This window comes from Anomalospiza imberbis, chromosome 8, assembly GCF_031753505.1.
Source record: "Anomalospiza imberbis isolate Cuckoo-Finch-1a 21T00152 chromosome 8, ASM3175350v1, whole genome shotgun sequence".
Taxonomy (NCBI): domain Eukaryota; kingdom Metazoa; phylum Chordata; class Aves; order Passeriformes; family Viduidae; genus Anomalospiza; species Anomalospiza imberbis.
The window spans coordinates 29753727-29825815 of NC_089688.1; the positions used below are offsets into that span (position 1 = coordinate 29753727).

At 41.3% G+C, this 72089-nt stretch overlaps 1 protein-coding gene and 1 long non-coding RNA gene across 3 annotated transcripts in view; both read right to left on the minus strand.

Moving 5' to 3' along the window:
• LOC137478357 (uncharacterized) overlaps positions 1-2103 on the minus strand; it is an 8719-nt gene extending 6616 nt beyond the window's left edge. Inside the window, exons 1-2 of the long non-coding RNA XR_011001524.1 lie at positions 1794-2103; positions 896-1000 (exon numbers count right to left, since the gene is read on the minus strand). This is a non-coding gene — a long non-coding RNA (uncharacterized lncRNA). The remainder of the gene's footprint in view (positions 1-895; positions 1001-1793) is intronic.
• A 9983-nt stretch (positions 2104-12086) lies between these two features.
• Positions 12087-55885, minus strand: CACUL1 (CDK2 associated cullin domain 1). 2 transcript variants are annotated; one of them, XM_068198199.1, is made up of 9 exons: positions 55487-55882; positions 49257-49383; positions 44905-45007; positions 36022-36117; positions 31473-31575; positions 20332-20421; positions 17769-17907; positions 15595-15638; positions 12087-15146 (listed from the first exon to the last, which is right to left on the minus strand). In XM_068198199.1, exons 1-9 carry the CDS (start codon positions 55746-55748, stop codon positions 15106-15108), a joined length of 1005 nt encoding a protein of 334 aa, XP_068054300.1. In that variant the 5' UTR covers positions 55749-55882; the 3' UTR covers positions 12087-15105. The 2 variants fall into 2 exon arrangements, with proteins under 2 accessions (XP_068054300.1, XP_068054301.1); XM_068198200.1 differs by lacking the exon at positions 36022-36117 and having other exon boundaries at positions 55487-55885.
• Positions 55886-72089: the final 16204 nt, after the last annotated feature.

The window sequence follows — 72089 nt, forward strand, 5'->3', positions numbered from 1 at the left end:
AGATGTAAAAGAGCTCCTGGATGTGACACCAGAAATGGCTGGAGGTGATAGATAAGAGTGTGAGAAGCTGATCAGACAGCGCAGAAAGGAAGGTCTGTGTTCAGGGGTGGTGGCAGAGGAGTTAGGTGAGGAACAGCCAAATTTCACATAATTGAGGGCCTGAGCTCCTGGTGGGGAGCAGAGCCAGCATTGCCCAGGTACTCAATCACATCTGTGACTCAGCTGCAGAGCTGACAGCCGTGACATCCACGAGCAGAGCTGGGTAACAATTTCATGCCCCAGCCCTGCCAGAATCAGCTCGTTCATTTAGTGCTCAGCCCATTTCACACCCGGGGTGTTCTCCTTTGTTTTGGAGCAAAGCAGACAAAACCCACATCGTCTGCAGATCATCTGCCTGCTTGAAAAAATAGAAAATATTATCTTATCAACTGGTGTCTCATGGCTCTAAGGCCAGTGATTTTACTCTGGGACAGTGATTTTCCCATGGAACAAGGTGAGAACAGGCTGACATGTGGGGCTGGCACCCCAGACTCAGAATTTATTCTTTCTGGATCAGTCTCTTTCATAAGCCGAAGTCCATTTTAAGAGCAAAAAGAGATGCCCCAGAACAGAAACAAGGAAAGCTCTTAGCCAAGTATACAGGATCACTAGGACTAAGCCGGAGTACTTAAAGCCCAGCTTTCCCCCTGCTGCCTTTACAGAAGTGCTCAGGAGGGGACAAGAGAGGTGGTGGATGCCCCATCCCTGAAACATTCCAGGCCAGGTTGGACGAGGCAGAACTTTTAGCAGTCCACATCATTACTGGGATTTCATTAGCAGGGTTGCTAATGAGGAATGGGATTGAGATACAAGCGAGCATTTTCCTCCCAGGGACAACAAATTGACCAATACTCACTAAAAGAAGCAGTAAAAAGCAGGATGTGGGTTCTGTGCCATCTGGGCACTTTCCACAGAGAATGTGACTGGAGCCCTGGCAGACCTGGAGGAATCCACCTGGCTTCTAGTCAGAGAATGTGTTGCAAGATGCATTTGTACCTTCATGTTTCAGTTTTAAGGCACGCCCTAAGCTTAGAATTTGGGGTTGAAGGGTGAGAAGGGAGCACAGTCCAAGCCTCTCCAAACCTGGGAGCAGCCACTGCTTTCAGACTGAGCTGAAAAGCTTCACATCCTGCAAAGCCTCACTTGCCAGGAACAGCAGAACTACACAGGCTGGCAAAGGTGAGCCTAAAATTTCATCTCCACGAGACGAAAATCAAGAAGAGCTCATACAATCTTGCCCTGGCAGAAACAACAGCAAAACAAGCAGCCTTTGGCAGGCAAGAGATGCTCTGCAATGCACTTGGGAAAGTGCCCTGCAGCTGTACTGACACGACCTGCTCAGCTCAATAACTGCCACAGAACAGAGAGCAGGCAGTGGGAAGGTCAGGTGGAAATTAGATTCCAAAAGAGACGCTGCACATTTAAATTTCTCCAGCCTCGGGAGGACAGAATTGAGTTGTTTATTCAGGAGGAAGCATGTCTGCCTAACATTGAGTTTGCAGTTAATTGGCACTGATGAACAATAAAGTTGAAACTCCTTTTGCCAGTGCATGAATGTGCAGAAAACAACCTGGCACAGAACATTATATAGGAAATATTGTCCTTCAGCATCCTGCAGCCTTCTGCCATGTGAATCACAGCCCATTTAACAACGACATGGATGCTGGGCTGCTGGGGGAGGGAAAGGCAGCTCTGACCATTACACACCAGCCAACATCATTAGAGTCAATTACCCTATTAGCATTGAAACAGACCTGATGCGTGCACAGGGAGCCTCAATGCTCTTCAAGTGCTGCTCTTCAACTGGAGATCAAAAACGGGAACAGGAAAACATCCAGCTGCTTACAACCAGCACTCAGCACCCGGCAGCATTGGGTCCCTAATTAGGATTTAATAAGCTGGTAATTGTAATGGCAGTGGTCTCATTAGCCTGATACCTCATTACTGTGAGCACAGATCAAGTTGAGAAAGCCAGTCAACCTTGCAAGCCTTTCCAAACAACCAGACAAGAGCTGATTAAAGCAAGCGCTGCTTTTGAGGCAGTTCCTAATGAAAAGTCCAAATTCATGGCCAATGGGAAACCAACAGTAATTTGTGTCACTCATGTAAGGAACACCTTTAGTGAGAGGCCTGGGACCAGGAAGTTTCTTAATACTAAATAAGTGCCCAAAATAAAAAGGAAGAATTTGTAGTCAGCACTACAAAATAAGGAGCACCGAACTGGAACAATGCTTGCCCCAAAGACAGTCCATGGAAATTACTAATGGCTGCTCAGGGTAAAATCTCTAAAGCAGACCAACACATTTCTGAATCTCAAAGAACTTCAAGGCCCTTGGTTACTCTCTATGTTTATTGAAGCTGTCACTTCAGGTGCACACTGGGGCACTGCTCAATAGCAGGTGAAATCACGCTGCCTTGTCACTGCAGTGCTCAGAGTGTCTTTGATCAAACAAATGTCTGTCTGCTGACTCTCATCTGCCTCTGTTTGTGCAAGATCATAGCTAAAGGTCCAAAATAAAGTCGTGCATTTATAAATAACAGATATGCAATGTGTTTTATAAATACTTTTGATTTCAAGAATTTAGATAAAACCTAGACTATTTCATGAACAAAAGTGGAGCACAAATTCCATCTCATGCTGGGTAATCCCCTAGAAACCAATCAATCAAAAACTTCTGAATGCAAATCAAAAAGCCTTTAGGCTCTATTGTTCACCTTTTTTCCAATCAAAAGCATTAAGTTTACTGAGGCCAGGATTTTACAGCAAGTCATTTTATACCACCTTTATATCTCAAGAGAGCAACATGAGCAGAGGGTTGGTAAAATGAATTCAAAATAATCAATTCATTAAAAATAAATATCAAAGTGGCTTCATGAAAATCAAATCTCTAACATAATAAAGAATATTTCTGAGCTTGATTTCTAAGTATCCAACTAGACAGTTTTAAAGTTCCTGTGAGTGGTTACCAAGGCAGAGGCATGTAAAAAATCTTATACAGGTGGGAATTGAAGGATTAACCTTTTTTCTTTATTTTTGTGAAAAGATGCCTGCAGAACAAATCTTTATATAGGCTGCCTTTCAGTCATAAAATACCTTGACCTACCACAGAGAGGAAACTCTACTCTTACCCTCATGGGTAATTTTGGGATGGCAGAGGAGCAGCAGCCACCACATGGGCTGTCACTGGTATCACTCAGCAGCTGTTACCTCCCTGTTCACAAAAGTAACGATGGTGTCATAGTTTGACACTGGCGCGATGCCAGCACCCCCATGAAAATGCACTTTTCTAAATAATTGCTGTGAGATGTGATCAGGAACAGAGCAGAGCAGGCCCAAGCTTAATAACAAAGAAAAGAACTTTATTAAACTACTACTCCTATAAAAACTACAAACACTAAATCCTGGATGAAGACCTTCCAAAACTCCCCTCCTCCTCCCACCTAATTTCTAAACAAACCCAACAGTGAGACACCACCCAGGATCCTGATCAAGTTGCCACCCTTCAGATAATCAAATACTCAGTCCTTCAAGGGAGACAGGAGTCTCTCCTGTGCCACAGACCCTCCAGGAAACACAATTGCCACCCTTGTGTTTCCATGTCACACATGGCAACCGCCCGGAGAAAATCTGCCATGGTGACACTCTCCTTTCCATGTCACAGTGCTCTCACCACCGTGCATGGACAGACTGCTCACAGGGCTCCTTTAAGGATGCTTTGCCATGGACCAAAAGAGACAACAGTTCAGTTTCTCATCTCGGGACTACAGTCCCCCCCATTTTCCCCTGGGGCCGAGGGTCCAAGAACAGGGATCATCTTCTCCTCTTCTTCCTCTCCACACCTTCTCCAACTCTCCTCTGTTCTCTCCACTCCTCTGCTGGTAATCACTGAAACAGGTCTCTTGGCTCACCAATGCACCCCCCCAAGTGCAGCCTCTGTCAGGAGAATTTGGTTCAGCCTATGGCTAACAAGAAAAGTCCAGCCACAAGCCACTCCATCATCTCCTTCCAACTCAAGAATTTCCTCTTCCATCATCTCAGATCCCAGACTGTCTCTCTTCTACTTCAAATCAAGGAGGAGTAATATTTTACAAAGCCTTCATTTCCCAGGAAAGGGTTAAAAGTTCAGACTCCCTGGACGGCTGAAATCTCTGTCCAGCAGCCGATTCTCAAGGCCAAGGCTGGGCGCCTTCCCCCCCTCCTTCTCCTCCATGCAGGCAAAGTTACAGGTGCCGTCCGGACTCTCTGTCTCTTCCCTCTGAGGGGGGATGACAAAGACATCTCCGCTTCTCTCCACCCTTCCGTCCACAGGAGCTGGCTCGGTTCCAGTCCTTCTACCCCTCGGCTCACCTCGACCAGGCCTCATGGCTTCCCCTCCCCACCCAGCCCCATGGCTGGGCAGGGGAGATCTGCACAGCACCCTGACCGGAACCAAAGAGAGCGAGCTCTTGGGAGTTCCTGCTTTTAACCCCCTGTGTTCTCAGAGGCGTATCCCTATCTTCAGTGGTCACTTCAGGTACCAATATCCAAACTTGACCACTGATTGGTTTGACCCAACTTCCTGAAAGAATTCACTTCCATGTCAAACCACGACAGATGGTCATGGCCACCAAAAATGGAGGAAACCCTGAGGAGCCTGAAAATTAGATTTTTTAAGCATTTGAGGGGGGTCTTCTTTACTATGCTGATATCAGCATAGTACCTCCAAGAGCCATGAGCTGGTGTCTACCTGATCCTGCAGGAAGCTGGTGCAGGGAGGGCACTCAGCAGAAATCCTCTCCCATGCCTGGTTTTGTGTCTTTCAGCATCAGGAAATACATATCTTTGTGGGAAAACCCCCAATGAGTTTTGATAAGTAACTTTATGGCATTATACCTTTTGTTCCAGTCCCAAGGTCTCCTTTCCTTCCCTTACAATGAGATTTTTCGTGGTGTAACTCAATGACCTCCACTAAGCAGAGCTGTTCACTAACATCAAAATTAATGTTAATGCTAGAGTAATGCAATTTATGGACAATTCAAAAAAGCATTCAGCACTTACAATTAGGACATAATTACAAGTTTGAAAGGAACCCAAATAACTATACCTGCTTTTCCTCACACAAGTTACTGGTCTGACAGCCCCTTGCAAAACAATTCCTTCTGGAGTAATCAAGCAGGGAAGTCCTGGTCTTTCTAATGGCATTTTGTGTAACATTATGTTGCTACTGGAACCCACAGGTTTCCCTATATTTACCCAGAGGCCAGGCAGCTCTGTTATCTGATGGAGAAATCTGTCTATCCATGCACTTAGAGGCTTGACAAGATGGGGTGAATTTTGCCTCCTCTGCCCAAAGCAGCTGGGCATTTACCTCATGTACTCCTCAGCAGCACCCTGCTGGCTATGGGGGCCAGGGGATGGCCCAAAGAGCACCAGGCAATCTGTGTTTGGCAGATATTGCAGGCTGACCACTTGTATGGCCACTGATGTGGGGATTTTTTGGTTGTTTTGGTACTGCCATCCCTCAAGAGCTGTGAGCAGAGCCATTTCCTCAGGGAAAGCCTTTCCACCCCTCTGCCACCAAGGCTCAGAAAATGCTGCAGGCAAACTGAGCCCACCACAGCATCTCCTTTGCCATTCCTTGGTGAAGGAAATGATCTGCAATGAACTCTCTGAGGTCACAGGCCTCAGCAGACTCTAATAAATTGTGTAATTTATTGTCTAAGCAGACTCTGTATGGATCTTTCCCATGTCCCAGTTTAACACAACATCCCTATTTGGTTTGTGCATAATTTAGAGAACAGCTGAGTGCTGTTTCCTTCCTTGTGCAAGACTAGATGCAGCCACATGTCTGAGCACTTCCCTGCATAAACTTCTCAGCTCAAAACTGCAGCATCTGGTATTTTGCAGGGATGTCCCTGCCAAGTTCAGCAGAGGCAGAGCTTCAGTGTGTGTGTCTGTACCCCTGGCAGCCTTCACCACTCTTTTTTGTCATTTCGTTTCACTTTTTTCCTTACAACCACCACTTCATTTTGTGGTGCAGGGTTTGTTTTATGGTTTCGAGGAACTTAAAGTGTATTTTCTTATTAAAATATAGACAAGAAGTTACTCTGTGGTGAAACTAACCCCTAACATGTTGAAGGAATGGCAGCACTGCCAGCTGGCCACATACATCCATCTTCAGCATACACATGTCCCCAAAGAGCCCTTTCTCAGTGTCTTTCAGTAATCAGGCAGGTTACTAAAGTTCAGTGTTTTTATCTCTTCAACTTCCAGGAATTCTTCACCAAGTGGGAATAAGCCATTCTGACAGCTCTGAGTCAGAGTCAAAGGCAGAAAAAGTGACAGGTTTGTATGACTTGAGAATAAAACTAGAGAGAACACATCTGCAACTTCATTCATATTGGAGTAGGCTACAAAAAAGTTACAGCAAGAGAAAATCATATAATGTTGGAACCTACAAATCAGGAGAACCTGACTGACAGCACAGCAGCAACTAGAGAATAACAGACTAGAATTGCTGGTAGAAAATTTAAATAAATTTAAATTAATTCCCCCATTCCTGAGAAAGCAATTATGTTGACGCTAGAAGTACCTAAGATTTCAATCTGTTTTGAAATATCAAGCTGTCAATATTTTCATCCATTTTGCAAATAACCATTAAGGGGAATTAAAATGCAACATTGCTCAAGGATTGCCAGTACATCATCCACACAGGTGAAAGATTAAAGCTGCCTTGACAGCTGCAGCCTCACCCAGCTGCAGCAGTTGAGCTGCCCACTCTAGAGCAGCACACAAGGGCAGGAGCATGGAGAGAAAAGGATGCAGACAGCTCTAACATGGTGTAAAGGCTGTCCAGAGCACATCTGGACAGCCAGAAGCACAGATCAGGACCACTAAACCCAGAGGATTTCAGGTTATGATGTTTCTCCTCAGGAAAAGGCAAAGAGAGTGTCTGGGTGCATTGCTCTTCTTCCTGAACTAAGCAGTCTTGTCCTGTCCCTGCCTTTCTCCTCCAAGCATCTGCTTGGAGACATAAAAAGTAGCCCAGATTGTGCCCTGGGCTATGGGGGAAGACTGGGATTTGAAGGTGTCCAGCATCATCCAGTCAGAAGACACTGGGCAGCTGAAATAGAAATGATATATGAAAACCACATGAAAAGTTACAAATTTCAGCAACACACTGCAGAAGCTAAAAAATACTGAAATTGTGCCTATTGGGGCACACACAAGTTTTGCACAGTATCAGTTTTTGGCCAGAGATAAGCTCTCCCAAGTGGTGAAGTGCTCCCTCCATTCTGCTTATGAGTTGACATGTTCAACATGACCCAGGACATTTTAAATTAGCTCTTTGTGACTCTGAAAATTCTCAGAGATTAATATTGAGGGCCAAGCCTGTGGTTTGAAATTTATCTAGCCAAGAGAAGAATTATTTCTTCTGTATGAATATCCTTCTTTTGCTTTAAATTCAGTTTATTAGCCTTAATTTGACTGATGGAAAATCAAATCAGTCACATGGTTCAATTAAAAGCAGCCAGACATGTTGGGCTTTTTCCTGTGCATATGTAACCCACAAACAAAGAGAATAATATAATAATGGCCAAAGCATTTATTTGTATTCAACAGAAGAAGAATTAATTAGACTAAAGCAATCTTGAACTAAGTCACTCTGAGGATGCAAACCAGTATAAAGTTAAATTAGCTCCCCTAGGAATTAACTTCAAATTTATTGTGTTTTCAGGATGCTTTTAAAAATCAATAGAGCTCTTGAAGTACTTTATATACAACCAACAGCTGGCTGCAAAGCAGCTAAATCAGTTTCAGGGTGGTTTGTCCCACCCTGGGAATGGCTAAAGGAGCACAAGCACCATTTGGTGGCACAGTGACACCCTGCCCTCCCCAGCACACAGCTCCCAGCCAGGCTGGGCAATGCCACTCTCCTCAGAACACTTTTACCAGCATGTAGCTCTAAACTCTGGAACACGTTAAAAAATGCCCTCAACCAGCCAGGGGCAGTCACTGCTGCTCTGGCAGGACAATGTTTTGTACTTTGCTCAGCTTGATTAAGCTTTCTGCTCCTTTCTTCTCCAAAGCCCATGGGAGAGTGGCGTTTTCATAGAATTACAGACTGGTTTGGGTTGGAAGGACCTTAAAGCCCATCCAGGGTCACCCCTGACATGGCAGGGCTACTTCCACTGTCCAAGGCTGCTCCAAGCCCTGTCCCACCTGGCCTTGGACACTTCCAGGGATCCAGGGGCAGCCACAGCTGCTTTGGGCACCTGTGCCAGGGCCTCTCCACCCTGAGTAAAGGATTTCTTATATCTAACCTGCTCTCTTACAGCTTAAAGCCATTTTCTGCTCACTTACATAAATACAGAGCAAAGGATAATCTTTTGTTTCCCCTTTTATTAGGCAAACCACCTCCCATCCCTGAAGGTTAGCCCTGAGCCATACACACACTGCCATTACACCTGTAATTAAAAACCTTCCTGCAGCACATGTGGAAATGAAAATTAAAAACCTTCCTGTGGCCCAGGCCTGAGGCTTTGGGGACCACCACACACCCAGCCCCTGCACAGCTGAACACAGACCCTGCATGCCCATCCCAGCCAGGATTTGGAAACAGGAACCCACAATTTTGATTACTTACAGAACCCAGAGATGATAGAGCTCAGGAGGGGCACGGTGGCTTTGGCAAATGTGCCTCAAAGGTGATTCCTGACATTTGCAGATCACTGACTGTGGCTTATTTAAAGTAACAATCAGAGAAGCAAGTGTGACAATGAGGCATTGATTCATCCCTGTGGATGAAACAGCAGCAGGTGTGGATGTGAGACCTCAGCCAGAACCACTGGGGCTGCTGCACTGCTCTGCTCAGTCTCCTTCCCTCAGTTTGGACCTTCAGGTGCCAGGAGATTCCCCCAGGATGAGCGGCTGTGCTGGCAAGCTGACAAGAGGACCTGGCAAGTTATAAACTTGTCAATCCAAGTTCAGAGAGTTTGCAGCAGATTTGCAGAAACTCTTTGCTAAATAGAGCAGATGAAATATTATGCTAAAAGTTTTCTTTTTTTTCCTTTTACGCAAGGAAATCCCCAATTCATCAGCAGGGCCAGAGCGTGACACCACAAATTTCCACCTAAACTTTTGTCACCTGTGATGTGAGTGTTCAGACCCTTAGGTCTGCCCAGCAATTCCGATAATGGAGAAGCTTTTCCACATGAAGAAATTGCCACTGGGAAGCTACACAGCAGGAACTGACTGTGCTCCCAGCAGGAGGGGTCATCATCACATTCCCACAGCACTGGGGTCCTGCTCATCGCTGTGTTCACAATAAGCTGACAAGGAGGCGAACAGTGAAGAGTGAGGTTCCTGTGCCATCACCCAGGGAAGTGCAGAACATTGGCTACGAAGAGCTACAGGATTTCATTTCATTCAGCAAGGGGCTGAGAGCTCCAAACACGTCTGATTGCAGTGACTTACAAAGACAGGCACTGGGAAAACGTGATCCTAATTCTGCTTTCACAAGGAGGAGCTGCTACTACCCACAAAGGGCATCTTGGCACTGTAACAGCTGTAAGAAGGGTTAGCTTGATCTACAGCAGTTAGTAAGAAAAGGCAAATTCAATGCTGGGAATTATTAAGAAAGAAATAATAAAACATAATTATGCCAGAGCATGAACGAACTGAAGATCCAGTTTTTCATTCCTTGTCACATCCCCAGAGGGAAACAGGAAACAGAAGTATGGAAGCAGGATTTCACTTTATGGGTGTCTCTCCCCTGCATATCTGTAACTGTGGCATTCTCTGAAGCAGATCAGAGCCATAACTGGCAAGCACATTTCACTTGAATATTCAGAAGTTGTAACTGAGGGAATAGGATAATGAGATTATTTCCACAACAAGTTGATAATCACCAGGTATGACGCATCTCTGCATTTTAAGGGAAATGATTATTCTACAGCTTGGACGGAATTCTGCTTCAGATTCATTCCAACAGACATCCAAACTGTGTACCTGAAACAACTGAGGCTGTCTAAGCAACTGGGAACAGCAGCTGCCTGCTCAATAAAGACTTAATACAGAAGTAATTAAGAAAAAGAACCAACCTGGCCTGTTTTCCTGCTGCTCTTGCACAGGTAGGACTGGTCCTGTCTGCCATGTTCTCCTTCCACGAGGTGGGTTCAGATACCAGCAGCCCATGGCCAGAAACTGAGACCCCAAACCAGAAATCTAGGAGCACATCCATTTACTGATGGGTGGTACCTGCTGGAGAAGTCTTTTGTTTCACATTGACCACACAGGGAATTTGAGTCAGGAATAGATAATCCTTAGATTTCAAGCCCTGACCTGTTTCAAATGGGCTGAATGTCACTGCTCAGCCACTTCTGCCACAGGAAGAGGCAGCTGCAGAGGTAAGAGGTGAGTTTTGCAGTCCATCAGCTCTCCCACGGTGACTGTGTAGAGGTATTTGGAGTGTTTGCTGGCAGTGCAATTCACTCCATGGTCAGTGGATGTTTCCACAGGACAGCAGTGTGACATTCACCCCAGGGATCACCTCAGCAGAGCCTTCAGACCTATCCCACCTATCCCATAACTGAACTGGAGCTCTCATCCTGGCAATGCACAGGGCAGCATCTACCAACCATCCTGAGATATTAATTAATGAACTGATCTCTGTACAAAACCATCCAGTTCGCTGATAAATGGCCAATGGTGCAAACCATGAGTAATAACAAATAAATTATCCACTGCTCTCTAACAGAACCCAGCGCTGACCCAGGTCATCACTGGAACTGGAGCACTAATTGAAAAACAGTACTAATGAGGCAATAAGTGCCATTACTAAATCCATTCCGTTGTCATCATTAGGCAAAGTCAACATTCCTGTTCTGTGCTAATTAGGTCAGATAGCAGAAGCTCAGAAAGAACATTAACCAAGTGTATCTGGAGCATTCCAGAGACAGCCAGAAGGGATTTCTGAGTACTCATTGCCTATGGAATTTTGGAATCCCCTTAACAAGTCATTCCAGTTAGATCAAGATACATTGGTTTAATCCTTTCCCTCACTCTCTCTAGCAAAGCACAAAGCACTTTGTCAAGTTTTCAGCTGAGGCCAAATCAGCAAGTATGTCCTGTTTTGCTCATGCAGTAATGCTGATTTCTGTCCTTCCTGACAGACAGGGGACAACTTCCCCTCACAGGTGACTCGTCCCCATTCAAAGCCACTCTATTTCAGTGCTACAAGGCTGAAATTTAGATCCGCCAGCCTCTTTCTTTTAACAAGCACTAGGGACATTGAAGTATCTTGTTGGACCAGTATCACACTGACTTGTGCTAAATTTACAAAGTAAATTCCCACAGCTTGTAACTACTGGAATGACAGCTGCCAGAATAAGTCCACACCTGGTTCACACCTGCCATGATTACCCATACCTGCAGTTTGTAAGCTACCAAGAAGATCCTTGTTTATCCCAGATTAAATCCAGGATGGTTACACTCAACTGACCCTAAAGGCCCTGTGAGCTGAACTAAGTGCCCTCTGGACACCTTGTGCATGTCAAGGCAACAGACAAAAATTAAAAAAAACCCACGAAATTCTTTGTTATCTCTCTGCTGGAGCTGGGTTGATGACAGGAGTCAAATTCAAGTGGTTGTTTTTTATTCCATAGTTCTACAGAATACTCCTTTCACTAGGGTTGTCACAGTGTACATGAGAAACATTTTTCAGTCACTCAAACATGCCCTTTGTAGTTCTTGGGAGTTTTGTTTGGTTTTCGTAATTTTTAGAAAGTAAATAATCATGTCAGGGACAAATTAAAAGGGATGAGTTTGGCTGATCACATTTCTATCAAATGACAGGAGTAAAAAACTTCAATGCATTCATTTGTAAACATTTCCCCAACAACTGCAGGAAGGAGATGCAGCCGAAGAAGAGTTGGGTACTCACTTGGTTAGACCCCCAACCCCATCATTTGTACCAAAGACCATCTTAACCATGTATCAACAACTGCCAACCATTAGTCAGCATGCTGAATTTAAATATTTCAACTTCTCAAATAAAGAAATGAAATTAATCTAAAAATATTTTAATGTAGCAAGCTTGGCTATAGAACCAGTGCAACATAAAAAGGACACCCACTGTATAACCAACTTTACTGCTTAACACAGTAAGCTACAGATGCAACAGATTCACCACAAGTTATTTGGTTAAATTAAATACTGAAGTTAGGATCATGCTGTTGGTAATTCTGGTTTTACAGTACCAATGCTCAAGTTGGCTGAGTTAGTTTGACTGTAAGTAAAATGCAAGTTTACAGAGAAACAAAATAATTTAGTATAGCATCCTGTATTCTGTTCCATGCTAAGTCACAATGATAATGTCTTCAACAGATAAACAACATTTCAGCATTATGCAAATAATGCCAAAACATACAGGAATTGTAATGCCAAATTTACAACATAATACAGTGCTTAACAAACAGATTCCTCAGGCATGGGGGCTGTGGTGACAATGTTAAACAGGACTAGAAGCATCCAAGCCCTACTCAGTGCATACACAATGGACCACACTGACAGGAATGCTTTACCTTTTGATGGAATTGTCACTCTAGGAGTTTATGTCCCAAACATAATGCAGTGGAAAAGGAATGTTAAACCCTTGCCTCAGACATGAAGCAAAAGCACGTGTTATTTACAAACCTGAACCAGTAAAACCACATTAAGACCAGAGAAAAACTGTGATCACTTGACAGAGATGGCAGAGCTTGGTTACTGTACTGTGTGAACCAGGATGGTAATGAAGTTGTAAACAAATTTAACCAAATTAGGTTAATGCACCTATTCTTAACTCAAGAATATTGCCATTTCAGCAGACAGTGATTTTTAAAGCTAAGGACACTATCAGAGGTTTTATTTTTGTTTAAAGCCAAAACTTTAAAAGCCAGGAAGATGGCAAATTATTTTTGTTCCTTATTAGCCTTCATTAACTTCTCCACAGCACACTTCAACAAAATTTTCAAACCCCCTGATTTTATCTAATTCTGCTCCAAGTTAAGCAGCTGGTAGCAAAGTTGAAGCAGACACTACCAGCACCTGAAAATCCCTTTCAGAGAGGCTTGGTTTACACCACTGGGGATGAGTTCAGATTGCTGGCATTGTTCTACATTGAACACAGAACACTGAAGCATTGGGTCGTACTTGGAAAGGAAACACTTCCTCAAAATTAAACAGGCTTTGCAAATATGCAAAGAAAGACACAGGAAAATCATATTTGATTCTGTCAATCCCAGCAGTGTCAAACTCATTTTTCCTCCCCACCCTCCAACCAAACCACATTGCCAAAGTGGCTGGTGAGACACTGATGGAATTAAATCCTCTGACATAAAGCCTGGATACAAAACAAAAAGAACTTCGTCCCTGCCGCATCTATTTTTTTTCTTTTTTTCTTGCATTTTTTAATGAACCCATACAAGCATGAAAGGAGTTGTGTTGGTATTTTGTCTTGTTTTTTAAAACAGGCATAAGAGTTGTGCCAGACAAAACTGAACAAACTTTTATTTCAATTCAGAAAGATTTTTTTTATATTACCAACCTACTTCTCTTCATAACTAGAAGTGTTAAAAAATAAATCCGTAGTAATGAAAAAAAAAAAACCCAAACCCTGTAATAAAACTGCTTTTTCAAGTATGTTTCTCCTCTCATGAAAGAGCTGCATTAGCCATACTGCTGATTAAAACCCACATCACAATGAGCAGACTTAGCCCCTAGGCCCAGATCCCCTGGAGATGGGCTCAGCTGGATCTCCAGGACACAAAACGGGAGGCAGGAGGCAGATGGGCACATGCACACTTGATATCACTCCTGAAATCCCTGATTCCGACTACGTCCACTGTCACAGCTCCATCACATCCCCCCAGCAGGAGAAATGGCACAGGAGCCACAGAGTGATGTTGGATAGGTACCATTGCTCAGCCCAGTGCAAATCTTGTACTGAAGGAGATGCACTTTGCAGAGCTACCAGACTGGAGAGTTTTGCCCACAATGTTCTTACAGAGCACAACATAAACAATAAACAATATCCTGGTATTTTGTTCAGTCTGGAATTCTCACCTTCATCTATTGCAATTATGGAATCACAGAATCACAGAATAATCTGAGCTGGAAGGGACAAGGATCATCCAGTCCAACTCCTGAGGCCAATGAAATATCAGTGAGGGAGATTCTACAAGAGCTGGTCCCTGCATTAAACACTAATACATGTGAAAAATAACTGGGGACAATCTTCCAAGTCACTATTAGTGATGGTGATAGGTTCAACTTTTCTTCCTTCCTCCTTATTTTCACTTCCTATTAATGCAAGAGAAAAGTGCAACTTTGCAGCATGTTTGTTCACATCAAGTTTTTCCTCAAGAACACATTTTGCAGTAACAAAATATGGTCTATAAAGTCGCAAAGTGCACAAGCTGAAGGCACAGAGTACAAACACATAGGAAAACAGATTTCAAAATACCAAGTAACAAAAAAAGAGATAAAAGAAAAATCTGGAATTCAAAATTCCCTGACAGAAGATACATTTATATGGGACCAACTCTTGAAAGGTGACAGGTTTTAAACTAACAAACAAATACTGCAAAATAATGAAATTTTATTCTTATTATTTAAGTAGAAGCTCCAGAAAATAACTTGAAGTTTAAAATCTAATACACTGACATGTTAACTAGTTTTAAGAATGTCCTTAATATTAAGAAAAGAGTGCAAAAAGGATTCTTCCGTTCTAATGCTTTTGGAAGCTGCTGATTTTGGCTGCCCATTCCCACATTGAAAGGATTGTTTTTCAAGGTGCATTCCTCACAAAGGTCACAGAAGAGCTTGTTGATAGACCAGACCAAGGAATTTGTCTTTCAAAGTCATTCCAACTGTAGCAGCAACTGACATTTTAATATATAAAGAAGAAGGTCCAAAACTCTTCTTTGAGGCATAGTTTGTGTCAGAGCTTGAGTATCAGCAGTTGCCAAAGGAGGCTCCAGATATCACCTGTGCTCCTCCAGTGTCTGTTCTGGCTAGGAATAGAAGCTGATCCAGTATATTCACTATCTGTATCCCCTGGAGCTTGCACAAGCTGATGAGCCATCTGAAATTAAAGAAGTTGAGAAATTCTCTCACGTTAAACTTTCACATTATGTCCCTTGCCACCCTTCCCCCAAAACACAGCAGTGTCTGCAAAACATTCACACATAAATGTCCATTCAGTCATTTCAGCCTATAATAGGAGTTCATCATAAAACTGACATTTTATGGTAGAGAATAAAGTGAACATACTGCAGTGGAAGTATGAGGAAAGCTGGTGGTAAGAGGGCCATTAAACGAGCAGAAGTTATCAACAGTACCAGAACAGATACCATTCCCCAACGGCTCCATGTCCAAGCAGTTTGAATCATGTCTTGCATGGCAAAGGTTACATTGCAGACAGATGTTCCATGTGGAGATGCAGCCTCTGACACCTCCCCACCCTGAGAACCCAGAATTCCACCAGGACCTGTCTGCCCAAGCTGTGAGGGCAGGGCTGGAGCTGTACTTACTGTAAGTTAACTCTTCTCCAGCTCTCTTGCGTGACTGGTCACCTCTGCAGGAGAAGGCAAAGAAAGGTGTTTTCAGCATAACCTCAACTAAAGATGCCCCTGCTCCTCTGGACCTTCAAAGGTCCCTACCAACCCAACCACCCTGTGATGTTCAAAACAACAGTGAAACACTTTAGCACAATCAGCAGCTTCTAGAGATTTAGAAAAAAAAAACAAAACAAAACAAAACAAAACAAGCATAGCAACAATATTACTACTGCAGGAATCTGAATTTACTGAAAGTGTAAGATTTAATTAGCTCATCCATTTGCTACAGACAGTAGGCTTGATCTCATAGGATAATTTTTTACAAAATGAAGGTGAGGAAAAAACGTTCATACGCAGTTGGAGCTTAAAACATGCATTAAATTGTTTTCCTCAGTTTGAACTCCTCAACCAAACTTTATAGAACTATGTGAAAAAACTCTGCATCTGTCAGTCTGAAAAGATGCTCCTGAATCTTACAGACTCTAAGCAAATCTAAGCTGACAACACTTGCTCTTTAAGCAGAAGATTTTAGCACTTAATGGTGTTGATAAGCTGTTGTTCTTCAGCTAGAAGCTGATGTGCAATTACTGCTGCTGAATACACCTCACTGTGCTGTGTTCCTCATGGTTATTGCTTTCAATCTTACCAATTCTGTAGGTGGCTGATAATAGTTCTGCTTACAAGTGCAATTCACCAGTTTCACACTGCTTAGGGAACTAAACGTGACATTTCAAGTACTAACAGTCTCTATCCACAAAACCAGCTGGTTTTTTGAAATGCATTTTGCCTTGCAATGGTCAGTGTCCCTTACTACCCTTCCCAGCCTTTCATACAGTCTCTCATCCTTACAGAACCAGCCAAAGAACTTCACAGCCAAGTCTCTCATTTTCAGGTAACTAAAGAAAAACATTTTTCAAACCAGTTGGTTTTGTGGATATAGACTGTTGGCACTTGAAATGTCACATTTAGTTCTCTAAGCAGTGTGAAACTGGTGAAATGCACTTGTAAGCAGAACTATTATCAGCCACGTACAGAATTAGTAAGATTGAAAGTTTGACAACACCAAATTGTTCCTTTTTCTCTTTTGTTCTGTACATTACGTTCTTTTGTCAGCATTATATGTCTACTCAGTTACAAAGTCTCACACTTCTATTTCTTGGGCCAAATGCACTGCTTTTCTCAGCCCAGGGTCTCATGGTTTGTTTTTTATGCTTATCTCTCAAAAAATTATTTTCCTCAACAGCCAGCCTTTACAAGGTTTGCACCACATCATTTGCATTTGGGTCAATGGTGCAGCTCTGCAGCTCAGTAATTTACCAAGCTCTGAAGAGAGAGATGACCTTTGAGGAAAACCATGGGGTATGAAATCCAGAAATACACCTAACACTAAACATACCCACATCTAGTGGGTGTTCAAACTACAGGGCCAGACTCTCAGCATTGCACAGGTAACAGGAAAAATGAAGATGTTTTCTCCTTATGAAGAAATGAACCTCTTGGGAACAGAGCACAAGGTTTCCCCAGCCTGATCTTATATTTTGAGAGTACTGCAGAAATGGTGAAAAGTGCTGGGCCTTTGTCTGGGCAGAAATATAGAACAGCAGAGAGCAACAGGCACTGCCCAGAGGGAACAATTTACAGTATGAACATTTTCTGCTGTGTCTTTTACTGTTTGTTCCTCTCCCTTCTCCTCCTCCCCAATTCAATATTGAGATAGGCAATGTCTATTTAAAATAAACACCTTGCCTGTATAAACAACTGTGGAAGTGGAGTAAGGAGAAAATAACTAAATTTTTAGAAGCCCCACAACTAAAAGAGAGCTTAAAGAAAATAAACAGCAAAAGTAAAGGCTGAACTTGAACATAAGCATGATCATGCAGTAGAAGCACAACCAAAACCAAGAGATGCATGAACTGCGAGCAACCTCATCAAAAAATGTTAAGCCTTACAGTAATCTACTTTTTAGGTACCATCTGCAGGGCTGTTAGCGCTCAAAAGACATTGAAAATAAAGGCATATTTCAGATATTGAATTGTGAAGGTTCTGCATTAACTCTTAAATTATTTCTTCAGTATTTTCGGGTGTATCTGTTTTTATCATTTCAGCACTGTCCTGCACAATCACTACTAAAGATTAATAATTATTACCTAGTAAATCCATTCTGAATAAGCTCTCTTTGAAGTTTCTGGTCTTGAGCAGCATATTCCTGAAGCTCAGATTCCACAGCAGGGGGTAGAATATTTGGGATGAATTTAGAAAATAAAGCTGGTGCCATCTGTACCCATTCTGTAAGAAGAGAGAAAGCAATAACAAAATACATGGAAGAGATATTTTGTGACATTTTTACTGTTTGACAAATGTAACTTTATTTTGAATACATATTAGGATCTTGATTAAAATAAAAAAAAAAAGGAAAAAGAAAAACTCCCAAATCCACAGAAACTGTGCCTTAAAGCAGAACAAATAATGATACTGTTGAAATCAGATGTTTACATGTAGAGAGAAGAATTACTATTTTTCTCAACCTCATCATCAAATTGAAATTCAATTCTTGCTGCATCTCACAGGACTTAGCTGAGTCCCTGGACACTCTTACGGACAGGCAACTGATGATCAGCAAACTCACTTGGATAATTAGATAATGATTGTAACACTGTACTCCAGGAAATCTATCCCCAAAATGTACCCTTCTCTCCCTGAGCCTCACTTCTAAAAAGCACAGTAGTATCATCATTCAACCCTACTCCTCCATCCCCATTTCAAAGGAATTCATGCATTTCTCTCACTGATCTTCCAAAGCTTAGACAAACACTTTTTTAATGTTCATAATTTAAGTCTAAGCTGTACTAGTTCAGCTTCAGGACAGAAATGTGATTTTATTTCACTACACTAAACACTGTTTTACAGGAGCAAGACAATTTACCTTGAAGCTGCTTCAAGGCTTTAAGACTAAGCAAGGGATGAAAATTGGGTTTACAGCAACTGTAGAGGAAGTTCTGAGAAAAATAAATAGCCTTCAACTATTTCTGCAGCCAGACTTTCCACAGGCTGTAGGAGTTACCTGAAATTTGATCTTAGAAAAAAGGGACGTTTTTAAATTCACTGAGGAACATCACAAGTTTTTATAGAATTCCCACAGTCCTGCAAACCAACTGAGGGAGCACTCGACCCCCTCATCCACAGCACTGATGAGTGGAGGTTTTAAAAAGGACTGAGAGGCTTTAAAAAGGACTGATCCCAGTACTGAGCTAGGACTAAAAGAGAATTTTCTCTGGCAACATTTGGAAGTGTGACAGCTGTTAGGAATGTTCAACCTGAAGAGGAAACAAAGGAAGAGAATGAGAAGGCCCTGGCTGCCAGCCATGGCACTGCAGACACCCACAGCTGCTCTAAACCCACAGCACCTTCCCCTGGCCCCACCTTCTGCTCCCTCTCCCCAGTCCCACCATACATCCCACAGGGAAAGTGAGCATCACTGTCTCAGAGGAACTCTTGCTCTGACTGATTCAGAATTCATCCCCAAGAACTAGGATCACCAAAGAACAGCCTTTTACACCAAGAAGTCTATCCTGGGTTCTTTAACTACTCAAAATCTGGTTAGTCCCATGGTACCAACCCAAAGCAGTGTCTGCTGTGCTGTGGACAGCAAGACAGGGATCATCTGAAATGGAAAACTGTGAAATCACAAGTCCATCACCTACAATATCAAGTGTGGTCAAAGAACAACCACGATGAATTGTTTTCAAAAGAGTAATGTTTTTAGATTTATGTATACACCCTTCCTATCTTTGGTCCTGAACACTTTTTAAAACTGAAATTAGCATTGCCTTAAAACTGATGGAAGTATGTTCATTTTGCTGATGTGAAAATAATCTTTGTTTACAGAAATTGCATTTTGTACATATAGAGTCCACTATATTCCTGGTTTGTACACATGCTAAATATTGCACTAAAGCTTTTTGTAAAGGATTCCCATTCTCATTTCTGTTTCCGTAAATGGGGACTGCAAAAATAGACTGAAGCTGAGGAACAATCCTCTCAGGCACGCCACAGTAAGAAACTGTCAGTACTGTAAAAGGAAGGGAAACAGGTACCATTTGTTTATGGATATTGTGAACACTTCCTGTTTCTAATAACATCTCAAATACAGGGTAAGGACCTCCTCAGTTCTCCAAAACTTGGAAGATTCTCGTACAAAATTGATTAAAATCTGCAACACCATTTTCCTTTCAATATAATTGTTGTAGTATAAGATACACAATGTATTCACAAGTTAAATTAAGCTCTTCCATGAAATAATACCAACAAAACAATGGCTTCATAAAAGAAACAGTCAATCATTCACCTCATGCCAAACACCTAAGTGTTTGAAGAGTGACTCTCAATACAACTTTCACCATTTCAATACTTCTAAATTTCCATGACTGACACATTAACATCCTTCTTTCCTTATTTCTGCAGAGAAGGAATGCATCTTCCCTTTGTCTCCAGAACAGAGGGCTGGGTTGTTGGGTTTTTTTAAGTATTTGGTATTCACATGGTACCTTGCCCAGGTGACAGACAACAAGAACCAGGGTGGAACTGAGCATTATGATACACAAAACACAACAGGCTTTACTGTTAACTGTGCATTAGTTAGAGAGCAGACACATTTTGGCAAACAAATGACAGTCACAGGATGAGATCAGTACAAACATTTTTCCTTTTTACCTGGTCGTAGTGTATACAGGCCTTTCACAATATTTGCCATGGTTGAAGGAGTTATTTGAAACGGTGTTGACTGAGCTTCCAAAAGTAAAGCTGAAACAAAATTAACACAATCAGCAACTTTTCCAACCAAGAAATACAGGCTTTTACACGTAAGATTTTTTTAAATTTAAAAAAAAAATACAGCAATTGTGCTTTTTTTGGCACCTGATGTCCTCACAATGAAAACAGTTACATATCTGATCTCAACTTATTCTCAAGAGTAATAAAACATCACCTTTAGATAGAAGTACCCTGCTCTAATTATGTATAGTGAAAATGTGTAATAACTTCTTTTTCATTCATTGGAGGTAGCAGAGGTTCAGTAAAACCAAGCAGGAGATGGCTTTAAGTATTCAGACACAGAACTGAAGCAAACTCATACCAAGTGTGTCAAACACTTGAAGATCCACAGATCCTTACTTTACAGCATTTAGAATCTTGTACACAAAACTAAGAGGGATTCAAAGTCTATGCACTTGTAGTGCAAAAATTATAAATGTCCAAGAAGAAAAGTTGTTCTTTTAAACACAAGTTAATAATTGCACCTTCCTCTTGAGGGAAAACCTGGCAATAGCACATTTACTGTTTATGTTGTGATGTACAGGTTTTTATCCTTATTTGTATTTATATGAGCTTTGTACATACATCTGAATTACAAAAACACACGCACACAAAGAAGGAAATTAAGCAAGTGTAAACCAACTGCTACATCTTGATTTTTATTTCTCTACCAAATAGTTGAGCACCTTTCTGTGCCCACCACAGGAGGAGAAATGACTCTTACAGTTCTACCCAAGGGACATGTCTCTTGGGCTGACGTTGGAGAAGCTCTGCTTTTTAAGCTTCAGAGCATCTCCAGTTCTGGCTTCAGCATCTGTCACTAGAACACTTAAACAGAAAGAACAATCTTCAGTAGCATGTTTTTTCTTCTCTTTCTGAAACTATTTAAGTGGCTCATGTCATAGGGAAATTAAAACAAAGTACTTTTTTTAACCTTCAAGTAATCAAAGTTGTTATATTTAACTGTTATAGATGATTTTGCTTTAAAAAGAGCCATGTTAAAAGTGCTTGCTCATTTCAGCAGAAGCCTTGAGGGTATGAGAGCCTGTGATTTGTTCTGTAATGACATATTTACAGCCCCTTTCCTAAAGGTTTGTCAAACAGCCTCTTGGCAGCCAAGAAAGTTGGAAATCATACAATTAAAATGGGCATAGTGCTTTATAATGTGACAGTAATGCACAATCCAAACAATGTGTGTGCATATATAAATATTTATATCTTTAATTAGACTGCAGCCACTTCAGCCTAGGCATCACCAATAGATTTGCAAAGTATGCAAAGAACTGTGAATTTGTTCTTCATATGTAGACATTAAATTACGCAAAACAAATTATTTAAAACAAAAAATACTCATTACTTGATTGCAGCTTCAGAAATTAACATTTCTTATCTTGCTTTCTGCAAATGCACACAGCACCTGCTACAGTGCAGATTTAAATCACTCACTCCTGATTTACAGTCAATAAATACAAGCATGGCAGCATTATGTTCAACAAGATAACAAAGTAATGGCATATATTTCCTGATTCTCAATAAGGAAAATTAAAGAACATCCTGCTCAATAAGCCATACAGTATGAATTAACCCAGCTTGTCCAAAAGCTGGACATCAAAGCTCGAAAAATGAATAGCACTGCTGTAGGACTTTTGTTTTCAGAATGATTTCCATAAGAGCAAATAAGACTCCTCTCTGGATAAAACCAAAAGACCTCAATGTAAATTTAAAGTTGTAAATTAAGATGCAAAGATGTAAAACTTCTTTGCACATGAATTCATCTTCAGTTTTGCAATGAAACAAACTTAAGACATTCATTCAATCCTGTATTACTTCTTGAGAGGCTCACTCAAGGAATAGAAATTTCAGCATGTCTGGCTCTGACAGACATGCTGAAATCACCTCTGTTGTTATTTTACAATCTTACAAAAGATTAACAAATACTAAGGCTTTGACTCTTGCTTTATTAGAATAATTGGTCAGAGTCTACAACACAGAAGTTGCACTTCTACCCATTTCCAGAACTGCACCTGCAGCATTTACAAAGACAGAGGAGAGAGAGGCAAAATAAATCTGAACCTCAGCTGAATGAGAGTGGTAATGGCACCATGATACCATCTGACCACCTCCACAGTGCTCACAAATTAATACCACATTCTACAGACTAAGCAACTAACATGTAAACCAGTTAATTAACCTGGAAAGTCTGGAAAATCACTCCTGGCAGAATCAAAGAAGAGAAGTGTGGGTTCCCATGATGAAAAGTATTAAATGCAGAAAGATACAAAATGCTTTGAAATATTCTTGAACACAATACCCAAAATGGCCTCAAGGATTCCTGAGAAACAGTGAATGAACAGTATTGGAGTAAGTGAGGTGTGAATGTGCAACAGTTCAGATGCTCTGCAGTAATCAAGTTACCCCAGTATTGCACAGTAGCACTGGAGAACCACGGCCCTTGATGAACATTTAAGCTACTTCCTAATTACAGTGAGGCACTTGGGGCAAGATCCAGAAACCCAGTAATTCCAGGAGTAGCAGATGATATCTCAACAAGTTGAAATTCACTTGTTCACAATTCAAGACTGACTTGCAGAAGCTAGGGTTTAGCTGTTCCAAAAAGCTTTTTCTATCCTTCAACATTCCCTTGAAAATGGATTTATTTTACTTGCTGAAGATGCAAGTTTTGATGAAGATGAAGTTTTCTGGCAGTACAGTGAAACTTTTGCATATTAATACAAGGGCTTTTTTCCTCCCTCTGTAGTAATCTAACAATTTCTAAGTAACCTATTTTAACAAATCATACCTAAGTATGACTTAGGCAGATGTGTTCAAAGTTGTAACTACTCAACAATGCACCTTAAAAAAATTAGAAACCAGATTCCCACTAAAAGCAACCCCAACAGCTTCCACACCAAGGTGTTAGTCAGCTGCTGCTCTCCAGTCTCCAACAGCAGAAGAATCCATTGCTTCACATAAACAGATGCTGGAGATCTTTGTCCTGCTGTACAAACTCTGCTTTTTATAATCCCACTGTGTATGCAATGTCTGTGTTATTGTGCACAGTGACGGCTTCAATGCTTCCAGGGAATTGAGCCCTTACATAAGTGCACAGCATTTCTTCCTTCTTGGGAGGATCTGCAGAGCCCATGGAGTCAAATCTGTAGCAGGATGAATTACTTTTCCTTCAGCCAAATTGTTCAGGGTCCCTCTGACCACACAAACATTTCCACTTCACGTGATAAAAACCCATTCACCTCGAACATGGTTCCTTTACCCCAGTCATGCAAAGTACTGGATTGAACCCCAATGCCAACAACAATTAAACTGCCACAGCTGCCAGCCAAAATGCAGCTCAAAGGTTTTGTTGGTGCCATTCCGGGTTGTGGTTTTCTGTAGGTTGGTCAGGTTTTTGTGTTTGGTTTTTACTGCTGTTATTTGCCTTTTTTTGTTTATTTTTTTACCTGCTGCCTATTTTATTATTAAATTGTCTGATGAAACTTGATCCTATATTACCTTTTTACTTCTTCAATTCCTCCATGTTAATTACTGATCTAGAACTTCAAAAGCTTTTTGAATGAAAACTGACTTTCTCTTTGGCTTAACCCTCATATTTGCAGTTATATCAAACTCCTCATGATCCTGGGGTTTCATCTTCCTTTCAAAAGAATTAAAAATACATTTTTACCAACTTAAATTGGTTGTAAGTTTGTAATGAATTAAACTGTAGATCAGAAAAAAAAAATTAAAAAATTTTATTACTATGAATTTGCCACTAGGCCTTTAATAAAGCCACAGGTTACTTTAAAAATGTTCATTACATACACCAAAAGCTTTATTAAGTATGTAGTAAAAATGCTACAAAATAAAAAATTCCGATTCTGAATCACATGGAAAATATTCAGTGCTGTAAAAAGAATAAATATGAAAAACAAAGTTGTAAATGCAGAGATATATGCTTTTGGACTTGTTTAATTGGAAAATAGGGTGGTATTTTCACATTTATAATTTTATGAGGTCTTACTGAAATTGGAATATTATTCCTATTTCTTTGCCAAGGAGCTAAATTAACCATGGTGGTCATTACGTGAGACTGTATTTTCCAATTTAATTTGAGATGCTGCAACTCAATCAAGATGAAACAAGGCAAATGAGAAACGAAGCTGCAAGTTTATAAAATGCCCTAGAGTTCTTTCATGAAAGGTTTAGTTCAGAGCCAAAATTTGCATGTAGATTGTTATTTAAAGAATTTGAATGTGTTCTACAATACTTGGTAACAACCCAGACTGCTTCCAATATTGTTACAACACAATTACTTAGTCCTTAGCTGTCAAATTACAGCTGGGACTTCAGTATTAGTGATGGCCCCCTTGAACTGCTGAGCGTGTAAATATTGATTATTCCATCAGATCTACAGAGCACAGAGGGTATAAAACATTAACAGCTACAAAAGCTCTCTTAGTTAGTCCTGCAGAGTGTAAAGGTGTCTGCTGAGGTCTAAGAAGAGGGTGACATTTATGTGACAAGAGTTTTGCAGGAATGGTTGACATTCCTGAAATAGCAGCATCCCAGCACACTCCCCATGGGCTGGAGAAGAAGTGGAACAATACTGCAGTTGACTTTCACTATCAGTTATCTGTGTCTATCAATATTTGGAAGGAAAGAAGGAAAGAGAGGAAGGAAAACATTGTTTAGAATCTGGTTAGAATTGGAAACTTGAAGTGATTAAACTATTTGCCAACATAAAGTAAGTTATAAATTAAATACTGAAATTCACAATCCCATAGATGCATAAAATTCTTCTAAAATTATTTTTAATTAAGAACTTTAGAATAATTTAACCCCTTCCCTAAATCTCAAAAAAAGGACTTGTTATAATGCAGAATCCTCTTGCCCTCCAAATCAATTACTGCCAGAAGCTGGAACCTCAACAACTTTATAGCTGGGGAAAAGAGTACATTAGTTTTTAGTTTCAGAAGAATTCTAACTGAAATCACCCTGGTTTAGTCTGGCACAAACCTACTGGTATTAATTTGTTTTAATTTTCTCCTAGTTTTCCACTAGGCTTTCCTCATTTTTAAGGTCCTGAGGAAGAAACCTCATTTCATTTTACCTATTCTGACACATATTCCAACGCTAACTCTAAGGACAGAGTCACTCCACAGGCCAGTAATTCTGCCTTTTAAAATATTTTTAAAGAAAACTCCATTTTTTTTCTGTCTCATTCTTAAACTTAAAAGCAAGAAATACAGTTTATGAACATGGCAGAGTAGAGTTGTGCAGATTTTCTTCTCATACTAACTTTTCAGAGTTTTAGGAGAAAGCAAAGCAGTGTCTAGAGGCTGAGTAACATCCAATATATTGCAGAAGGAAAGGGTCTCAGTAATGAAAAAAGACATTTTTAAAACACATTGCTTCTGTCATCACAGTAGTCACTCTGAATCCCAAACCAAAAAGAATAATGATTTTGAACTCCTGAGGGCAGTTTCTATATTAAAGCTTTAGTTCAGATTAGAAATGTGATTTTGAAGCAAATTCACTGATCATCCCCACACTGCTGCTCCTTGGCTGGTATGACTGAGCTGTCTTGGAGCATATTACTTAAATTCCTTTTGGGCAAGATTAAACCAGATGTGCTCAAACTGCTACTCCCTGGCACTCTGTCCAAAGGAGCAGACATGAACAAGGAGGAAATAAAACTCTCCAAAAAGCAGGGAAAGGTCAGCACTGGGTGCTCAACACCAACAGGGAGGCGTTTCATATTCTGCTCCCTTTACAGCACCCCATTTATTGATGCAGACACAGGCTAAACCATGCAATGAAACCCTCAGCTCTTCCTACAGGGCCCAAACCTTTCAGATAAAAACCTGTGGTTCTGCTGCACCAAACCTATAATCTATAATGAAGCTCCAGGCACTGCTGTCAAAACCAACTCAGGACAGACATTCAAGAACAAGATCATTTTCCTTATGAAAGAGTCATTAAATGTGAAGCACAAAGAACTTCTTCAATGTCATCAGCATACAGAAAGGCTGGGGGCAATGCTCTCTGCAAGAAGCTGAGACACCTTGAGTGTGTTTTGTCTCCTTGTCAGGTGTTTTCTCTGCAGTTTGTGCATCAAGGCAGTAACAGGTTACTTCTCACGTGCAGATTGTTTGAGACTGTCAAAACTGAGGGGGAGGGAAGAAATGCCACCTCAAAGGGGGTGAATGTCAATTCAATCCATCTTTTTCTTGTCTATCTGTGCCAAAGGGCAAGGCAAGGGGAGTGAATAAAAACCAAACAAACCCTGTGGTCTCTGTTGTAGCTGTAGAGTCAGGCCATGAACTTGGCATCAATCACAGTCCTTCTCTCAGCCTTTGGCACTGCTCCTCTCAAACAGAGTTCTGTATTCACAAACAAAAGCTGGATATGACACTTACTAATGAAAGGCATTCTGTCAAAGCAGCACACAGCTGAAGAGATAAGGAGGATCCCTTGCTTTACTGGCATCAATATGCTTTGGGAGGTCAGCACAGCAAAACACAGCTGCTAAATATGTAGGGATGGGTGCCTGCAGAGCAACACCCCCACTGAGGCACTGCACGGCAGCAGGAGAATCCCTGCACAGGCAACATCCTCCCTGCTACATTCATTAGCCTCTAACAGATATAAATAGATTCATCCTCTGGAATTTTGCATTGCATTTCTACTGGCTGAATCAAAAAGCTGGACAATTTCATTGTTGAAGAGCTGATAACGTTCGAGTTAACTTTTCTGGTACTTTTTAGAAAGCAGCAATGCATTGGAAATATCTTTCCTGTTTCTATAAAGAAAAAAGCTTTTCCAACATAAACAGCCCTTCTATTGAACTTTAATACACCTCCAACAAAAAAATAAAGAATATGGAACAACAAGATCTCTTCCCCTCATCTGAATCCAAGTGACCTAACTAGAAAGAAACAAAGCTGTCATATGTCAAAATCTTCAGAGAAAAGAATTCCTCTGTAACTAATGAGAAACTGAAAACATAATGAAGCAGGCTGTGAGTGGTCTCCCTCCTCCTGACTTTTTTCAAGTAACTTTTTCTTAAAGCCCATGAGAAAAACTTCTACTTTGGCAAACATATGTGATGTATTTTTTCACTGGGTTCTAGCTCTGAACTTACACAGGCACTGACAGAAAGACTTACATTCTGCAACTGCCCATATGCTTTTAGAATCCACACACAGTAAACACTCTGTGAGCTCAGGATTCAGTGGCTAATTCTGTAATTCCCCCAGCCAACTAGAACAAAATCAGAAGTGCTGCACAAAGCTATTCTCCCTCTGATAAAGTTCACCTGACTACCCAGTTGAATAACTACTGCACAAAAGTGCAGGCAGATGTTTTTATGGGAAGAGTCAACTTGTACTGAATGATCTGTACCAGCATATTGCTCTTTCAAGAGTAAAAAACACTTCTTGAACTCAAAACAGGAACATGTAAGGCAAGAAACAGCCCTACAAACCCAGATATAAATGGCTGAAGTATTACAGCAAAGAATTAGGAGAAGAAAGGAGAGGAAGACTGTCCTCTAAAACAGCTTTCACCTCTCTGACCAGCTTAACTTTCTGTTGCCTTTTCTATAGTATGGGAACATCATCGACCTCCCGGAGCAGGATTACAGTTTAGCATTTGCCTTCCTTCCTTCAGTTTTCAGGAAGAGAACAGGAATACTTGCAAACTCTTGTAATTTAAACCCAAGTGATCTCTCCACCAAGGAGACACAATATTATGCTCTTAATGGCTTTTCCTCTTTTGTTAGATTCAAAAGCAAGCTTGGTTTGGGCACTAAGCTGCCAATATCCAAAAGAAGAGTGGTAGTTACTTGCAAATACTCTGCCATTGAATTTTACCTACTGCAAGTACTGGAAGTAGAGAGTTTCAGGAGCTGCTATTCACTTTCACACAATAATTGCCATTTTTCTAGACAAGAATAAACAGGCAGGATGTTTCCAGGGCATGGACATCACACTGCAGGACTATCAGAAGAGACTATCATAAGGAGAAAATAAACCTATTTCTGAGTTTTTCTGCTTACAAGTCACCTCATGCAAGACTGTAGCAACAACAAAAATGACATTCTCCACCACCCCTTTCCCCAGTGACATGGGGGTATTATCTGCACCTTCTCCCCCTCCTACACTCGTTTCTGAAGCTGCCTGTAAATAAGATGCTGTATCTTTGCTTGTTGCATTCAGTTAAGCAGTTCTGCACACAGCAACTTCTCCCAAGCCATTGAATGCAGCAGTCTTATCAGCAAGAGCCAGCTTTGGTTTTGTAAAGAAAATAATCAGGTTATATTCACTCAGTTAAAATGCACCCACTTTAATTTGAAGAGCACTGACTTAATAAATGTGTGAGTGTAAAAGTGTTTCACAAACAGCTGTGTTCATGGATCTGTGTATTATGGGTTTTTATTATGTATTTACTTTAACTAATGAGAAGTGCTCCAGATAGTCAAGTGCTTAAAAAAAAAATCATCTATCAAACCCCAAATGGAACCAAACTGGTACAGGAAAAATTTGCCAAAGTAATGTTCACTTAGGCAGTATTTCCACTGTAATAATGAACTAACACCTTGATCACTCAAATTCTTGCAACCAAGTGCTCAGAGAAGTGCTCCCAGCACAGAGACAGGCACTGATCTTGCACCTTCCTGCCTCCCAGCAGCCAGAACAGGAACGAGGGGACTCAGCCTGGGGGAGTCTGAGCGAGGTCAAACGCCAAGGAAGAGATCAGGGCTGCACTGCTCTTCTGGCTTCTCCCCCTCTCTTTCTGAAGTGGAGCAGGAATTTTTTCAAAAATCAAATGAACCTGAAATGTACTTACAGTCCTTCCCGAACACAGCTTCAAAGAGAAATGCCAGCTTCCAGGCTCTGACAGAATGACAAGGTACTATAAACAAAACCCACTTTGTACAAACATAGCAACAAATTTCAGGAGAGAGAGCAGATGTTACTCTGACCCTCCAAGTCCAGATCACAAATTGATTAAACCAATTTTGTAATTTGATTTTATTTTCAACCAGAGGGAAGGCATGCTTTCTCTCACTAAAGTGGCAGTTGCAGCATTTCTTTCAAAAACAGCCTCAGGATTCCATTTCTCTATACCAATCACAACTTCCTTTACTTCAATTTCCAAAGCATCCCCATTCATATCTGTACTTTTTTCCCCTCACAATAGAGAAACATTTTTTTGCTGAACCTAATCTGTATCACATATCAGCAAAGAGCACCACACACTGACATTGGGAAGCAAAGTAAGTAACAAACACTGACTTGCATTCTATTTTCATAGAGCCCTTACACTTCCAAAAAGGAAGGTGTTACTCATCTATTTTGGTTTGAATTTCAGGAAGCTAGAAAAAACAGCTGAGAAAGGCAGAAAAAAAAAACAATACTAGAAGTTTTTCAGCACATCTGCAGTACTACATCACGTGCTATGTATCTTCAATTATTTCCCAAGAACCTGTTAGCAAATTTAAAATTTTATTTAGGCATACTTTAACTCAATTTATAGATCCTCTTATCCAAGATTTAATTAAATCAGATCAAAGCTAGGAGTTCATGTCTGTTGGTATTTATCATCTTACTAAGGAGGGAAATACAACCCAAATAACTTAGTTTTAATAAACTGATGGTCAGACTGAAATGAACCCAAGGAAATGAACCTCTTGTTCATTAAAAAAAAGACTTCATATACAGCAAAACAGACAGCTTACATTTATTTTTCTTTTATTTTTTTTTCATTTTACTACTGCAATTAACAGAGCTAGGGAAAAGTATTTCTGATTCCACACACACACACAACACCACGGGTCTTTTCCTTTCAACAGTTCATCTGCAATTTCTATTTGATTCTGCTATTATCACTGCAGAAAGTTAATTACTTAGCAACAACACATCTGACATCACCTTTGTCAGAGGTTTATCCACTGTTACACCTTTGCTTTGCCACTGGAAAAAAGAATTCTTTGCCTGAAAAATGCAAACATTTTAAGGCAATTATCAGCCAAATTTTCCATAATCTTGTTGCAGCAATCATCTTACCAGGTTTCATACCAGTAATTCTCTTTAGCACAAAAGAAAACATCAGGCCCATGGCTGAGCATTTCTCATTGTTCTGCTATTTTTAAGGTGATGTGATCTGCTCCTAGTGACACTTTTCCAGATGCCAAGAACAAGACTTCATCAGAGCTGATGATCTCCCATCCCTGTAGGGTGCCAGGCTCCCTGACCTTGTATCCACCCTGTTCAGCCACCCCTCACCCAGGAAGTCACCTCTCAGAGACTGAAACAACAGCAAAGCTCCTTTCCCCCAGCCCTTGCCTGGAAAGAGCAGGGCATTGCTACCCAAGCAAGGACAAAAGGAGCAGTAAACTCCACTCCTACTGCTCCAAGGCTCTGCTGGCTGCCCTGCTGAGGGGCCAAGCAGGCCAGCAGCAGGTCCCTGTGCTCACACAGAGCCTCCCAGGGGTGGCAGGTTTCACACAAACACTGTGGCTCACCACAGGAGTCACACTTCCCGTTCAGCGCTCCTGTGGCTGTCACTTGCAGCACATTATATTTGCATTAACCCATTAACCTAAGAGAGAAACTGCTGGCAGCATTCTGCAGCTCACCACCCACAGCAGAACTCGAGCACACCATGACAGTAACCCCAGAGGCAGCACGGTTCTTTGGCCACACCACCTTCTTAATGACATCTGTCAGTATTTTGATAATGAAGTTGAAAAGTAGCAGCATAAACAACACAACAATAAAACATTCATTCTGCCATAATCACAAGGGAAAATAAATATTGGTTCTCCCATATCTCCAGCAAAACATTACTTCATACAAAGTCAGATTTCTGAAAAAAATAAGCTGCAGTGTGTCACATTTCCTCATGCCTCAAGGGAATTTGTATTGAAGTTCACTAATATTTGGCATTTTATCCCTATTTGCTGTGGATCTCCACAGTACCTGAAAACACTGTGGCTCTCCAGGCTTCCATTATAAGAAAAATTCAACAGCTTTACTTACGCATTAGGTTGTAAATGTGCTTTTCTGCAACATGTTCCGTAAACAGCTTTATAAGGTCATCTTTTAAGTCTCTGTTTAGCTTGGTTTCTATGTAAAATTTATTCTGGAAAATAAGACAGAAGTTTTCAAGTTTGTTTCTCATAAGAGCAAACACAGTAAACTTATTTTTTCTCCCTGAATAAAAACAGTTCAGAATATTAAAGTTGTAGAATATTTCACCTATAAAGTGTTTCCTTGGTGACTGCATTTAAACTAAATAGAACATTCCTGTACAACAAAAAAACAAGGGTGACAAACCTACTTACATGCAGCCATACACATTTATTTTGTTTTCTGTATCTACAGCTATACCTCCACATTGATCCAGACTGGAGAGCTTGTATACAAAACACTTCATTTTAGACCTTTAAGAAATTTTGTAAATTCTCTTATTACCAAAATGCAGCTGGACATCATGCTTGCAATGAAAGAAAATTTTTTTTCCAATTACTAAAAGCGATTAAACCATTAAAATAGATGGGTTACAATAATAAAACATCAGCACAATCATCCACTTCTGGGTTCACTGACAATCTCAGAGGATAGCTACTCAGAATGAATCAGCTGTGGAAATAAGTGATACATACAAATCTACACAAAAGTGGACTACATTCAAATTTTTAGGATTCCATTACTTTGACCAATTCAGCATTAAAGAATTCATCACTTTGAGGGAAATCCAAAGATAATCCTATTCATGAGTTCCTCGAGGGCCCCAATACCTAATGTACTATTTGGTATCAATGCTCCATTTCCTGCAATTAATAGCAAGCTTTCTTGTGTGTGTCTTATTCATAGAAGTGTTTTAAAAGCTCGGGGGAAAAAATTGCTCCAAGATTAATCTCCTACCATTAAAAAGTTAACTTGGAAGTTGAACAGCTGAAATAACTGATTTGCACAAATGGTGTAAAACAGTGAAACAGATAATCTAACAGAAAATCAACTCAAAAATAATCCACAGGAACACTTATCTGAGAGATTTACTAGAAGAAGGGATATCTTAAGGGAGAAAGGTTTTTTCCATACTTTTAAATCAAGTTTTTCTCCTATTCACTAAAGCATTTAACAAACCCAGAACAAAGAGCAATCTTCATGTTTTTGTGTGAAACCCATTCTCTTGGCCATTACCAGAACTACAAACACACCGTAACAATCTGTCCAGACAGAAACCTCTAAAACTTTTGAGAGAACATTCACCAACAGTTATTTACCTTTAATAAAGACTTTATTCTACCTGGTAGAACAAAGGCAATCTGAGGGCTGAATACACGCCCCTATTGTAGTTTAAGTTTGTTGCAGTGATGGACAACAGCCTTAAAAATATTTTTTATTAAATTTACAAAACTTGCTGCTGGTGGTTCCCTCTAGTACCCTGAATTTATCCTGCCTGTAGAGGTTTTATCAAGGACTAGGACTCAGTTGTTTCCCCTCACCTGTGCCTGTGAACAGAAACTGAGGGAAAGCCACTGCAGACAGAATATCCTAATTAGAAGCAGACTCACTTATTGGAAATGGTTTTGGTCAACGGTGAATTGCCATTGCAACAGAAACCCACAGCAACTAAAGAGACACTTCAAGGAAACGTTAAGCTACACACCACAATACAGCCTTTCACCAGAGCATTTTCCTAAACCAGTTTGCACAAGATGCGCAAGTTTTGGTGCTTTGTTTTGCTCAGGGGCTGGAAAGCCTAAACTTTTAATTCTAGTAATTTCATTACCAGAAAAGCAACAAAACCCCCCAACCCAGCAGTTACAAGACAGTACAAACACAGAAGAAATGTAAAATACTCTTCACATTTGCTTACTTGGAAACATCTTTCCAAAAAGATGTTCCACTTGTGTGAGCTTAAATAGACAGTGAAAAAACATCTAACTGAAGTACTTCATTTCCAATCCTCAGTGCTGAAAGGAGAGAGCAGAAGAGCTGTCACCTCCCTCGTTCTTGTTAGGGGTAAATCAGGAAGATTTTCTGTATAACTTGTCACTACCAGTGACAAGTTATACACTGTGCCAGTATTTCTTGAAAAATGTCTCAAGTCACATAAAGGTCTAACTGACACATAAAAGGTAAGCAGATATGAGTAATTGAGAAAGTCAGGTATGATACAAACATTATTTCTACAAAACACCTTATGAAAAAGCAATCTGGAAACCTTTCAAGATAAAACTCAGTTAATATTAAGAGGAGATCAATAAGTACTTGAAAGAAGAAAACACAGTATATAGGTGTGCTTATCACATCACACTCACATATATTTGAGTATACAGACACACACAAAATGCCCTCTAGCTGATAAGCAACAAAATGCAATACTACTCAGTAGGGATTACAATATTTTGGAGGCAATGAAAAAATTTTAACTATCCCAAAACCACAGTGTTCACAAATGTTAGGCTCATGTAACATGGTAAAATAACTGATTTTCAGCTATATCTCAAAGTAAAATGAAAATCTGAGATTGTACATATCACAGTGTGCTACACACATGAATGAAAAAATATTTCCATTTGAATAAAAAATAAAATTTAGATGATATATTTTTCTTATACAATCTGTAAGCACCTAGAATAATCTCAGTTAAATTTGCAAAACAGTTTTCTGCAAGGAACAAAGCACTGTGTACGAAGCTGACTTCCAGTTTCATTTGCTTTACCTTCAGTTACATCCCTGAACTTCTGAAGGAGCCTAAACCCACACAATCTCAGAGAGTCTTTGGGCCTCCATGCTTTTCTGACAAATCTGCTGCAGCAGCCTAAGACTGAAAAAATCCATCACCACGTGAAAAAACAAAGTGGTCCCAAGCAAAATAATGAAAAACTCCCTCAGCTGCAAGGTCAGTCCTCTCAGCCCCCCTTCCTGATAAGCTTGGAAATACCCCTTGGTCACCACACACACACAAGGTAAGACCTTTCCTGCTTTGGTACATACCAGGAAAGAAAAGGGCTGCTGCTGCTTTTAAGACACACAGGACTAAGACGAAGTATTATGTCATATTCCAATTCTATATGAAAGCTTTAGTTTTTCCTCAGCTTCATAGATTTTAAAAATACTTAAATGCATGTTAAAAGTTTTCCTAAGCAGCAATATAATTATCCTTTCAGAACAAAGTCCTCAAGAGCAACTCAACAGCCTTCGAAACCCTTGATTAAAGCAATCACAGAAAGAGAAAGCCTCTCCTCACCTCTGACATAAAGGCAGAGTTTAACAACTTGGTCCACTTCAAAATGCTTTAAAAAGTATCTATTAAAGTAACTGCAAAGCTGTAATTTAGATTTTAATTAGGCTTTCACCTCTTGCAGTTGCTTCTGAGTTGTACTTTTGGACCAAAGAGAGGAAACTGTTGTTGCTGAATGAGAAAACTTGGTTAGACACTGCAACTGTAAGAGTACCTGTACATAAAAGTACTTCCAAATGCACACAGAAAAAACTAAGAAACACATCTGCCACCCTGACTTCTCTAGACATATTTCCCACATCATGCACAACACTAAAATTATTTCAGTGATAAAGTATGACAGCTAATTTGCCATTAGCCCTCCAAAGCAGCTGTACAGGTGAGCCACGTCAGCATTGCTTTTGGCAGCAAGAGGAACTAACAGGTAACAGAACCAGATAAGAGGGCAGATTAGAAGACACCAAGTTCAAGAAAGGCAAATTCCTCTTTTAATGCAACAAATCTGTATGGTAACACCATGCCAAAATACTGTAGCAAGTTACCTAAATTCACTGAGACACAGGAGAGCCTCCTAAAGGCTACTGCTTCTCAAACTCTGTGAAACTTCCAATGAGAAAAACTTTGATGAGTTTGAGGTTTACTTAATCCTTTTTTTTTCCTTCTTTTTTCCACTTCTAAGTGATGCCAAAACAAGGACAGTTTCTGGGAGAAGGACAAATTTCAAGCTTAAGTTATTCATTACCACAAAAAAAAAGGCAATAGGAGTTTTGGTACTTTGACAAAAAAGGATGCAAATTATTGGTTTCTGAACCACTCCAAGTACAACTGACAGTGCTATGAGCATTATTTTGGCTTCGTCCCTCAAACACTCTGAACTGCTTTATCAAATGATGAAGACATTTCCAAGCCACATTTCTTTCTGTATTTTCTGAATCTGTACTATTTGAAAGCAAAACTTAATCATCTCCACAACCTGACCAAACTAAGAGGCCAAAATTTAGCAAGTCAGTAAATTATCTCTATACAAAAATATATAAATAATTAAGTATTTGAGATAGCTTTTTTCCTTTTAAAATCAAAACCATTCTCCCCACTCACAGGAAAGAAGAATTAGGGCAGAAACCAACTGCAAAACTCTGCATTTAAAAAGCATGGCATCCCCTTCCTCTCCCCATACAGTTTGATCAGTATTGTTAGGCAGGCACCAAAACTAGGCATGAATCATTAGTTTTACATGTCAGAAATCATTATAGATGCATTTTATTCTTTCCACTTTCAGTCAGCATCTTGTGTATGGACATATTTATTTGAAAAGAATTTTCTAAAACTTACCATATATATGAAAAGAGGCACAATGCTCTGCAATGCTCCCATATACTGTCCAAGAGCTACGTTAAATCTTTCAATATAGAGATCTGGAGGGCTGGCCTGCAAGAAACCGTAAAAGTCAGGTTGTAATTTGAACAAGAGAAAGATCTGGAACAGCATGGGCTATGCTTTCATAGCAAACTCAAACAACTACAAAGGATTTGATACACTAGGTTCACACAAAGCAAGCCACACATCATTCCAGAGTTTCTGCTCTAACTCCCTCCAGCAAAACCAATCTCCCTTCAGTAACTAGGTTTTCCTAGGATTATACATCAGTGCCCAGCACAAGGTCCATTCCATAAGAACTACAGTGAGCCTGTAACAAGCTGACATTTGGCATATGCAAATAAAAACACTTTTTAAAGACCAGAGGTCTGTTCTGAAAGCACCAGCTGTCATGCCTAGAATCCATAACCAAATTTGCACAAGTGCTGCAGTGTGGGCTCCCACCCCCCTGAGCTTTCCCTCCACCAGAGCAGGGTGGCATTAAGCTGCTGCTTTGCAGCTGAGCTGGTGAGTGGCACATCCTCCAGCTCCAGGGAACACTGCCCTCCACAGAAAACCTTTCTACATTACTGCTGGGTCACCTCAGGCAAGGCTAGTGTTCAGGGGGTTCAGCTTCACAAAGCAGCAACATTTTCAGAGAGAATCCTGCATTCAGGTCTCACGCCCCAGGTTAGGCCTGTGGAAATCCAGCGATGCTCCAGCACACAGCATCCCCCTGGAGCCTCAGCCTAAAACTGCCTACACTAAATCTGAATGTGCTGTTTGCTGGCTACAATACCCTATTCCCCAAAGAAGGGGATAAGGAAGCTTAAAAGATGTGTTCAGCAGCAGGTGAAGTTAAATTGAGAAGAGAACCAGAAGAATGGGAAGCACTAAGCACTGTTTCTGTTACAATACCCATTTGGAGGCCTGCAGGGGAGCTGCACTGGAGCATTCAGAAGTGTACTTAGATACACACAGCTGGAACTGGAGCTACAGCAATGTCTTCCTCCACTATCCACTTCTCCACCCCAATCCTCCCCCTTACACTGCCCTACCTTTGGTCCAAGCCCTGCTCTGGTCTTTCCAGAGGGGCTGGGTGGCTGCCTGAGTTCTCACTGCTCACATATAAAGATACACCTATAGAAACCCAAGGGCAAAGCATTGCCTGCCAATGAGAAGCAAAACTTCTCGTCCCCTGAACTGTTTTCCCCTCTGACAGCACCAAGCCTAAAGAAGATGAAGAATACAGCAATAACTGGGACTTTGCAAGAAAACAAGTTCAAAGATTTTCCTAAAGCCAAAGAATTCTGTGGCATGAGAAACACTCAAGGCTTAGCTGCACCTTGACCACCTTATCAGAATTTAAAGCTACCTTCACAAACATTTTTCAGCCTTTGTACGAACATTCACCAGCAGGCCTAAGAGAAAAGTTAAAATTTATGTTGATATTTTGCTCTACTAAATATTCTAAATTTATGATTTTTTCCCCCTTAAAATAGCTTCTTTTGCCTCCCTTCTTAATATGTTTAATGAACATGTGGATAATTTTCACAGCAAACACCAGTACAGAGCAGACAGTTCAGAAAGGAAAGCAAAACTGGCAAAGGAAGAAAGAGTGTTATTCCATATGCAATTGCCAAAGGCTATATATGGTTATTCCTCATTTTGATCTTAAGGTTTTAATCTTATTGCAAATGCAGTTCTCAGGGGTGGCCAAACAAATTTTAGTTCAAAATGCCAACAACGTATAAAAGTGGCTATGAGCTCCAAGGACTCCCTTTCATATATAGCTACATATACAATTTGTTGCAAATAACAGGCAATGAAATCTGCATTCTAAGCAGTATGTATTCCTGCTTCACTCCTTTTCAACCTCAACTTTAAATATGGTTATACCCTCTGATTTGTATACAGCTTCTAAGATTAAAGAAAAAGGAAAATTCTACTTGAAAGAACACATCAGACAAAAGGAGACCATAGCCTGACACAGGGCACCACTTTTCTCTCACTGATAGACTGCCATTTTCATTAAAAAAAACAAAACAACAATAAAGTCAACAAGAAAAAAAAAACATTCAGAAGCTGTCTGGGCAGTGGAGATTTAATCCCAGGCAATGTGTGCAGCCAGTCTGCCACACTTTTGACAGGGGATATAAGCACTGATAGATTTTTTCCTCTCTGCCAATGAAAATTCTGCTAGCTCAGCTCCCAAAGACCACGTCACAGTAAGGGAGGCTGTTTATGAGGGCACAGCATCTGAGAATAACCTCAGGAGCCCTCAAATGGAAGGATACCTGAGAGCTGTCAACCACCACTTTGCCTTGCAATCAAGTGGAAAACAACTGCTCTGGATAAAGACAGAAAAAGCCAAGAGAGGTTCTGATGGCTTCAGAGGAAGTGCCCCACTGGTGTCAGGCAAGTACCAGGCTTTGCTTTTAACCTCTGCAATGCAGAAATTATGGTGTTGTCTGCTTTATCAGCATGAAATGTCACTTTTCAATTTTATTCTCCTGACAGTGTTTCATGTCAAGCCTCAACAGCCAAGACAGTAACAGCAATGGACAACAACAACAAAAAAAAGCAAGCTTGACAATCAAACTGCTCAACTAAAGCTTGATTTGTAAACTACCAAAATACCCAAGCCAAAGAGAAATCAATAACAGTATTTTCACAGCTCATCTATGAATTACTGTAATCTGTGTGGGGAAAACAGAACCATCTGTTTTGTGTACATCACAGTGTTACTGTACAGCTGCTCCAAACTGCCACACTGAAATCAATTATTTGCTTCAGCACAAGATCTTTCTCCACATTTCTACATTCACATTTATAGGACAGTAACTGGAGCTGGAATAGTTATATATAAACTATGTGAACGGTGTAAACTAAAAAGCTGCACATGGCAACAAATTCATGAGTAAATAGAAGTTGCTAATATTTCTATATTAAGTGGCCATCATTACAGCCCAACTCGCATTTAAATCTATACTTATTCAGATATAGCTATTACAAGAAAAAAAAAAAAAAAACAAAAAACCTGCTTTGGCTGACACTTTTTACTCCTGGTCCTAGTCCAGAAAAAGAGAATACATACATTCAGCTGTTTAAATTTCAAGGGATGGGGCAGAATTAAGCATGATATTTACTTCTTACAACTCCCCAGCAACTATTAAGTGTTTAAACTCACTCCTATCTTACCTGAGGGATGTATTACACATGGTATTCAAAAATACAAAATACACACTCCTCACTTAAGGCTTTCCAGGAAAGAAGCGAATCCCTCATTCCCTCACTCCTCATCCTGAATTCTATCAAACTGACAATTCAGGGGGTTGGGGATGTTTCTTTTTTGTAAGTTTGTTGGTTTTTTTGGATTGTTTGGCGTTTTTTTAAAACACTCAATACAGGCAGTTTAAATCCCCTCCTACATTTGCTCTTATCTACCACTTGTAGGGTTAAGAACAATTTTCCAGCAACACTTGTATTGTGCTTCTGTTCACAGGAGCATTGAACATTTGGTTGGATTTCTCAAACTCTGATGCAGTTGCATTTGCTTAACATCTTCAGCTTGGTTGTGAGTCAACTGCTTCTTAGAATAAAATACCATGGCTTCTGTTTAAAAGCTGATTAAAGACACAGTTTCATCTCCTTACACACCATAGCGGACATCTCAGCACCAACAGAAATGAGAAGTAATAAAAAACCACATTTGGGAAAGGATTAAATACAAGACACAGTCAAACAAAACAAGCAGCTGGAGATCCTGTGTACTAAATTACCCTGTCCTTATTTGAAATCTAGTATCTAGGCATTTCAATGCACTTGTGAGCAAGAAACTATGTATCTGAAAAGGATATGAGATTTTTGAGCTTGAAAACCAGTCTCAGTATCATTCTTAAACTGAACAGATGAAATGAGAAGGCAGCTGCTGGCTCAAAACAACTCAGAAACGGCTCACAAGAAAGAAACAGAGACAACACTGTTTATGAAGAGCTGTCTGGCACAACCAGCAGTATGTGTAGTAGAGCTTACATTCCTATGGTGAATGGGCAGCTCCATTTTCCTGGGAACATGCTCCTTGCCAAACTGCCAGCACATATGCTGCAGCATCCCTCCCACGCCTGCCAAGTGAAAAGGGAGAATGGCTATGACTACACAAATTAACCTGTTATTCATGTAAGTGGTCTGAATCTTCTAAACCACTCTTTGTTCTTTCTCAAGAAAATGTAATTTGTTTACCTTGCCTTACAATGTATGTGATGCCCGGGTCTACCTCACTAGACATTTGTATTATTAAAACATTTTACAAAAAACCAAAACATCAAACCAAAAGCACAACTGATTCAAAGACTGTGTCTTTCTAGTCAAGCCTGCACTCAAACCTGTTCAAAGCCTCATGACATTTTCTCATGTAACTGTCTTACAGCAGGTTAGCAGGTGTGGGCCATGTACCATTTCCATTCTACATCCTATTAGAACAAAAAGACATTGTATCTAAAGACCATCAAAACTGTGTAGCAGTAAGAAGTCTTCAGAAGCTTTTCCATCTATTAAGTACATATTAACTTTGCTGTACTTACTTGTATCTTTCTGGAACTGCACCAAGGTCTGCAGCCCCAGTGTAGCGTGACAGAGCACTAAACAGAGCTGCAGGACTACAAGCCTTTCCAAAAAGCTGTGGGCAAGAAAGCCCCTCAGCTTAACTTGCTGATGGTTGCCGGAATTGCCATTAAAAATGACACAATATGGTCACCTCTACTACTTCAAGTCGAAAGGCATCTTTTTGGCGTCCACACACAGAGATACAAACATTTATAACACTTCTGCTTTCTACCAAGTGAGTTCAAATCATCCATATGATCTGATTCAGTTCAGTGAAACTCACAGCAATAAATTCACTTGAATATTAAAGCTGCTGTTGCTGATACCTTTACCAGGGTTTTTTTGAGCACCTTAAAGCCCTCATTCAGGACACCTGACTCCCATACACATTCTCCCAAGAAACAGCAAGTGAGACAATACTTTCATACACTGCACTGACTGGTTTGAGAGCTAAGACAAAAGGCTGAGAAGTTGTAACGATTAATATCAGGCAGGAAACCTTTCTGGCATTGCACAACTAAGACTATAAACCTGCAGGTCCTGGGGGCTTAACAGCAGACATGCAAATCATCCACCAACACCAGTGACTCCAGTGCAGTCATGTTCATTATAAAAAATGTAATTAATCATCATCAAAAACCCCACCACAAACAGAAAACAACAGATTCCTTTTTATCTCTCCTCTAGATAAATAAAAGGTGCAACATGACAAATAAATGGTTTTCAGCCCTCAATAATTTCAAAAAGGAAGCACTGAGTTTATTCTAACTAAAAGGAAAATATTGCACTGCACCTGCACAAAAAAGCTACATTTGTAACAAGCAGGCTCAAAGCCACAGAGCATTTTGATTATCAATGCTTTGAGTACTTTCCAGCATCTTTTGCTGAAGTGCTAATGGTAAAGTGCTTGATTTTAAATTACTTTATCATAGTGCATAAGAATAAATTAAGCCAGAAACACTAGTGCCTAATGCAAATAGAGTTTTACTCATTTTAAAGAGATGTATTTAATTTGAAAGCATATGTTTGTGTATCCACCCTACCTCATACATCTGAATGACTCAGCAATTACCCACAAAAACAGCTGACATTATTTTAAACCACAACATAATGAACCATGTCCATTACCAGTGAAATGCTTCCAAATAAAGCATCTTAGAAAAATCATCTGCATGCTACAGGCTTCACAGACCTCAAGACAACAGGAAACAAGTTAATTTGTTTTCTACAGCAACACGTTATTTTTTTTAAGCTGACAAAATCCAAAATTCCAATCAGCTCAGGAATTAGGGAGACTGAATTCTCAATTACTGAAAGTCCACATGGTAAAACTCTGTCTTAACTAATTCAGAGAAGCTGGTCAGACATCAGCTGCAGGAAAGGAAAGCAATCCTTGCTGTGAGTCTGCCCTTAGCAGTCTGAAGAGGGAATCATTAACTGACTGATACAGTAATGAAGGAGCTGGAAATGGCTTGGCACACAGGAGGCCCCAGATCAGCCTGATGACAAGCAATTCATCTCATCTAAATGTACCATTTCTCAGCAAGCACTGCTCACTGCTTTTCACCCAATGCCCAACATGCAGAAATACACCAGCCCAGCCACATTTTCCTGTGGCCTCTGCCACCACTGACAGTAACTCTCTCGAGCTGAAAAGCTGTGAAACAAACTCTCAGGAACACACAGGGCAACAAACACCAACACCACACAAGCTGTCCTGCAGTCTGGAAAAGCAGAAGTCACACAGGACAAGGGTTCGTTCTGAGTGTCCCAGCACAGTGCCTGGGACACACAGCTTAGGACACGAGTGTCCATCACTCTGCTGACTCCAGCTGTGGCCAGCTGCTCAGGCAAGCACAGGGCTACACATACAGGGAGGGGGGAATAAAAATATATAGGGAGTTTCTGCAGTCAATGCCCCGAAGAGAGAAACCAAACTGCATTAAGACTAAATCCATGCAAGAGCAAGTCTGACCAGTCCCCTGAGCTGCTCCCACTTTTACTGTTTGGTATCTAGGTTTTACTGGTTTGGCTGTTGATGAATGGTTCCTGGAGGAGACAGCTTGCTCTGGCATGTTGGTTACATGCAGACATTCTGCAGCCCACTTGCCATTTAACTGTTACACTGCAATGCAAAGAAAAGTGCTGCCCTGTCCAGATAAAGATATTGCATTTGTCTGCCATTTCAGTTTCTATAACCATCTGTTTTCTTACACACACCAGCATTCCTGCTTCTACTGGACTACTTTTGCATCTCTGAACATTAAAAACCAACAACTTGCATCAAGTCAAATCTTGCCAAATAAACCAAACTCTTAAATGTTGTTGGCAGGTGAATGAGATTATGTCAATAAACAAAACACCACAAACTGTGCATTAAAAGGATTCACATATATAGGTTTTTTCAATGTTTGCCTGTGGGAACCAGAAACTTCCAAGCAACCAACATTTACAAAATAATTTGCTATTGTTGCTAGGGTAAAGTTTTAGAACTGCATTTTCAACAATAAATCCTGAGTGACTGAATGTCACCAAAATACACTCAGATCAAAGAAGTATCAGGATAATAAAACATTTTGTAGCAGAGTAATTTCTTAGGAGTAAATTTCACAGCCCACAGCTAAAACAGCTTCTTTATAGAATAATTTTTTGAGGCACGAGAGAGTTTTACCTCCAGCAGCTCAAAAAGATCCATTTGTCATCCAAAAGCCAAGTCATGTTCACACGTCAGACTCAAGGATGGTATCGTGTTATATTACAGGTGTGTCTAACCTACATAAGGAAGCTTTTGCAAGGCTAAGATTGCATTAAACAGTTGTCTCAATTATTCTTTCAAGAAGCTGTTGTTCAGAAGGCAGCCTTGTTTTTAGGCAGAAATATTTAGGCTCATATGTGCTAAAACAAACTTTAAAATCAGCTGCCTCCGTTTTGTGACTTAAGAGAAAAGAGTCAAGGATTAGCAAGTAAAGAATTTGGGGTATTCCCAAATTCAAATCAAACTAAAGCTGTGTATTGCCATGGGATATATCAGAAAAACTGGCCAAACCTGTATAGCTGAAATGATTCATAGTTCTCACAAACAGAAGAAAAAATGTACAGGCTGCACCACCTCAGCAGAACCAAGGGAAGGGTTTATTTTAAATACTACGTTCACCAACTACAAGCAATTTTTACAGAACACTGAGGCTGTCACTCCATGAAGAATAAGAGAGAACATAAAAGAAAAATAAAGAAAGAACCTAGCAAATACCATGCCTATTAAATTTCTTTACAAGGAAAGGCACAAGAGGAAAACAGTGCAACAAAAAGGACATCAGAGAGATCACCTTGCTATATATTTTGGGAATGCACGTTCAGCCAGAAATATCTGATGCAGTTAAAGCATTAAGACTGTTTTGCGCTGACCTAAATTAGTTATCAATGTGTTAGAAGCTCTGAAGAAGCTGCTGTAGTTTATGGTTTCTTTGCATGTGGCTTCTCTATTTCATGCACTGCAAATAAGTACAGAAGTCAAACAGATATGGAAGTAAAAAAGCTTCAGGGAAAAATCAAGCAGTGTTGCTGCTACAACAATGACAATTTCAAGTGTACATATCTGAAGATTCTAGTCTAAAAGGAATGTTCAACAAGGTACACAAGTGAAAACAACCATGGATGCACAAGTAAGATGCAGGGAAGGACAGGGATATACAAACTGTATATATTAGGACTGCTGTAAACCAGTGACATCTACAGATAGGCAAGAAAAATGCAGAATAAGCTATAATGGAACTCCGTATGCAGTAATTCTTAACTTATACTTCACAATCTATATTTAATTCACTTAATTTTTTTCCTTTAGATTTTCCCTTTTGTGCTGCTTGTGGTGTATAAGAACCATAAACAGTTTATAGATATTTACACAGGAATGGCAGACATTTATCTCATGTGCTCAGATCACTTTGACTGAGGTATTTACATCCCAGATTATACTTAAGATTTCCCATTCTCCATTCTTTCATTCTTTATCATATATTTAGGTTTACCCACTGCTCTCCACGTGGTTGAGATCTCCAAGGTCTGGCAGTGTCATACCTTTGGATCTAGTAGCTGGTTTTCTGTCTGACAGCCCATTAGTGAGTCAAGTAGTTGACAAATTTGTAAGTTAATGTAAATCAGTCATAACAGCAATCCCCTTCATGATGCAACCTACATACTGCTCTGATATAATCACAGATCCCAGGAAAGAGAGAATTAGATTGTGCAGCTTCTTACCTGCAGCTCCTTTGAGACTCTCTCTAAGTGGTTAGTTATCTTTTTTATTAGGTCACTATACATCTGTTCCGAATGCTGCTGGCATACACACTTATACACACAACTGCAGAAACAAATATAGGAACAAACAATGAACTTAAACAGTTTGCAATGAAGGGTAACAGACTTCAAAACATTTTGTTCAAGTTTCAGTTTAGAGGATTACAGAGTTAACTGAATGATTGTTGAACTTTTAAATACAGTCCTAAGCTTGGAATGAGCTCCAGCAGGCTCTTAAGGCTCGCCTGGAGGTTCCAGGCTGTCCATCCCATTCCCCCTCCCCAACTTCATTTTAACTTACAATGAGTTCTCTTACAGTGCATTTCAAAACAGCCAGGACAATTCTGTCAACAGCACATTCCTACTCCTGGCTTTTGTCTCTCCTTTGTGAATAAAGTCTCCATTAAAATAAGCAGGTTTAACAATTCTATGAATATTCTAGGGTAAAACCCTTACTAAAAGAAGGGGAATGCTGACAAGTATCATAGAAGTAGCATCAAAACCATGGATGTGTTAAAAAGAAATGGCAAAAGTTCTACAATTACAGACCTAAGCATGCTTCTCCATTCTTTGTTACTTGAATTCTAAAAAAACTCTACACTTTCATAATAAAGAAAGAAGCAGTAAATGGGCAATAAAACTAATTCTGCATTCTATGGCTTTGCTGGGTTATGTGTGGTCTTCAGTGTCACCTTTGATTCTTAAGAACACTTTATTGCTTTCATACTGCAATATAACATCTGCAAAACAAAGCTATTCATTGAAGGTGTATTTACAGCAGTTGTAAAACAAACACATTTATTACTTTCAGCAAGATATTATTGGAGTAGTCATCACTGTCAGGACTAACACCAACATTCATCTGTACCAAGCAGCTTTTACTCCTCAGTCAGCATTTCAAATTTTAGCTGCCAAATCCAAGAGGTCCAGGGAGACTTCACCTGGTATCTTGGGCAAGTCACATCTCTGTTCTGCTCCCCTCTCCACTCCTCTGCACCAAGAACTGGGACAGCAGGCAATTTAGGCCAGAGACTGCTCTTAGGACATGTGCAAACAACTGATTTCCAGGGAGGTCCAGACCCCAGCCTTGAATTCTGCAGGCTTTAAATGGCCCCAAAAGCCCAAAGCTATGGGACAGCATCACTGTATGTGTAGGGGAACTATGACTCTCCAATTCTCTGCTGAGAAGATGGCACAAAAACAGGCAAACTACTAAGATTACAAAAGTCTGCTTATTTGTTGAACCACGTTATTTGTTAAAAACCAAAAGACACCCTACACCTCTCATATTATTATATTTTAAAAATACTGAGTATCAGTAGTTTGATATTATCTATATATTAGCAGTCAAAGTCATTCTTTTTCTTTCATATCAAGTCTACCAATAGCAGATCCTATAATGAAACAAACAACTGCAAAAGATATTTTGGTACAATGCTCTCTGCTAAGAGCAAAAATATCAGTTTGGTTTGGATCAAAGAGAGAAACACTGATAAGAAAAGTGAGACAGATTTTTGTGATCACTTACAAAATCAGCCAGCTGGGTAACCACAGCAAATGGCCACACATTTGTTTGCTCCACAGTTAACCAGTACACAGCCACTTCCACAAGTCGACTGCTTTATCTGTAAGCAACTAAACTGATATTTAAAGTACACTTCTCCTTAGTGTTACACACGTTATTGCTGCCTCTACTTCTGCAACATGTTCTGTAATCAAACACCAGTCTTCCCATGTACACACAGGGTGTGTTTACATTTTATTTGAACACTTCTACTTAGAGGTTCCTTCTCCATTTTGAGATCCTGTTTTCAGTTCCTGATTGTGGGCTAATTCTGTGAATCATCCTTGGTCTGATATTACCCAAAAGAAGTCACAAGCTTGTTAGCTCTTTAACATAACCAAACACCTTAGGAAAAGGAAATCCCAAAAAGGACATTAAGAGGGTAAGCAGTGGATGAATATCCAAGCTCTCCCAGTTGTCCTGAGGAACAGAAAACTGCACTGCACCTGGGAGGCAGTGGAGACTGCCAGAAGTACAGCTTAGCTGCTCACATTTTCCTCACCTCAAACCTTCCTTCACACCTCTCTGCCAATTTATCCAACCCTTTTATAACTGAAGTGACTATGCACAGGCAGGCTTTGGACTAACGGTTGCAAACAGACACTTACAACACTTTGATATTTTACAGATAAACTGGTCCATGGTAAATATCTGTATAAACACCTTGGAAGTTATCTCCCAGCTCTCACTGCTGGGGAGTAAACACCTACAGCTACCACTGACTATGTCAATTAGAGAAAATACCCAAATATTTGGGTATCTAATAATATATTTTGAGTTTGCATTATGGAAAACTTGATTCCTTTAGTCAGCACAAAGATGACCAAGAATACTACTGTATTTTCATGTCAGTTTCACTATAAAAAAAAAAAATATATATATATATATGTAGCTGTTTGAACCACTTCAAGAAACAATTTTTCAGACTAAAGAACTGGCTTAGAAGCTGAGAGGATCTAAACTCCAAGTCTGCTACAGACTCCCAAAAATACTCCAAGCAAACAACCTTATTAAATTCAATTTAAAAAAATCAATTAGCTTTCCCTTGTCAATCTATGTTGTCTAGATTGTCAATCAAAGGAACAGTCTGAAAATATTTTAAAAAACCCAAAATCAATCTCCTGGCTGGAATTGGCTGTGACAGAGTAATCATAATCCCAGACAAAATTTTTAAAGGGAAACTGACATACCAGCTCTACCAGTAACACTAAACTATGGAAAATCTTTAGCTTTGGTAATAGTAAAATATATGCAATAGATATCCATGCATAATTACAGTCCTGCACCAAGTGCCCCAGATGTACAGGGCTTATCCAGGAGAAACTCAAAACCCAGTATTCCTTCAGTAAATAAAACTTTCGAGGAGTAGAAGGATGACAAGGATGAAGTCCAGTTATCTGCAAACCACAACTAGGTATAATTAAACCATTAACTTTGCACACCTACTCATTACCAGAGATCACTTTTGAGAGATGTCTTACTGCAGACTGTTTGCACATTGGGGATTTCAAGGTGGGAAAGGATTCTGATTACTTACACTAAAGCTGACTCCCTTAATTCAAACAACCATCTCAATTATTTATATGCATGATGACTGATCTTTGAGTCCTGTTAAAAGCAGTTCCAAAGGCTTGGAGAGGAAAGAGGAAGTTTCTTGAAGTTTTCAATGGGAACTAAGGGGCAAAACTGAACACTTGCCTTTCTTTTATCTGCTTTCCTAATCCAAAGTTTTAAACTGCAGAGACAAAGTAGCTAAGAGCAAATGGGCATGAGGCAACAGAGCTGAAGGTCTCTAAAAACAGCCATCAGTGACTGGAGCTGGCAGCATTATCCAGAGATAACACTCTGGTGAAGAAAACTAAGACAGCAGTGCCACAATTGTGCAAGGGCCAGGGGTTTTAACAGCATCTTGGGCAGTAAATCCAGCAGCAGTCACCCACTTTCCATCCTGTTCACCAACACCCTGAATACCCACCACCTACAGAACAAATACCTCCATTTTAGTTCATCTCTTCAGAAACTGCGAGGTCTCTACAGCATTTAGCATTCTGGTTTGGAGCAGCAGTGTGATGGGGAAGCAAACCCCACACCATCCCCAGTACTGAGCACTAGTTTAGCCTGAAGGGCAGTTCTGGTGCATTTCTGATGCAGTTCTGGTTCCTTCAAACCAAACTGCAGCTCCAAGACAGCTACAGCCCAAGCCTTCTCCAAACAAGAATGGAGATCCAAAGGAGTGTCCTTCAGACTGCTTGGAACTTGGCAAGGGGAGAACACACCAAAACTCCTGAGGCAAAACACACAAATGACAATTTACATCAAAGGACCTTGGCACCAGGTGCTTCTCTTTCCTTCTGCACATCAGCCACACCAAATTGGTTCCTATTAGCTATCATAAAGAAGCCTTTTGATAGATCAAGTCAACTGCTTACCATGCCAGTTTTTTGGAGGAAAGGATGTTGAGTCTTTAATACATTTCCTAGGACATTACACTAAGCAACTGGGATGGTGTTTATTTTAATGTTCATGTTAAGCATTTTAATTCTTCAACATTTATTCTTGTTAACATGGTATCTCAAAATATGTATCTATTACTCACTCTAACCATTTAAACACTACTGTATTTCCCATAACTTTCCCATTTGTCTCCTCAAAGGTACAAAATATGACATATGCATAGACAGTAAAATCAAATAAACATTTGCTTTTAAAGATAAAAAAAAGTTATGTAGCATTTAAAGTATTTCCTTACCTGTATATTTGTTCATAGGAGATAGGGATGTAGTCACCAGGACTCTGAGTTAAAAGCTGATCTATGGCACTGTCCAACTTTGGCCAATATGTGCTCTTATAGTCTTCAATTGTTATAACATTCATTACTGCAAGAAGAAGACAAGAATAGATTTAGTAACTTCACCTAAAAGATTAGAAACAAGTGAACATTTTGTGATTTCAGATCACACCAATAACAAGGCCAAAAAACCTGGGAACAGCTCACTTCCACCAAAATGACCTCATCTAAAACTAAAGCCTTGAATTTGTACCTTTGTTTTTACAAAAAAAAAAAAAAAATCAGAACACCTGCCAAATAATTGCTTTGGTATTTCCCTGGGGCCTAAGTAACATGGAAAAGCAAAGTCCTGGGAGTTCTAACATGAAAATATAAGAATAAAAAATCATATAAAGATTAGTTCAGACAAATAAATAATGTAACTTTGCGGCAGTTCAGAATCAATTATTAACACGGCATCTTCACGTTGAGGAGAACAAGCTCTGGCCAAGACTGGTAGGTTTTTGAATATTCCTTCCCAGCAGATGTATTAATTTCACAAGTCTCGGGTGGGACCAGCAGCTTCCTTGGTCTAAAAGATGATGCAATTCCCTCTGCCTTCAGCTGCAGTTAGGCTTCCAGGCAACTTTTCTGAATCTGCATTACAGTTCCCCTCTAGCAGGGACAATTACACTCCTTTAGTAGATAAAGATCACCACAGGCAAGAATAGGAAGTGTTTAAATTAGCGTTCCCCACTGCTCCCTGACCTTCCTCCTGAGCTTCCCAAGTGCACCCTCTTGCACCAGTGACTCAGGGCACCCTCACAGCCACAGAAGGGTTTGGATCTCTCTCTTTTCAGGGAGGATTTCTGAACCAACCACTCGGGGCTCAGTTCCAACAGGTTCACACCTTCCCTTCAGGGCCTTACTTGCAGCACTTCCTCGCTGCCTTGTCACACCACCACAGCTTCACAGCACCCACTCATAAAAGCCCTCAGCAATAATAGAAGCTCAATCAAATCTATGATTTGAATTCAAGCAATTAAATCGAATCAAATCTATCAAAAGAAAAAAGGGTCCAAACGATCCAGCCTTGGAAATCTAGAATAATTTCTTCATTTGAACTCCACATGTTCAGTCTGGCCTAAATGAATCAGAGAATAAAGATACTTCTCACCCCACACAGACAATTGTAGATACAACACTAGAAATAAATATTTTGGTTAGCAGTGACTTTTAAATATACATTTAAATGTAGATTCACTGATGGGTTTGAGAAGCAGTATTTTTGAAAGGTATTTTCAAAGGAGTTGAAAGGAGCTGGGTGAGTGAGTCACTTTTGGCAGCATTATAAAGAACAATTGTAAGGAAATTGGCAAAACAGTTATGAGTATCATGAGGAAAATAAAAGATTGTAAAGAGAACATGGAATAGAGAGAGGTGTGAGACATGGAGTGTTGGAACTCTATCTGTACGAGCAAGTATTACAGATTTCTTTGTGTGTTGTGCTAGGGTATTTCAGCCAGAAACTTTGCTTAGAGAAGGATGTTAGTGCAGCACCCTTGACTCCTCTTCATCCAGCTGCAGCCACTGGTGCCCTCTTGCTTCACAGCTGTTAGAGAATCAGATCTAGTTAACCTAAAAGTGTCTGAGCAGTGACCAGGTCCCCACTACCAAGCGCTGCAGCCCCATGAGCCCAGGCTGCAATCTGAAAGGACATCACTGTTTGTTAACGAGCAAGTCAGGGTCACAGGACTGGCTACACAACCACCGGGATTTCAGTTAACAAGTCCAACAAGTCAGCTCCCCCATGTAAAAGCACCCATGCAGTCAGCAACAGCAGAGCACCTCCCTGGCAGTAAACTCAGCCCCTGTTCCTTGCCTTGCAACACCTTGTTTGAGTTCTCATCCCTTCCAGAGCCCACACTCCAGGCAGATGTCCTCAGCAGCAGCCCTGCACAGCACCTTTACTATTCCTGCTTACACTCAGCAGCAGAACCTGAGCTTTTGTTTTTCACTCTGCTACCCCAAAAAAGATGGGCCTCCACAGAACCACTCTGTTCCACAGAAAATATTTAGCTGAAGTCAGCATAAACATTAGACCAAGTCTTGCTTTTAAGATTTCAATGTATAATCATGCCCACATCTGGTTTAACATATTAAATGAGCCCTATTAATTTGGAAGAAAATAGTCAAGTAAGATTTGGGAACACTGCAAAATAATTTTAACAGGCTGCTGAGATGTTAATTTTTTTTTCTTTTTATAATATGGAAAATAAAGCAGCAGCAGACAGGAAGTCTGCCCATTAGACATGCTGCACAGGTAAAGGAAAAATGCTTTTACAAAAAGCCCCATGAGACTTGCACAGAGAAGTCTACATAGAAAATTTACTGATAAATTCACAGTAACATTCCAGAAAAGCTTCATTCTCATTCAAAAGTCTCTTACAAGTACTAAGTAATTTGATTTCCACACTTCAGTTCTGAAACTAAGCCAACCACAATATTTTCATAGCTAAAAGTCCAAGACTACAAACTGAACAATCACTATTTTTATTCTTCTAATCCAGAAAACAATGTACTTTAAAATTTTAATAGTTATCAGAAGTTAGTAGTGCCCTTTTTCTCCTGGCAGCTCTTACACACAGAAGTGAAGGGTGGCCTGAAGACCCTCCAACTACAAATTGTGCAAGAACAAGGTCAAGACCAGCAAGGAAGGAATCACAGAGATCCTTAGCAAGGAAAGATACATTGCCCTTTAATTTTTTATTTTTCTCTCTTTTTAGGATGTCACGCTTAAATGCCTATCCCTACATTAGGTGTTCAAGATTTAAAAAGATTTGCCCAACAATTTCCACTCCCAAACTGCAATTTAGTTGGTTTCTGGGAAGTGACACTGATATTTTGTAAGAAAGCATGCTAGAATGCTGGATTTTATCCAACTCCAGCAAGGCTGGGGAGGTGGGGCTGGGAGAGAAATCTGTCCAATATAATCGAAAGAATTCAGTATTTTCCAGAGAATTCAGCATTTTCCAGAAAATTATTAAAGACTTCACGAGTAAATCTTGAGCAACAACTGCTACTTTTCCATACAAAAGAAGTTCAAAAGGAAAGCTTTAAGTGAAATGCAGCAGTGAAACCATTTCAGTAAAAAAGAATATGCATGAGCTATCATAACCTAAATATATCAGTATTATAGTCATAAAGGAAACACAGTCTGCTTCAACCTACCAAATTCTTTGGTATCAACTTCAATGAAAAGAATGGCAAAAACCACTTTAAAAAAATCAAGAGAAGGTATATATCCCCCATTAAACTGGTAATAAACCTTACACACAACACACATTCACTTTTTCAAATCTGTAGCTAAAATACAAGACAGAGCAGGATGGCTGATCCAACCTACTGCCAAATATGCAGAGAGCAGTCTGACAATTATCTGTCTTTTATTCTGGCAATAAAAATAAAAGAAAGCAACTAAGCATCTTTCAGAAGCTATATTTCATCTCACCAGGTGAGATACATGAAACTTTACTGCTCAATTAGCAGTGCACCCTACAATCCTCAATATTTTGCTAAAGTGTACAAACTCTTCAGGGAGTTGTCCAAGAGTCATCTACAGACCATGGCCCTGTGCTTTCCTGTTCCTCAGCCCCCATGTGCATCTTTTCACAACAGATTTTGCTCTGCTCTCCTGCCTGACACACCCCAGCATACATTAGCAAGTTTATGAGTTTGCCCAGTGGTTGCTTCCAATTCTATTCTATTTTTATAACCTGTTTCTCAGCCTGCATGAAGGCTGGTTAGTAAAAGTAACTTTTTCTTCATGAGACCATTTGCCCACACAGCAGTGCACACACACTGCACTGAACAAGGTGATGCAAGAGGGAAGGCAGCAGATTTAGTGGATATGCCAATGCAGACAGCCACATGTGCCTGTCCCAAATGGCACTGGCATCAACAACATTTATAAACACCCTTTCTTGAAAAGGAGAAAAGAAACAAAATGGAAACTCTTCATTGTCCACCTCAATCACGTTATGCTGCAATTACTATTATGGAAGAGTTCTCCTTAAAGTACTAGAAGTTCTTTGACTTCTTTTCTCCCTCATGAACTTTGAAAAATACTTTTCACAACACTACTGCTTGGCGAATCCACAGCTATGACTGAAGCTGATCAACTGTAAATATTTAGTTTCCACAACACAGAAGTTTTTCTTAAGTTTCTTTAAGTAGAAGAAAAGCTATTAAAGAAAAAATATTAAATGAACTATGCATTATTCTAATTTTAGCTCTCAGTCTTACCAAAATCTCAAGGAAGGAGAACTGGATTTAGCCTCTTTGAAAGACAGGAAGGATACTCTGTCCAGGACAGCCTCTGCATCATGAAGCAAGGCAGGAGTTATTGCTCATCCAACTACAGAACTGCCTTATGCAGCAGAGAACAGACAACTTTTCCAACAAGCTTAGGACTGGCAAACTTCTCCACACATGTTCTGCCATTACTGGGACAGAGCAGGCAGGAGGGATCCAGCACACACTGACTCCCTATTAGGGAACATTTATATCCAAAGAGACCTTTCTCCCTTTTTCTGTGGGTGAAAATTAAAGGTGATTAAGGGATCGTCTGTCAGAGCCAGAATAAGAACAGGCAGGAGCCCAACTCAGCTTCTTTAGGCTCTCAGTCAATACTGCTTCACTGGACTTGTTCTGTTCACTTACATGTACCATCACAGCTATCCACAACACAAAGGTTGGAAAAGTTCTTCACTTTTGGACTTCACTTAGAGAATTCTCTGTTTTGCAGGAAAATAACAACAACAACAACAAAAAAATCAGTAAAATATTGGGTTGGAATACCAGTGCTGGAGAAGTGAAAACAAGAACTCCAAAACCACACCCTAAGCAAAATCATGCTCTGCTGCTGCTTCTCCCTCTCAGACATAAATTGTGGATTAGATGGAAAGTCACCTTCCCACTTGCTGGAGATCCAGCTTGAAAACCATTTTCATTCTGAAACAGAAGGAAAAACTAAGATTCTGAATTTCTGGAGTAGGACTTCAAGAGCCTAGTTTAGCAAGGTTGAACGACATCTCATTTCAACTGTCTCCAGGGTTCAGAAGCCACCCCAAGGTACCTGGAGACCTGACAAGCAAGGCAGGCAAAGTGCCAGGAAACTCACAGAGCCTGGGAGTCTTAACTTCAAAGCAAACAGCCTTGGCCATGTGCCACAAAAGCCGGGCTTACCCGAGAAGCAGAAATCCAGAAGCCTGAACTTTGAGCTTTTGATCACCTCTGGACAGATGAGAGAGCACTGGGGAAAGCAGGCAGGACACACAAAGTGCATTTCCCATCAAAATTTTATCATGGCACTCACACAGTTGCACTTCCAGGAATGTTTTTAACTAGCCAAATACAAGTTTTCCAACAGTCTATGAGAAAAAAAAAAAAAGGTCTATTTTGCCCAGAAAGGTGACTTTAGGGAAAAAAGGTAGAACTGAAATGTACAGCAAAACATCTTCCATTCCCTCGATCTTAACTCAGGAAAAAAAATAGGAAAAAATGCCATTTTTGTTAGAGGCTACACGCAAAAGCCATTTTGGAACCCCCAAGGCCAGGATGGATGGAGCTCCGAACCACCTGGTCTAGAGGAAGGTGTCCCTGCTCAAGCAGGGGGCTTGGAACAATATAGTCTTTACAGTCCCTTCCAACCCAAACCATTCTCTGATGTTAAGATTCTATTTTTGGGGCTAACTTGGGAAAATTAACCCTCTGTCATTCTCATCAGACCTTTGCAGATGCTCATCCCTTCTGGGGGGACTCACGACCCTTCCAGGGGCTGTGCCCACAGCTGCCACCAGCAATCCCAAACAGGCTTCCAATTCATCTCTAGGTTTTTCAGGCTGAGAGACAAAGTCTATAGGAAAGTACGGTCTGAGCTAAAAGGCTTCAGAACCAGCAGCAGCCGAGAGCCCTGCCCACGCCGGCTCGCCCAGAGCCGCATCTACCGTGACAGCAAAGCAGGAGAAGTTGGGGCGCTGGGCGAGGAAAGGTTATTTTCGCCTTCCAAGGCGCCTTAACCCGCTTGACTTCGCTTCGAGAAGCCTCTCGAGGCGGGACCCAGGTCGGGGAAGGAAAGAGCCGAGCAGGGAGGGGGCAGCGGGTTCAGCGCAGCAGGCGAGGCCCCCCCGCGCCCCGGCCGGGTCACTCACGGAACTTGGAGGTCGAGGCGCTGATGTTGATGGCGGCGATGGCCCCGGCCGCCCCCACCCTGCCGGCGGCAGCCCCCGGCTCGCAGCCCCGCAGCTCCGCGCCGTTGTGCTCGGGCCCCGCGGGGCGCGGCGGCCCGGCCGGCGGCAGCAGCCGCTCGCCGAGCAGGTGCCGCCCGTAACCGCCCGCGCCCCAGTTGTTGTGGTTCTGGTCGTCCATCATGGCCTCGCCGCCGCCTTCCTCCTCCATGCTCTCCTCGTCCATGGCGGGCGCCTGGCTGCGGGAGCGGGGCGGGATCAGCGCCCGCCGCCCATCGCCGCCGCCTCAGGCCCGGCGGGGCTCGGCGGGCTCGGCCCGGGCCCCAGCCCAGCTCCGGCCGCGCCGCGCGACACTTCGCGCCGGGCGGAACGCGGCAGCCGCGCCGGGCGGCACCGCCGCGGGGCATGCTGGGGGATGTAGTCCTGCGGGGCGGGGCGACTGGCGGGGCGCGGAAAGAGGCGCGGCCGGCGCGGGGTCCGTCCCCGGCCGCGCCCGGGGTTCGCTCTTCCCGGTTCCCCGACGCCAGGGAAGTTCTCTCGGGAGCGGGGAGGCTCCGGCAGGGCCCGCGCGGAGAGCGGGGCCCGTGCCCACAGCGCCGCCTGGCGGGCGCGCGGCGGCCGGGAAGGGCCCGCTCTCGGGAGCGGGGGCGGCCCGCGGTCGGGATGTCCCTTGTCCCTTGTCCCTTGTCCCTTGTCCCTTGTCCCTTGTCCCTTGTCCCTTGTCACACCCTCTCCCCGCCCTGCGGCACCGGCCCGGCACCGTGCGAGGTGTCCCTGCCCACGGGGGGCTTGGAAACAAACCATCCTTAAGGTCCCTTCCAGATGCGGGAAAGGTGTGGATGGAAGCAAAGCAGCAGCCAGAGCGGGCCTGTGAATTTGCTGAAGCTCTCATCTGGGATCTGTGCAGGATGTGCCAAATCAGCTTCTGGACTCCCAGACCAAATTGTGACTGCCTGGGGTTTACCAAGATGGAAAATGGAGGGAAATGTCTGCAGGTTTCGGCAGAGCACTGATGTTCAAGGTGTGATTTTACATCTGAGGAAAACACTCTTAGTTCAAAAATGCACAAAGCCCGCCCGTGCAATAGGGACAAACTGTTTTCATCACTTGCCTTTATCAAAGCAACTTGAGATGGTTCCACACTGCTGTGAAATCAGTGGCATCTTCTGCTTTTATACAACACAGAACAATTTCACAGCCCAGCCTGTTCGGGGAGCTGTGAAGTGCCTGCACAGCGCTGCTCCTTCCATTCTCCTGTTAATAGGGGGAATAACCTGCACAAACAATGTATGAAGCCGTTTGTCTTGCAATAAACAATGTAACAATTAAAAAGTATTTTTTAATATGCTCTTCACCAAGAACTGTAGTTATAGGACAAGAAGTAATGGATACAAATTGAAAGAGGGAAAATTTAGGTCAGATATTAGGAAGAAATTATATACTGTGAGTGTTGTGAGACACTGGAACGGGTTGCCCACGGAAGTCATGGGTTCCCCATCCCTGGCACTGTTCAGGGACACGTTGGATGAGCTTGGTGTAGTGGATGATGTCCCTATGGCAGCAGGGTTGTGGCTAGATGGTCCTTAAGGTCCCTCCCAACCCCTTCACATTCCATGATTCTGTGATAATATTGCCTAGTAGCCTTCAAGTACACTTTAGGTTTTATTTTCATTTTCACCTGGGCACTGTGATGGAAGAATGGAAATGAGTAGTGGGTTCTTACTGAAAATAGATTTCCTCTGTGTGGGTTTTTGATCTTGCTTAGCAAACAAAACAAAAAAGTGAAAAATGTGGATAAAATCAAAGGTGCCTTGCCTTCTTTCGAAAATGTCTCATAAAAAGTAAAAAGCATGTCATCTTTTTTCCAAGTAGAAACACTAGGTTCTATTTTAGCATGAAACAAAATTGTTCTGTTTTATAAAAGCAGAAGATGCCACTGATTTCACAGCAGTGTGGAACCATCTCAAGTTGCTTTGATAAAGGCAAGTGATGAAAACAGTTTGTCCCTATTGCACGGGCGGGCTTTGTGCATTTTTGAACTAAGAGTGTTTTCCTCAGATGTAAAATCACACCTTGAACATCAGTGCTCTGCTGAAACCTGCAGACATTTCCCTCCATTTTCCATCTTGGTAAACCCCAGGCAGTCACAATTTGGTCTGGGAGTCCAGAAGCTGATTTGGCACATCCTGCACAGATCCCAGATGAGAGCTTCAGCAAATTCACAGGCCCGCTCTGGCTGCTGCTTTGCTTCCATCCACACCTTTCCCGCATCTGGAAGAAGAACAGACAGGACATTTGTTCACTCTGCTGCAATTCATGTTTAGTGACTTGGATGTGCAGGGTAATGCAGGTATCATTAGAGTCATTTCTAATGAATGTTAAACTTGGAAAGCTAAAGCAGCAAACCATTTTCAGCTTAGGTAAGTGTTGTGGTTCTCTGATAACCACATAGAAAAATAAATGGAGTTTGCATATCTTCAGTGCTTCAAGGAAGGCATGTTTGTGTTCTCAACCCTCAGAGCAACTCCACTGTAGCCTCCCACTCATCTGCTCTTGCTGATCTCAGGAGTGGGTCTCTGATTGTTTCCCAGTGTTTAAAAACATCATGAGCTGAGGAGGAATCAGAAACCCTTATCAGCAGAGTTTTATCTTTGTTTTAGTAATTTCAAAAGTGCTTATGCTAACATCTAAGAGCAGTGGACAAACACAGCATTTTTCAGTTCTAGAATTACTGCTTTTCATTTTCACTTCTAAAATGTCTTCTTTTCTCTTTCATACTCTCTAGCTGCCCGCACTTATTTCTGTTGCCATCTCTGTAATTTACTGAACAGCTGGGGGTTTGGTTTGGTTTGGTTTGGTTGGTTTGGTTTGGTTTGGTTTGGTTTGGTTTGGTGGCTGGGGGTTTTTGCCACAATCTTTAAAGGTATGTTGCCCTTCTAATTCCTTTTCACAACGTTCCATTCACTGTGACTGCACTCACTGCACTTCCTTGTGGCAGGAATCCAAGAAAGCTTAGGAAATACTTCACCAAGCATTTCTCCTCCATGCCTTGTGCAACGAGGCAGCTCATCTTACCAATCAAACAAGAAGCCCTTTCTTGCCTCCCATAAGGCAAAGGACAAGCTGCAACAGTCATCCATGGCTCACACTATTCAAAATACACCTGCAGGCTGATAAAGGCACTATCAAAGGGTTCATCACTGCTGCAGCACTTGTTTCTGCATGGAGACTTCTCTGCACCGCTTCCTTTTTTCCTCGTCAGCATGTGAAAATCCGACTCAGGCTTTAAATACTTCCTTGGCAAAGTTACGTTTTGAAATACCATAACTATAATTATTTTCACTGTTAGCTGAGAATACCACTTAAAAATTCAGTTCTGACAAGACCTGAGGATCCTCCCATCTCTGTAACATCCCTGGAGACTTGAGGCTTGTCTCTGTTGTAACTAGCTCATCAGCAGACTGCAGCAATTTCGATGACAAAGTAACATGCAGATGTCACACTTTCATTTCAGTCTCCAGGATCTGCATGTAATTACCCAGACAAGTATCACAAGCGTCTGTTACATCTTCATCATAATTTTTTTTTTTTTTTTTGGGCTCACAACCTTTGATAACCAGGTCACAGCCACAAGCTTTGCTACAAGTTAAGATTTCTTAACAGTACCTGTCCATGGAAAGTGTGAGGCATTAAAGAAATATTTTCTACGTAGAACTTCACAGAAATGAGACTACAAGGAAGCTTTTCCTTCCAGGTTCTAAGAAGCAGACTGAGATATTTGCTGGATGTTTCCTCTAGAGTAATTTCAATTTTATAGGAACATTTGTATCAATCAGATAAGGGAATTTTGTTTTTCTCATCGATTTGTGTTTATAAAGCAGAATTATTAGGTAGCCCAGAAGAGCTGTTTCTGCACTCTGTGTCCCATCTGGGTGAATATAAGTAGCAGTTAAATGATATATGAGACATGTTGGGAAAAGACGTGCATGTTTTGGTTTATTTCCTGCTACTGGTAATAAACATTATGACATGGATACAATTCTTATTTTAAAAGACACTTCTTCCTGATTTCCCAAGAACCAATTCCACTACAGTCAGTAGGAAAGCTTTCATTGATTTCAATGGGATTTCAATCAAGCCCTAACACAGCGTGTAAAATGCTTTCCAGATTTATAGCTCTGGTTCTAAAAACCAAATAAAAAAAGAAAATAATTCCAACGTGAAAGAAAAATTAATGCTAGGCAGAGCCTTAAATAGCAGCGTGTCAGGAGGAGCGTGGAACACAGCTCTTTCAATGCTTAATAAGACAGCCCCTTGCTGAGTGCTGGCAGACAGCAGATAAACCTAAAAGGAGGTTTAGGTACTTGATTTTTTTTGAGACATATTTTGACAATTGATGATTTGCTCAGGCACAGGGAACTGGTAGTCCCATTGCAGACTGGCAATTTATGGCATACCTCTTTCAACAGCAACTCCCACTTTGGGCAAGCTGATCAGTGTAAAGTTTTCTTGAAAATGTGCCAGTTATGGGATGGAGAGACCATCCTTAGTGTTTCTTGACTACATGTAATTTGTGAACATTGACTATATACAGTCTCTCATTTCATGATGTCTCAGTTGGTCTCTGCCTAAGGAGGAAAAAAAATGGAAAAACACAGTTTATGTGATAAGTCCTTGGGAAATAAAGGCTGATAACACATTTGACCAGCACTATCAATTTCTGAGCTCGATGGAAGGTGTCAGAGCACAAGTAGAAATCACCTGCCTGAAGAGGAGTAATCCTTGCCATCTTCCACAGGCAGAAGTTCTATTGTGAGCAAAGGAAATTCCAGCTAATCCCCACCAAGACAGCAGGAGCGTGCTCATGCCAGGTGCCAGCAGAGTGCTTTTGGTGGAGAAGAGAAGCACACAGCCAGGGAACAGCCTTGGAACAGCCAGGGAACAGCAGGGTAGATATGAGCTCTGATCAAAGCCGAACACAGGTACTCCAGGAATGTCTGTCCTTTCCCTGTACTGTCCCACACGGCTTCTTTGCAGGGCAGAACACAAATACAGAGTCAAATCAGATCACATTCTCCTGAAATGAGCTAAAGAGTCACTCCATGGTCTGCTCCTGGTACCCTGGCTATGCAAAAACTCAGCTTGATAATTTGCACTTAGGCTACGTGGGATGGTTTTAAATGAGGCTCAAGTGTGTCCCTGCTGCTGTCCTTCAGCAAGGCTGTATTCCTACTTCTCAGCCTTACAAAGAGGATAAGACCCAGAACTGTGTGAAAATGTTTAAAATGAAAATGTCTATTCAAACCAGCTCCCCTCTCTCTGTCTGAATGCTCTCACCAGCAAGATATTAAAAGCATGACAACAGGAGTATTATGCACTGAAATTTTTCCAGTTTCCCCGCTAGTGGTCCCATTCCCTGCATCATCTGTGCCTGGTATGAGAGCCCCGAGTACACTAATTTGCCATAATTAGCAAGACCAGCCTCACCTTGATTCCCATAAAACCAGTGCCCTTTTGTCCACAAGCTCTGTTTAAGCTCAGAGCTTAAGGTTCGCTCCAAACCTGCCCTATGCTGTGTATGTCCTGTCACCTTCCTGTGCTGAGTCCTGACATGTTCCTCCCTCATAAATTATTTAACAGGATTATCTCAAGGGCTCTGTCACCGAGTTCCTGCATATGACAATAGCTCAGTGTTTGGCCCATGGGAATAGGGGACAAGAGAGCCCTGCCCAGCTCTCCCCTGGGGCAGGGCCACCCTGAGCAGGCTCTGGATGCTCTGTCACATCAGTCAGGCACATAAAGCAGTGTCCTGAGCCCAGCCCTGAGGGCTGCAGGGTGGGAGGTGTGTGTACCCTGTAAAACAGGACTATATTTTGCTCTTGCACCGAGACAAAGAACAATTCTTTTAGTGTAATTGCGCTACAAGCACATTTGTGGCATGTGATACAGGTTAATCCTTCTAACTACAGGCATGATGAGACTATTCTGTCCCATAAGCCAATATCAAAGGGGTTTCATGTTGAATAATAAAATATATTGCCTGCTATTCATCAGTAACCTCATTTTGACTGGTTTTGGGGCCTTTGGTCAGCCAGTCTCATTTATCAACAAGGGCAAGGAGGCTGGAGAGGGGCTGGGAACACAAACCCTGTGAGGAACGGCTGAGGGAGCTGGGGGTGCTCAGCCTGGAGAAAAGGAGACTCAGGGGTGACCTCAGCACTCTCCACAGCTCCTGAAAGGTGGCTGTGCTCAGCTGGGGCTGGGCTCTGTCTCCAGGCAGCACCGACAGAACCAGAGGACACAGCCTCAAGCTGTGCCAAGGGAAATACAGGTTGGATATCAGGAAACAGTTTTTTACAGAAAGGGTGATAAAGTTCTGGAATGGCTGCCCAGGGAGGTGGTGCAGTCCCCATCCCTGGGTGTGCTTAACAAAGCCTGGATGTGGCACTGGGTGCCAGGGTTGAGTTGAGGTGTTGGGGCTGGGTTGGACTCGATGATCTTGAAGGTCTCTTCCAACCCAGTGATTCTGTGAATTCTGTGAATCTGGAGGACACTGGGCCAGTGCAAGCAACAGAAAGAACTCTCTGAAAATGTGCTCAGTCCCTTATAGAACCAGGCACCTGCAGCTGCCCAGGCTGTTTCACCAGTGCTGTTTCCCAGGCTGGCATTAGCTGCCCACAGCTGGGACCACGGGAATGGGAAGGTGATCCAGCACGTGGATACATCCAGCAACAGGCAGCATTTGGAAATAAACACAAAAGCTTCGGTTTTATTAATGCAAAAGGAAGAAGCAAAACAGCATGTAAATTTTCTGCTGCTTCATCATGTTTTCTCATCTGACTTGCTTCATTATCTCACAATAATCTTCTGCTGAGCCTCTGCCTCTACTCGGGTATGCAATCTCTTGTAAGTTCTCTAAAAGAGACCCATTTATCAAATAAGTGCTCCTTGACTAAAAGCAAAAAGCAAACTCTAGACTTCCCAGTGCAGATTTTGTTTATTTTGTCATTAAGTATTTAATTTCTTTCTCAGAATGTATTCAGAGAGTATGTGAGAGTCTGTGAAATCTTTGGTTCCAGTAAAATAAGGTGCATTAGTGTATGCATTAAGTCATTAAGTGGTATTTTCAGAGACTCTCCCAAATCTTTTGAGCTTTAATCTTAAATCCATGTTTCCCTTTCCAGTTTTTTTAGCTGAGAATGCAAATATAAAGATATGCTTGATACAAAAGCACGAGAACTTTTGTCATTAAAAATAATATTTTGATATTACCTGATACCAATAGGATTCTCTTAGTAGTAAGAAACCTTTTTTTTTAAAGGGATGTTATCAACATATTTATGTATGAAGTTTAGGAAGTATTTAGGAGTTTTTCATGATAAGAGTGAATAGAGTGAAAACTTTCCTTCCTCCTAGACTTTAGGCGGGTAAGTGTAACAATAGAAATGTGCCTGTAACTGAGAGCCATCTAGGTAACAAAACATTCTGGTCTGATTTCTCCTAAATGAAAACAAAAACCTGAGCACAATCAGCTCTCACACTGCAGAGCCAGCTGTAATTGGCCTAGAGGTGGAGCCAGTCATCTGCAGGGCTCAACACGGAGGAGCAGAAGTTTTCTGAGCAACAAGGCAGGAAAACAGAAATAGCAATAATGTAAGTCAGGGATTTGCTTGAATAATGGCTCTGTGGGTGTGATACATCCTCACCAATAGCGAGCAGCAGATTACTGGAAGGTTTAGAATATAGCTGTGATAGCCACAATGGAATTTCTCAGGGGAAAATGTGGGAAGGGAGCCTGGGGTGGGGGGAGGAATCTCTGCTCAAAGAAAGAATCTCTGCTCAAATGCAAACTGTACATAAAGGAGAAGAGAACAAGTAGCACCTTCCTCACAGAGCAATGTTCTGCTGCCCTACCATGCACAGTCCTGCTGCTGATTACTGTCTTGCACAATTTTTAGGTGTCAAGCAGCAGATCTCTTGCTATTTCAAAAACAGGCCTTTCTAGCACTGTTTAATCAGATAGGAGGGAAGCTTTCTTCATCACGTCTTTCACTGGCTTTCACATCTAAAGCATTCTGGAAAATAATTTGGACAGCACTTATCTGGGCTGGCGTAAGTTACCATTGTGCAGCAACAAAAGAGTGGGCACCCAGTCTTTGTTTCTTATCAGATACTGGATATCGACTTCCTCATTATTTGTATTTTCTCAGGAAATGGAAAAATAGCATCCATAGTTCCTTCTGCTGGAAGATAATGCATGAATTCATCATGCCTTCAGTTTTAAACCTGACTGTTTTATTTTCAGGGCTATAAGAGGAGAGATGCTGGTCCATTGAAACTTTTTTTCCTGTAAGTTGTCATCGTGGGGAAGGCTTTAAAGAGAATTATTTTTCACTTTTTATTTTTAAAGAGGTTTTTTCCTCTGCTTTCAATTTTATACTCTCAAAGGAAGGCTCACCCATGTGTTCTGTGGGACCTGCTGCTGCTTCCCACTTTCCATTCTGCAATTTTCCAGAATTGACACATGCTCTGGTTCACTTCAGAATCTCTGCTGGCCAAACCAATGCCCCCTCTGTAAAATACTTCAGGGTGAAAGGAATTACACAAATGCAAGAGGTTTTAGAGACAAAGTTAAACACAGAAAAAAAAATGCAAGGGATTTTCATGTGTTGTTATTCAAGGATCAAAGGCACACAAATGCCAGCCTCTAGCCCTCATGATTACTGCTCTTCCTAGCACAGCAAGTGGCCTTATCTTAATCAAACTTCTCTATCAGCACTTCAGCCTCATCCTCTTCAGTCTGCCCAGAGCTCTGGCATCATTCACCACCCACAATCTTGTCTTGTCTGGCTTCTTTGCTCAGTACTCTCTAATTTTCTTCCTACTTCTTCAGTTATTTCTTCCCTTCAGCCTCTCCTCCCCCGCCCATGTTGTGTTTGTGTCCCTGGCTTAACTTTCTCTCCTCCCTTCCTTTCTGGCAGCAATACAACCTCAGCATATCAAAAACCTCAAAGACATCTTTAACCCTCCCTCTGGACTCACAACCTTATCTCCTTCCCTCCTCTTCCTTGGGCACAGTCCCATCACCCCACCTGACTGCTGCCCTGGCCTGGCCCTTCTTGAGAGCTGCTTCAGGTAACATTTTGGCATCCACCCTCTCTCCATCCCCCAGAGCTGCAGGTCTCCCGAGCAGGTTCTTTCCTCTCTTACAGTGACCTGTTTTTTTTTTTTTTCACTTCCCATCAACAGACGTGGTTATGTTCCCCCCTTATCCATCAAACCCAAACCAGCTCAGACCCCTCTTAGGTTTCTGGACCCTCTTCTCCTTTGCATCAAACAGAAGCTATGCTTTCAAGGTTCTTTATGATCCAGTTCTTGTCTTTCATTAAGTGTCAGGAAACCAACTCTGTCCTCTAATCCTTTCAGGATAAAAGCCCTTATCTCCCACTTGTTAAAACACTCGCTTAGGCACCCTTGTGCTTTTTCCCAGGCAGCCGTAAGTATCTGTGAAACCATCCTCATTATCCTTATGATTCTCCTGTGGCATTACGTCAATAACATCCTTAAGTGTTAGGCTGTGGGTTTGCTGCAGCCCTGTGACTCAGAGTGGCTCATGTGTCCTTCTGCCTCCCTCCCTGTCTGTATCCATTCATTCATTGTCTGATGGTGAGGTCTGGGAAGGACAGACATCTCCTTTCTCTTCCACAGCGCCCACCACAGTGAGGTCCTGATCCCTGACCAGCTGCTGCATTACAACAGTAAGGGAATTAATCAATCCACAGCCTTTTCCCATCCAAATTATGCTTCATTTTTTCTTTTTTATTTTTAATAGTAGGTTTGTTCCAAATTCACCAGAGACTGCAGGAATTTAGATGCAAATGACACATATAGCACTATGTAATAAAAGAAAGCAATGAACTAGCAAGAACATAGATGAGCATTATTGAAGACTAATTCTGACTTCATGCTAGAATGAAAGAAAAAATAAATATGGAGTTTCTGGCAGCTTATCAGCAGGAAAGGTAATAAAAGGCAGAAGCATTCCTAGGAGGTTTTTTATATGTGCCATGTTTTAAATTCACACCTTTTCTTCTATCAACTATTTGTAGAACTGCTAGAACTTATCAGGAAATAAGAATACAAGAAGGACGCTCTTAAAGGAGTCTGGGACTAAAGCACCTTTTAATTGCCATCTTCTGATGTTACAAAAATATCTAATCTCATCCTAGTTTTTTTGGTTTTCGATGGTAATAAGCAGCATTAACAGATTATGCTTCAGGTCAATCAGTTTCTCTGCTCTTGCCACACCCTCTTGCAAGCTGCTCCTTTTTTGCTTCAACACTGATTCACCAGGACAGATTTTATCCCTAAATCAAGGACCTATCCACTTGGCTTCATCCATGTCTCCTTGAAGTGAAAGCAGAATTCAAAGAAAATACTCTTTTATATTCATGTGGTCAAAACCATTCTCTTTGCCGTTAGACAACAATTTCATAGCCATAAATCTTTACCAGGACAACTTTTGCTGGCAGAATTATAGTGGCAGCAGAGCCAGTATAGCATTCCTAATTCCAAACACCACCAGTTTGACATATACTTAAGTCTAGAACAGAGGGACTAAGCTTTTAAATAGCTTAATTCATTGCTGCAATTTCTTTAATAAATATCAGCTGAAAATGTCAAGCAGGATCAAAATCATCGTGGAGGTGCTACAGAACAACACAGTGAATGGAAAAGAATGCAGGAGGAAATAGAAACAAAATAAGCTTTATTTACAGTAAAAAAGGGAGGGGAAACAATAATATCACTTCTCTATATGTGTATTCATTAGTGTGGCTTGAAGCCTGTGGAAATTTCACTGCAAAACTCTGCTGCAGTGCATAATTAATGAAAACAGAGAAGAGGCTACTCTACTGTTACAGAAAAATCTCAGCTGAATCTAACCACCTTTAATAGACTTTTCCTTCATGCATTTTCTGATGAGGTACAATGAGAATTAACACATTATAGGTGACCATTACCTGCTGCTTTATGGAAGACATTGATATCTACATGAAAAAAAAAAATAAAAAAAAAAAGAAAAGAAAATCCACAAAACCCCAAATAAATAAATAAATCACTGTAGAGGAACTAACGGGACCAGACAAAGCAAATGAAATATTTAGAAATCTTAAATAACTAGCTTAAATAAAAGGGGTTGCAAATAGACTGTCATATGTGTTACTTTCACAGACAGAAATTACTTTAAGTTCTCTTTAAATGTTTCTTCTGTAAGTGAAACAGGTAAAGAAAAGCCCATATGACAATAATAAGGGGAATTAGGTCAGCTTCTGAACTCATCCATCAGTGAAATGCAGCACATCTCCAGCTCACACAATTCCAAAATCATTTAAAGTGATTGTTTTCAAGTCAATCTTCTATCACCCACCTTTCTTTTTGCCAGAGGCCAGAAATAGCACCTCATAATTTATCTTCTACGTCAAGCTTTGCAGCAGCTACCCCCTTCTGAGCCACTGAACTCAAGTTTGCTGCATCTGCTTTCAATAGACACACTGGAACCACATTTTCTCTCTTGCATTCACCTGTCAAATATGGTTTAGGAGAACATGCTTCAGCTACTGCTAAGAAATGCTACATCCACAAGACTCAGAGCTCAGAATTCAGTGTTTGTGAACCCTTGAAAAGCTTATGGAATTTCAACTCATTGCAATAAACTAAAGCTGCTAACTTATGGGTGGGATGCCAGAGACAAATTGGCTGGAGATTTTTAAGTTTGTAAAACTGGAAGCTGCCTTGGACTCAAACATTCAAAATTTCCACCAAAATAAATGCTGAAAGCTTCTGTATTCTTTTCCCAAACACCCTGCATTGTGAGCAGTCTGGGACACTTACCTCAGATAAGTCAGGAGCTCCTGGAACTTTTCTTGGTTCACAGGTCAGGGTGTGAAACCCCTACACGTGCTGGCTCTGTGAAGATAAGGCTCAGGCATGACAAGCCCTTTTCCCTCTCCATCTTGCCCTTGATGCTCTGCTTTTACCAGAAGTAAAACCTGGCCGCACAGGTGGAAAGCAAAGGTGTTTTGGGCAGGTGGCAGTTCTGGGCAGTCAGGAGAAGGATGTAGCACAGCTTGTGTTTGCCATTCAGCACATCCTGCCTTTCAGGAAAGCTGATTACAAGATCCCAGTGTACCCAGGCTGCTCTTCCTTCTCTGCAACTTGCCAGAAAGTCTCTCTGGCTTTCCACATTGCCCTAATGGAATTTAGCCTGATCCAGTAGGAACAGCACTGGTAGAAGGGACAACAACACTCAGGCCATTTATCATCTGTTGCAGGAGTCTGTTGGAAACACATGCCCAGTCCCAGGGCTCTGCTGTAGCAAGCACCAGAGAAGAGAGCAATCTGGCAGCAGCTCTCTGCTCTGCACAACTTACTGAGCAGATGCTGGACAGAATAAAATGAACAATCTGGACAACGGGAGAAGTCTCCTGAAGCTGAACCTCACCATGCCAGTTTATTTATGTGTTTCCACACCCTCACTGCTCTGAAAAAAGAGATTCACAATTCCTGTATGAATGTGCACAGTAAGACTCAAGTAAATGGCAAATAGCACGTGGCAGTTCAAGTCCTTTTATGTTGGTGGCTGCTTCTTCATCTTTCAAAAAGCAGAAGCAGCAGCCGTTCTGAGCTGGAATGCAACCAGCTTTGTGCTGAAAAGGGAAGAATTCCCTTTAAGAGATCAGTATCCAACCTCAGCTTTGTTCAGCACCATCTCCCGAGTAGCAAGAATTATGTTTGAAAGGGAGCAGCTCCTGAATAGGAAAAACTATAGGAGACTGCACATTTTTACAAAGAGAGGATGTGCTCTTCCCCGTTTACTGCTCCAATGCTCAAAGAGCTCAGAAAACACCTCCTGCAGGTGCCAGGCTTTGAGAACAAAACAAAACAAAACAAAAAAAAAAAAAAAAAAAAAAAAAAAAAAAGGATATTCTGGTAACTGTGGAGAGGCAAAAAACCCAACGTTTTTCTAGGTCACTGAAAGCAGGCAAAACACAGAAAGTGTTTTCCATTGCCACTCCACTCTCCCCTGTGCTCCCCACAAACATAAATAGTTCTGTGATTCATTGCAAAGCTGCTCTTCCCTTGCTGAAATTGAAAGAGAATATAATTGCTTTTTCCATACACCAGTAATGATGACAGGGACCAAGATGCCTTTTTGACATAAAATGGTATGTCATTCATTAAAATTACTAATGCCTGAGTGGGAAGTTTTCAGCAGAAGTGTCATGTTCTCAGAACATACATTGAAAGGAAATCAGACAAATAGAAGTTTTCTCCTCTTACTTTTGCACAACACATCAACCTAGTTTGCAGCTTAACAAAATCTGTCTGCATGTTCTCATAGGAGCTGTGAGTTTGTTAAAACACCAACCCAAAGCTGATATTAAAAAATTAATTCTCTGTTATTCAAAGTGTGACCAAATCCATTCTTAGTGAAATATTTCATCTTTTATAGTTCTTTGCATTCTAAGGTTGTAGATTTAGACAACTTCAATAAACATACACCATTTGTTACAGCCTTTCCATCAGCAAATGGAAAGCTATATTAGGTTTAAGGGATATGTTTCAATAGGCAGGGAGATAACCAGGAGATGTGGCCTGTGAAGGGAGCAGTGGACTCTGTTACAAGCATCACCACCCAGTGAAGCACCCTGGCTTCTCATGCAGTTGTCCTTTCCAGCCTTTAAACCTCGCAGAAGTTCTCTCCAGGGATCATCTCCCCACCACTGCCTGGTGCCCAGTATCAGCAGCAGACCTGCCAGACCTCAGTGGCCTTCATTCCAGGAGAACTTGTATCACACGGAATTCCAGCGCTCTTATGCAACAAAAATAATGGTGTGCCCTTGGTCAACAGCAATTTGTTCTCTGTCTGTCAGCTCATTCCCTGCAAGAAGCCAGTGCCCATCACACAGGGCTGCAGGGCTGGGAGATAAAGGTGGAACATGCCCTTTTTCCTGAGAGCAGAGTCAGAGGCAGAGTGACATCCCTTTGCCTGCGATGCACCTCGCTGTACAGCAAACGCAACACATCAATTGCTGATGCTATCAAAGGAAATAGCATTTCCAGCCACATGGGAAATATGTCAGCAAAACAAATGGATTCAAATAAACAGCAGCAGAAGGCACATAGCAATATTGATTCATGGCTTTTTATCCTCTGTCCTTTTGAAATGGTCCCTTTCCAGCACTCAGGCTGCTGTGATAAATGCCTCCTCCCCATCCTGCACGCTTGACTACTGAGAATACATTTTGTGCCTTTTTTTTTTTTTTTTTTTTTTTTTTTTGAACAGAGAGGAAAAAATAAAAGGATGAAAAAAGAAAAAGACACCTGCACTTTGTAGTGATTCTGGTTTTGAGCCATTAGCTTGCCCTGCAGTATCAAGCATAGCTTTGAACCTCTCCCTAATACAACAATGGCTGATTTGTATCAAGGTGCTTCTCAGTAAAGGCAAGGCATTTGAGAAAAACGCTGAATTATGTGTCATTAAAAAAAAGGTTAGCAGTAGAAATACATCAAAGGAAGCAAGATCAAAATTACTGTAAAGTGAGCAATTGAAGCATCTGGAAAAGTCCTTCCCATTCAGACAGGTCACCTATTCAAGTCCAGCCTGAATCAAAAGTGAAAATGAGTCTTCTGTAGCTTTGGAGAAATGGGACGAGGGGTCTCTCTACTGGGTTTTCATTTGAAAGACAGCCCCATTGCAAAAGCAGCTGCTGTCAATTTTAGCAAAGGACAGGGCAGGCTTGTAGGTTTGGGTAATTCAAATTATTTGAAACAAAAATATTATGCTATTTTTTGAATAAACACCACCACCAGAGGAACATTTTTTTCCACCTAACCATAAAAGCACAGAAAAAAGAAAAGTGCAGATGGTGTTTGTTAGCTCCTGGTTTATGAATGAATAAGAGTGAGGCCAAAGCTCAGGCAGTGTCTGAGGACTGTGAGCTTTCAAAAAACCCCATGGTGAGGGTCTCAACTGCACAGGATTGTCAGCCACCAGCATAAGTGCCATCTCCTGCTCTCCTATGCCAGCTCCAGGGAAGGACAACTTGCTTTGGGGCTTGCAGACAAAGAGGATTGTAAGACAGTCATCAATGCCAAAATAAAACAAAACATTTAAGGAATACCCAGAAAGATTTAACCCCTGTCCTTCAGCATACCTAATGCCCTGGTATCTCGAGCAGAGCAATGCTGCCAGTTCAACCTGTCCCCCACAAAAGATAATTTTTCTTCAAAGTGGAGGCAGCAGAGAGATGTTGCTGACCCAATCCCTGTGCCATGAGTGCACTGCTCAAAGGCTGCAAAGGTACAGGAAGAGAAAAAAACCCTTGTAAACCTAAGGAACTGCTTGTGCTGACTTCAGGTTACCCTGGCTGGCACTGATCTTGTGACAGGACAGTCCTTCCTGCTCGTTCTAATGGCACAACTCTCTAAAACCCCCTCCTTGAGCTCTGGGGTTCATGGCCCAAAGCACAGTTCTTGGGCAGGAATGTGGGGTTTTTAGTGAGTTGCTCTGCTAAATGATTTGCAATTGCCTATTCCCCTCTTCCAACCCTAGTTGTCCTTTTTTACTGTTATAAAAATGTTAGCATGACTGCCTCTGATGAATTTCAGAAGTTTCAACACATAATTTAAAAGCAGAAGTCATTAGCAAGTATCTATTTGATCACTGACAGCTGAAGCAGTGAGAAGAGCTATCATTTAATAACAGTTAAGGTTAAATATATTCCTGTAGTTTATCATCATTCACTTTACCTAAATGCATGACTTCAGGTAGTAAACTCTGAAGAGAAGGACAGTGTGAATTACGTTGTGTGGCAGCCATCAGCAGCAGGCTTTAACCTCAGACCAATCCAGAACAGGAGTCTGACAAACCATTCCAGGGGATCATCATATGACATTAAAGTCCTCATAATATCATCCTTTCATGCATGTGATATATTGGAGGCAGCTCTTGGGTAGTTCTTAATGGCCCAGCTGCCACCACAGTGATGTATGCACTGTGTATTGAGGAAATGAAACAAGAATTATGCACAATGCATCATTTCTCCTGCTGCTGTCATTGGGCAGGGAAGGCTGCAGCACCCTGTTGCTTCAAGATAAAACATGATCCTTAGTGCTTCATTGATATGGAACAGAACAGAACATTTCAGTTGGAAGGGACCTGCAATGTTCATCTGGTCCAAATTTGTGCAGCTGCAGCAGACCCAGCAAATGAGGAGACACCAACCTAGAGAGACCAGATCCACTGAGAAAACCACACTTCATATCATGAAATACCAGCCTCTGCCTTTCCCAGCTGTGCTCCCAGAAGGTTCACTTTACCAAACTCACCCCCCTAAACAAGCACATTTCTTCCCTGCTCCAAGCTCCGCTCCATTCCCTATTCCAATGATGAAGCTGGGAGAGTAAAGAGGTTGCCACTATTCCCTAATTCATAGCCTTCCACACCCTGGACTGGTTGGAGCAGCTTTCGGATGCTCCAGCATCCAGCATTACCCTTTCAGTA

Coding starts and splice junctions, on each gene's coding strand:
- CACUL1 (XM_068198199.1), bottom strand. CDS start 55,748: ATGGACGAGGAGAGCATGGAGGAGGAAGGCGGCGGCGAGGCCATGATG. Junction 36,118..44,904: donor GAGTCTCAAAGGAGCTGCAG/GTAAGAAGCTGC, acceptor GGTTTCTTGCAG/GCCAGCCCTCCAGATCTCTA. Junction 15,639..17,768: donor ATTCAGAATGGATTTACTAG/GTAATAATTATT, acceptor CTTCTCCTGCAG/AGGTGACCAGTCACGCAAGA.